The following is a 70,641-nucleotide window of genomic DNA, read 5'->3' as shown; positions in this document are numbered from 1 at the left end:
CCCCGTCCTCCAAAAATCAAACCCAAACCCTTGACTGTACTAAGTGCTGAGATAATCCTACCTTGACATGATAGTTATGGTCTTGTTTTATGTGAAGACCCCTGGTGTGGCCTCAGATTGCAGCGGAGGGAATGTCTTCAGGGAAGCTTTGATTTGAAAAAGTGTCTTGGACCCAGCAACTTTTGTGAATGTTGATATTAAGGCAAACTGCCACACTTAAAGTGCTATACCTTGGGTTTTACCTCCTGTTGCAGAATTTCTGTAATGCAGCATCCTTAAAATTGAATGTGCAGCTTCTTACACTGCCCTGCCCTTCTTTAACATTCATCCTGAAGGATGGTATTTTTACCATAGTTTTTTTTTCTTTTCCCCCAAGCAGGATAAAAATCTGAGCCCTAGATTTTATTTTTTACACTCAGCAACTGATTACAATGTGAAGACTATGCTGTGATTCTTTTAATCTTTATAGGCTTGAGGCTTTTTTGAAGACAGTTCCTTCCCATTGTGTTAATACATTAGGTTCAGCAATCGTTGCCGTGCTGGTATTGTTCTGATACCACATCTTGTGGCATTTATTTTGTAGCTGTGTAAAAAGGTGTCCTGACAGGGCACTTTAAAAATACAATCCATTCACAAAGCAGATAGGTGTATTTGGTGCAGAATGATTGTTTCTGTGGAATTGCTATCCGCTCCCAAGTATATGGTCTATAGATTGGTCAGGCTTAAAATGTTGTGCTCTTTTCATTTGTGTTCCATTTCTGTCAAGGGCCTTCAGTTAAGAAACTGTCCTCAAGGATGGAAACTGTGCTGAAGGATGAAATATTCCATCATGCTACTCCTGTTATGTCTAATTAGACTGCACCCTTCAGCATGGTATCTGTTTGTTTATATACAGTACTTAGGAATACAGAGCTCTTGCTTGTGTAATAAAGCAGCACTCTTGTCAAGGGTTTTGTTACTGCCACAAACCCAGGCTGATGGCATGAGTTGTTGGGGAATCTTTCACCTCTAAGTGCAGAGGGGATGGATGGCTTAGTGATGAAAGTAGTGGGTAGAACTCTAGACATTTTGGGTTTAGTTCATGCTCTGCCACTGACTTCCTATATGTTGCTGGGCAAGTTGCTTAGTCTTGTGCATAGGAGCCTCCTAGGGATAATAAGGCTTCCTGTCTTGATTGTGAAGAGGGGGGCGGAGTGTCTCTAACTAGAGAGCTGCACTGCACTGAGCACACTGGGTTTCTGATCTCTGTTGGGACTTTGAAGTTTTACCATCATAAAACAATAATACTAACATTTAAAACGTGTTTCTCTTTAAAAGAAAAACTACTCCCTAGTCTCCTAGCACATTTGCTGGTATCTAGAGGCTGAGGGTGGGATTATGTAGTGCATTGTGGGAGGTAGTGTGGCTTAGTGGGTAGTTCATTGTACTGGCCCTCAGGAGACATGGGTTCGATTCCTGGCTCTGCCACTGGTTTGCTGGATGACCTCGGGCAAGTCACTTCTTGTCCCTGTGCCTCCATATTCCCTTATGTAAAATGGGGATAATGTTGCTGATCTCCTTTGTAAAGCGCTTTTGAGATTTACTAACAACAAGAGCTATATAAGAGCTAAGAATTGTCATAATCCAATACCACAATATTATATTCTGGCCAGGGAGGCAGAGAGGCAGAGAGAGGATTGGGACCCAGTCCTTCAAGATGCTAAGTACCTTTAACTCTTACTCAAGCCACTGGTGGTTTATTTTTATTTTTTATTTTAACTCAGTCCATTCTCTCTGTGGACAGGGCACTTGGATTTCTTCCCCTCACTCCCCCAGGGATGGAATCCTGCTGTGTCCTGCATTCCCTAGTCACTTGCTGGGTCTGGTTCAACAGTTCACATATCCCTCCAGCTCCGAGGAAAGCAAATGTGCTGCTTCTTGTTGTCATTCTTGTTTGGCTACTGAAGTCAGACCTCAAACTAACTGATCAGAAGTGCAGTGCTGAAAGTTGGTTGGGATGTGCTTCGTACTTGGGCAGCTATTTCAAAGCTGGTATCTCCCTTGCCTTCTTCCATTTTTACATAACTGGCCCTCAGCATCTGTCTTCAGTAATAACTCTTTTTATCTTTAGCCTACAGTAACAACCTTTGTTTTAGAATACATTAACAGATTGGTTGTGGAGATTTCTTTTCCTTCATTCCCCCCCAACCCCACGCACACATTCCCCCAACCAGTTGGTCTGGTTTTGAATAGGCTCTCTTTCTGTTTAAAGAGTTCTAGTAGATTAAAGGGCTGTTTGTGCGGCTATTCCTGTTGACAATTCCTTATCTCACTTAGGAGAACGCATGATAATTAGGGGGCAAAGAGTTACTTGCAGGATCTCTCTTGGGCCTCAAGTCTTTTTATTTTTTTGGAAAAAACTAACTGGTCTGTGTTTTGGTCACTTTACCTTTAATCCCAATATACTGCAATGTAGTTGCTTCCTACTGTGGTAGCACATTTTGGGTGCTAGGAGCTGTACAACCATAAGAGGGAGAGATTCATTCTCTACTGCCCTGCATATTGCCAAATGAATATAAACAGGCTGTAAAGTGTAGTATTTATGTGTGTGTTTTGCTGTGGTGTGAATGACTAAAAAGTGCAGGGGATTGGCGAATAGGGTTGAGAGTCATTGTGTCAAAGGGTTTATAATCCGGCGACCTGGTGCTGAAACCTTTGCTTGATAATTGCAAAGTAATGCACACTGGAAAACATAATCTCAACTGCTTGCCACTCAAGGAAAAGATCTTGGAGTCATTGTGGATAGTTCTCTGACAACATCCGTTCAACGTGCATCAGCAGTCGAAAAGGCTAGCAGAACGTTGGTAACCATTAGGAAAGGGATGGATAATAAAACCGAAAATATCATCATGCCATGGTATGCCCAGACCTTGAATACAGTGTGTGGTTCTGGTCACCCCAACTCAAAAAATACATATTAGAATTGGGGAAAGATATGATACAAGTCTATTCAAATCATGAATAGTGTGGAGAAAGTGAGTAAGGAAGTATTAGTTACCACTTTACATAACTCAAGAACTGGGAGTCACGCAATGAAATTAATAGGCTGCGTAACGAACAAAAGGAAGTACTTCTTCACTCAACGCATGGTCAGCCTGTGGAACTCATTGCCAGGGGATGTTGTGAAGGCCAAAAGTATAACTGGGTTTAAAAAAGCATTAGCTAAATTCGTTGAGGATGGGTCCATCGATGGCTATTAGCCGAGATGGTCAAGGATGCAACCCCATGCTCTGGGTATCCCTGAGTCTCTGATCAGGGACTGGGACCCCAAGGGATGGATCCCTAAGTCTTTATAATTGCTGTGTTCTGTTCATTTCTTCTGAAGCATGTGGCATTGGCCACTGTTGGAAGAGAGGATGCTGGGCTAGATGGACCCAGTATGGCCAGTCTCATATGTTGAGTAGCCCATTGACATCAGTTGGGTGACCCTCAATATGCAAGCAGGCAAACAATGTACAGGTACGACATTTGAGATGCTGTCAAGGTTTGTGTCATGTTACTGGTATAGGTTGAAATTCTCAGAACTGCTTAAGCGACCTGGGCCCCTAACATGTTGTTGAAAGTCAATGGGGCTCTAAGCTCCGAAATCACTTAAGCACTTCTGTAGATAGTACCCATGATCTATCTGTCTTCCTTAGATATTCCTACAGGTTTTATAAAAAGTGCAAAAATCCCCCAAAGGTACAATATGTGATTCTTAAAGTCCTTAGACTACTAACGGGAAGAATTTAATACGGTGTTAGAAAAACAGTTGATCTGGTTTTACTTTCCCCCTTGTTTTTAGTTTGAATAATGATGGTACAGGACAGGTGTTAGCTTCAGTCTCTCATACTCATGAACACGCACACTGGTTTTCAACCTTTTTTTCATTTGTGGACTCTTAAAAAAAATTTCAAATGGAGATGTAATCTGTGGACGACAGCTTGGAAACCACTGCCTTAGCACAAACGCTGCTGCGTTCGTCTTGGGTTGCCGGCTCTTTGGGCGACGTTCTAACTCCAAACAAAAGTACTTGAAATAATCAAAAGTGCATTATGGAAAAGCATTTGGGGGCGGGGCCGGAGGAGGGGATTGAACTACCTGATATAATTTTAAAGATGATTCTAGGTCTGCCTACTTTCCCTCACTCTTTTGCATTTGTTCTCAAACTCAGGGTTTAAGTTTCAGGAAGGCCAAATCCCCAAACGCCAAACTAATGGACATGCACACTAGTATTCTAAAATACCTTGGCACTGTACTGGGAAAAACAGCCAAGTGCAGATTCATTACATGCTCCGAGGAGCAGTTTCTTACTCCAGTATTTATGTCCGCCATTAAATATTTACTGGTGGGTTTGTGTGAATCTGAATAACCTGTTTTCAAAGGCACAATTTGTTTTGAAACTGACAAATGGAAGGTTAATGCGAACAGAAATCTGGGGGGAATTTTGACATGATGCAATTCATGTAACAGTTTGTTTTATTTTACTATTAAGTTAAATATTTATTTCTAAAATTTGGCATCTCACATGTATCTAGGTAGTTGGAATTAGTCTTTCTCAACTGCGCATACCTAGGCAGGAAGTATATGAAGAGAGACTATTTGGAGTATTAACTACTTATGGCTCCAGGCCCTGTTTGAGCAAAGCCCTTAAAGACACTGGATTCCTACCAACTTCAAAGCTTTTGCTGAACAGGGGCCCAAACCAGGTCTGTTCTCATGTATGTGATTATCTTTATACACAAGTCTCTGCAGGATTAGGCTCTAAATCAATAAGGAAAGCATGTTGGGGTTTTAAAAACCCTTGAATTTTCTCTAAAAAAAGAACAGGAGTACTTGTAGCACCTTAGAGACTAACAAATTTATTTCCAATTCAGATATCCGGCATCAGGCAAGTGACCAATCTGTTTCCATATTTTGGGATCAATCTTCACTAGCCAGGTTGAATGAAATGCAGAAAATAAGTAAAAAGAACAAATGGAGACTACTGAATTGGGTTTCTTAAAATCCAGCTAGTATAAGGCAGTGTGGATTGACTTCAAATTGGAAAGTGTTGATTTAACTCAAACTTTTTAGTCAGCTTTTCTGTTTGTACTTCAGTTATTTTCTAAAGAATATTGGTTGATATAACCATTAAAATATGTTGATTTACTACTGAATAGTGTCTTTACACCAGATTTGGTACAACTTTTTGCTATCTAGGAGAATATGCTATAAATAGATACATTTATATAAGCAATAATATAGCTTAATATTTTCAGATTCTTGTACGTGTTAGTGTGTTAGAAAATAGTGAGTGATATTTACTAAATTAACTTTTTCTCGTGATTTGGGTCAAGCTGCACTTAGGATGGTAACTGTAATTTAAAGAGACAAACCAGCATCTTTATCTTTTTTAATTTACATATTTTAAGAGATTATAACAAGTTTTAGGCCTTAATCTATTTTGTATTAAATTCAGATTTCATTTTGAACAGTTTTATTTTTAAAAATAAAAAAACATATAATTTTAAATAACAAAATAAAAAAATCTCCCAACCCACCCTGTCATAGGGTAAATTTTCAAAAGCACCAGAGTCCCAATTTAAAAAGTGACTTAGGATATGTCTATAGTGCAGAAGCAGTGTCACGTAGTTCTGTCGTAAATCCACCCTCTCTCAAAATGGTAGGTAGGTCTTGGGGCTCTGAAGTGTCATTGAAAATCGGTGGGACTTAGGCCTGATCTATGCTTAAAAGTTAGATTGACCTAGTTACGTCACTCAGGGCTGTGAAAAATTTTGTGACCTGAGCACTGTAGTTAGATCAATTTAACTCCTGGTGTAGCTGCGTCAAGGTTAACAGAAGAATTCTCCTACTGACCTAGCTTCCGCCTTTTAGAGAGGAGGATTAACTGCCCTGACAGGAAAAACATCTTCCAGTGGTGTAGGGAGTGTCTGCGTTACCGTGGTATAGCTGCCACTGTAACAGCCATAATGTAGACATACCCTTAGGCTCCTAAATCACCTAGGTCCTTTTGAAAATTTAACCCATAATCTAAAATGGTGGTAGCTTCTTAGCACCTCTTTTTTACAACTGATATGTAATTTATCAGTGTCTTAGTCACTGTGTTCCTTTGTGGGGGAGGGACTTTTCCAATTCCTATTAGGGATTGCTTAATAAATGCTACTGGTATAACTCTTATTCTGGAATAAGAGGGTCTCCTGTCAGTTTATGTTATTTGGGAAGGGATTCGAACCTAAACTGGTGGTGGGAAAGCCACTCTTCTGGAATAAGTGTGTTCACATGGTGGATTCTACTGGTAAAACTTTCCTGTGTAGACGAGCTAAGTGAAACAGCACACGTCCCAGTGACTTCTCAAAGTCACGTCATCCTTTTCAAAAGTCACTCTAAAATACTAGCGTAACTACGGCCCATGCTTCATTGGAAACTTTTTTTTCAGTGTAAAGAGTGTACCTATTATGGCTTCCTTTGGTAGAGGTTTTATGTCCCTGCCCCCTCTCGTAAGGGTTAGCATTTCAATAAGCTTCTTAACCTTTTCTTTTCCCCCCTTTAACATAATAACAGAGGCTTTTTTCCACCTGCTTAATAACTTACGCATAGGCATAAATAAAACATCTTATTAGCTTGGCTTCTGTATAGGAGAGGGAATGCAACTGTAGAAGAATGTTTTCTGGACTGTGAAAATTGTTGTATAACTGCTTCTATATCTGCTCCTGCATTTGCTGGAATGGTAGGAATTGGTCCTGCCTAATATGGCATCAACGATGTTTCTGATTTATTAAGTGACAGTAAAAGTATTAAAATGCATTATGCTGGCTTGTGGGACTGCGCGTAGGGAATATGGAGTGAAACTAGAGGTATGGGGAAACTGTTTTCCATTATCTTGGTGATTGATCATTAACTATGGACTTTTTTTCTTCCGTGTGGGATGAAAGAGCTGCGTTGTTAGATGCGTAGGCACATTTGGAGATTCCTTTTGCATCTAGTCTCACCTGCGGATCTCAAATGCATTGTGCTTATGTTTGCGGTATCCTCTTTCTCAGACTGGGGGTGAGGGTGAACTGAGGGTATGTTTACACTGCAGTGAAACACCTGTGTGTGGGCCCCTATCAGCTGACTCTGGCCTGGGCTGTACGATGGTAGTGTAGACACTTGGGCTTCAGTCCAAGCCCCAAGGTCTACAATTTTATAGGCCTACAGCCTGAGTCCAAGTCAGCTGATATGAGCCAGGTGCAGGTGTTTTATTGCCGAATAACCTACCCTGAGATGCACAGAGGAAGAAACTTAGAGGTTTTTAAGGTCAGATGACAAAGCCCTGGCTGGATGATTTAGTTGGGGGTTGGTCCTGCTTTGAGCAAGGGGTTGGACTAGATGAGCTCCTGAGGTCCCTTCCAACCCTGATATTCTATGACTTGCCCAAGGCCACCCAGCAAATTCTTGGGTTCTAGCGCCATCAATCCTGACTCCTAGGCCTGTGGATGCAATCTGTCTTATAATCTTGTGACAATTAGTGGGTGCAGCAGGAGGAAAGTGCTATGTAGAATTTCTCTAGTCCCCTCTGTGCCCACTGAATGTGAAATACAAGGCACTCTTCTAAAAGAGGCTATAGTTTTTCTTTCTCAACAAAGAGACAAGAGAGTGCCTTTAAAACTCTTCAGAGTGGGGAGGAATAGCTCAGTGGTTTGAGCATTGGCCTGCTAAACCCAGGGTTGTGAGTTCAAACTTTGAGGGGGCCACTTAAGGATCTGGGGCAAAATCAGTACGTGGTCCTGCTAGTGAAGGCAGGGGGCTGGACTCCATGACCTTTTGGGGTCCCTTCCAGTTCTATGAGATAGGTATAGCTCCATACTTTTTTTTATTATAATTCTACATTTAATAAGCATTGGTCAATGAGAAAACATTCTCTATTGCCAAGAAGGAAAACGAACATAGTTGTATTCCAGTGGAATACGTGTCTTGCCTTTTAGTCATTATTTACCTTTCACTGCCAAAAGTTGTGCAATTGGCTGCAAAGTGGGTTGTATACCTGAGATTCCATCCCGTGTGCAGCACCTGCAGGCGAATCCTGTGTGACGGAAATGGAATGCTGCATGATGCGGACTCATTTAGAGTACTTCTTTTTTTTTTAAAACTGTCTCATGGTTCTGACTGCCTGGCCAGCGCAAACGTCAAGGAATGGCCACAAGATCTAGTCACCATGGGTCCTGATTCTACAGTGTGTTCCACCTTGCACATTTTAATGTGGTATGTGATGCAGGTTTTCTTTTTCGTGGGGCCCTAAGATCACTCAGACCTTTGGAATGAAGGGTGGCTACTTTTCTGACACCACACTCAATCTGTGCAGGTAGATACACTGGCAAAAGGCTGTGTGGAATAGGGCCAGGCCTCCCGTGATGCATGTGGATGACAGTATCTAAACATGTGACAGCAAATTTCAAATGGATTGCAATCCTTGTGGGCCCACACTGGAAATGGATTAAAGCTTTGTGGAAGATAACAGGAGGAAATAGTAATTTTTTTTCATTGTGCTAGTTAAAACAGGAGGGCATATCTCAGTGATGTCACTCTGAGTGTGGTCTATCTGGCCAATTCCTTAGACTATTCCAAGACTTGAGACTTGTCTTAAACAACATTTCCCATATGTAGGGCCCTGCCAAATTCATGGTCCATTTTGGTAAATTTCACAGTCATCATTTTAAAAATCTTGAATTTCACAGTGTTTTAACCATGGGGGATCCTGACCCAAAAGAGGGTCACAGGGTGTAGTTGTGTGTGTGGGGGGGTGTTAATGGAAAGCTGCCATTACTGCTGCACTGCATTCAGAACTGGGTAGCCCAAGAGTGGCAACTGCTGGCTAGGAACCCAGCTCTGAAGGCAGTGTCGCTGCCAGCAGCAGCGGAGAAGGGTGACAATATCATACCATGCCATCCTTCCTTCTGTGCTACTGCTGGCAGCGGCACTGCCTCTTGGACTGGGTGCCTGGCTCGCAGCCACCACTCTCCGGCCGCCCAGCTCTGAAGGCAGCGCAGAAGTAAGGGCAGCAATACCATGACCCCTCTATGATAGCCAGCTTTCACGGAGGAGGCCAGATTTCACGGTCCGTGATGCGTTTTTCACAGCTATGAATTTGTTAGGGCCCTACTACAGCTGTTTCTTCAGTAGCCATTAGATCTAAATTATAAACATTGAGCTGTGCATCTAGGTGCATTTTCCCACGTCTTGCAGATGTTCAGACTCTAGATTTCCTTTTTGAATTAAGAGAATTTATACTGCAGCTCTCCACTAGTTTTCCATTCTCTTTCTGCCAGATGCAAAATGCCCTTTTAGGTTAACCTGTTACCAAAGGTTGTGGTATTATTGTGGTACTATTGTGTTGCTAACCCCATGAGCAGAAGTTGGCCTCTTTCTATCAGTAAAACAGTGATTCAACAGCCCCAGAGGGAGGGGTGTGTGTGTGTGTGCGCGCGCGCGCCCATTAGCAGCCTGCAGTTGCCTTTCCTCTGTTGTCCCTACGTCCTTACCTTAACTCTGTGGGCCAAATTAATCCCTGCGATATACCACTGAAATGGCTTGCATGAAATCCGGCACAGGCTTTGGTCGTTCAAGGGCTTGGAGCTGGAGGTATGTCTATACAGCAGCAGACAGGTGTGGTTCCCAGCTCAGGTGGGCTTACACGTGTTAGCTCTTCTCACTAGATATAGCTGTGTGGCCACTGGCTCAGGCTAGCCGCCTGAATACATACCCAGGGAGCTGGGAGGGATAGCACTCTGGCAGCTAGTCTGAGCCACCACCTGGGCAGCTGCCGCCACGCTGCTATTTTCAGTGTGCTAGGTCATGTAGAACGTGAATGTGTATGTCTGCCCGAGCTGGGAATGGCCCCTCCGAGCTGCTGTATGGATGTACCCTGAGAGATTGGAGTCCCGAGTTCTAGCCTCCTTGCAGAATTACTCAATGCTTGTGCTAACCCAGCAAACACTGGAGAGGCTATTGCAGGGCAGAGTTAAGATGAAATTGTGTCATAAAGCTCGAGCTTGGCCATGGCTGGGTGAGCAAAGTGCTCAGTTTCATGTAACTGGGTACAATGCTCTTCCCCTCCCCCCTCTGTTTTGATGCGTACTATTTTGTACGCACTCAAATCCCTCCTTTGGGACAGCGTTCGGGCTGGGTTTCTCTCAGGACTGCTCTTCTCCTTTTTCGTGTGGGAGCTGAGTCCAGATATGCTGTTTCTCAAGCCTCTTTATCAGCTGAGCTGGGCTGTAAGAATTCCTGAAAGATTAAACATTTACCATGACTCACCCACCTCCTCTCACGTCCACCTAGGACATAGTGTGATTCAGATGCAGCATACTCCTATACTAACTCTATTCAGGGAGCACCGAGGTGCCCCAGTCATGGATCAGGACCCCACTGTGCTAGATGCTGTACAAAGAAAGCCCCTGCCCCTAAAAGCTTACAACCTATGTAAGTCTCTAGTCCCTGGCTCTGTCTAAACATGGTTGTGTGCAGCAAACATACGGGAGTTGCAAGGTGCAAGCTAGGGAGTTCTGGGGTTGCGAGCTGGAGGCAGTATTAACATTCTAGCTGTGTGTTTTGCTTGAACAGTTTTTTTGCACACTGTTATAGCGATGTTACCTGTGCTTCCCCCGGCACTACTTCCTGGAATCTGGTATGCTCCAACTTTATTGCCTTTCTGCTTCCTGGGATTTACCGCATGTACTTTTTATAGTGGCTGTTATAGGGTATGTCTTCACTGCTGGCCATATTGGCGGGTAGCAATCGATTTCTCGGGGATCGATATATCGCGTCTCATCTAGACGCGATATATTGATCCCCGAGCGCGCTCCTGTCGACTCCGGAACTCCACCAACGCGAACAGCGGTAGCGGAGTTGACAGGGGGAGCCATGGATGTCGATCCTGCGCCGTGAGGACAGTAGGTAACTCGATCTGAGATACTTCGACTTCAGCTACGTTATTCACGTAGCTGAAGTTGCGTATCTTAGATTGATCCCCTCCCCTAGCGTAGACCAGCCCATAGGTAAGCACAGCTGATGCATCTCAACTTCTCCCTCTCCCGTACCAACTGCTGTTTCCTTCATGCATCGGGACATCATGCATGCTCCATCTGACTGAATCTTGAGGCTAGGCTTGGCACCTACGAGCAAGGCTATCTCTGACCTGACTTCACTGTCTCCATTCCCCCTTGATGTGCTGCAGCATCTGTTCTTTTCCTGTTACAAAATCCACCCACCACTTCTTACTTGCTGTGACCAGCCAGGCTCCTGTTGCTTCTCTCTTATATCAAGTATCAGAGGGGTAGCTGTGTTAGTCTGGATCTGTCTATAGTCTATAAGGTGCCACAGGATTCTTTGCTGCTTCTGATATATCAGTTGCTTTTGCCAGATTTTGTTCCTTCTTCTAGTCACTAGGTGGTTGGAGAGTCTTGAAACAGCTGTTCCGAATCCTTGATGCTGTCTTTCCTCCTGCACCATCCCATCACAGAAGGGTCTCTCACTAGGTGTTTAGTATCCCTCTGGTTTACAGGGTCTTTCCTCCCATGCATTCAGAGAAGATGATCTAGGACCAACTGGTAAGATACTTCTGCATCTTGTTGATGCTCTGCATCGTCTAGCCTGGAAATATGAAAATAATAGGATTGATTAAGCATGTTCGCTGTCTGCTCATGATCTGGGTATATCTACAGATGCTAGGGATAAACTCCCCTGGATAAAATCAATCTCATTATCTCAATGCTCTACAGACTGTGTGGATAACAAGCTCAGGACACAGAGTGTAGAGGGATCCAGTATCTTGACACCCTCTGTACGTTGCAGAGGGCTAGTTGTCTGGTGATGGTCAATGTCTGGTACATGTCATGCTGAAGACCTCGGGTTAGATTCAGTGTGAAACAGGTGTAACTATGGAGTTATCACATTTATGAGAGTATAGACTGGGGATTATTTCCTGTCTCCTCTCTCCCTGCCCCAGGCACATATTTTAACTAGACCATGCTCCCCCGCTCCCTCCCCCACCTCACCCCCGGCACGATATGGACCTATTTAAGGACAAATTAGATATGGACAAATTGGAGGATTTGACTAAAAGAAATCTGATGAGGTTCAACAAGGATAAGTGCAGAGTCCTGCGTTTAGGACGGAAGAATCCCATGCACTGCTACAGGCTGGGGACTGAGTGGCTAGGCAGCAGTTCTGCAGAAAAGGACCTAGGGGTTACAGTGGATGAGAAGCTGGATATGAGTTGACAGTGTGCCCTTGTTGCCAAGACGGCTAATGGCGTTTTGGGCTGTATAAGTAGGGGCATTGCCAGCAGATCAAGGGCCATGATAATTCCCCTCTATTCAACATTGGTGAGGCCTCATCTGGAGTACTATGTCCAGTTTTGGGCCCCACACTAGAAGAAGGATGTGGAAAAATTGGAAAGAGTCCAGCGGATTAGGGGGCTGGAACACATGACTTATGAAGAGAGGCTGAGGGAACTGGGATTGTTTAGTCTGCAGAAGAGAAGAATGAGCGGGGATTTGATAGCTGCTTTCAGATAGCTGAAAGGGGGTTCCAGGGAGGATGGATCTAGGCTGTTCTCAGTGGTAGCAGATGACAGAACAAGGAGTAATGGTCACCAGTGCAGTGGGGGAGGTGTAGGTTGGACATTAGGAAAAACTTTTTCACTAGGAGGGTGGTGAAGCACTGGAATGGGTTCCCTAGGGAGGTGGTGGAATCTCCTTCCTTAGAAGTGTTTAAGGTCAGGCTTGACAAAGCCCTGGCTGGGATAATTTAGGTCCTGCTTTGAGCAGGGGGTTGATTAGATGACTTCCTGACATCCCTGATATTCTATGATTCTAAGGGTAGATTGTAAACCTTAATTCTGAATTTCCCCTGAGAGGATGAACCAAACACTGAGACTTGTACTGTGACTGGCAGAAAGGTTTCCGCAAGTCTTCACCCCCCACCCATACAGTCCTAATGTTAGATAGTGGAGACTATGAATTGGGACTGCTGGGCTCCTGTAGTGTGTATCCTTTTAAAATAGCCATGAGCCTACTACTGGTGCCCATTGTGTTCTGTGTTAGAAGCTGCAGAACACACATGGGTATGACAGGCCCCAAATAACTGTGCTTACTGAATATACACAAATATGCCCGACCTAGCTAGTCGCATGCTCCTGGTCCAACTGGCCTCTGCAGCTTCTGAAGTATAGCACACAGTGAGCACCACTGGAGGGCTGTCAAACTATTTAAAAGGGTACTACCCTCCACTTCCAGTCCAGATCTGGACTGGGAACGATGGTGTCATGGTTAGAGCAGGGACTCCTGGGTTCTGTCCCTAACTTGCTGTGTCACCTTATGTGAAGCAAATTTTATATCTTCGATGTATGTGCACAGCTACAGGTGACTTCACTGGGAACTGCTCACGGCTCAGGGAAGAATCTGGCCCTCTGTGTTGGGTTCTCCACTTAAACAATAAGTGACAAGAGGTACAAGGAATAGTGCCCACCTTCATAAAGCTTCTGGACCAGCACAGTGGGCCATGGTGTGACCTGGATGATACTGAATACAAATGACATGAACAGCACTAGATTAAAAGGGGGAGTGTTCGGCATTTTGCTTTTCTCATAACTTTAATAATCCCCAGCTCTCTTCATCCCTAGCTTTCAAGCGCTTTACAGTGGAGGTCAGTATCTGTACCACCATTTTACAGATGGGGGAAAACTGAGGCACAGAACGGGGCTGTGACTTGCCCAAGGTCACCCAGAAGTTCTGGGGCCAAGCTGGGGTGGGGGAGTGGCATACCCACTCTTGCTCCTGGTCCTAGTCTCATGTCTTTTTCGCTCTCTCAGCTGAGTGACGGCTACGGGGATGTAGCGGAAACCACTGGTCTCCTCTTCCAGAATCTGCTCAAATACTTAATTGCCATGACCTCATTGCACTAAAAATGAGACCTTTTAGAATCTGGCAGAGGTGGATTAATAACACAAGCAGTTGCTCAGGAATAAGGTTTTGCGATTATGTTTTAGGCTTTTACCTTTTGTGCCTATTTGGAGCAGTGATGATCAACAGGCAGGTTAGTATGTAACAGAAATCATCTTGTTCTCTTCCTCCTTCCAATAGGGCTATGCCCAATTTTTCCTCCTTGCTTGTCCTGAAGGCTTCCCCTCAGACTGATGCTGTTGCTTCAGGTCTCCGTGGATACTAGGGTAAAGTCTGTGTCCCTTCTCCCCCCTGCCCCACCCCCCATCATATTTCTGGATGAATATGTGCAGTGCTCTGTATCACCCAAACTTCTGCTCCTGGGATCTGTGTCTGGGGAGAGTCTGCCAGTGCCTCACTAGTAGTCCTCGCTCTGTGGTGGTACTGTGAGCTGCTAGCATGAAGGCTCTGTGTAGGAATCTGTAGTAGGCTCACAACCCTTCCAGGGGCTTGCACTCTTGTAGGGAAAGCTGGATAAGTGACCCCTGGCAGGCTCTGCTAAATCTTTAAATCCTCAGCTGAGAGTAGACAGAATCCTCCACTTACAGTGCAGGGTCTTTCCCCCTTGAGGTAGAGAGTGAGGGGGAAATGATCCCTCTGTGTGTGTTGGTTTTTGTTTGTCTATCTCCCTTCCTCTCTTTCTCCCCCCAACTGATTTTGCACATGGAGAATTCAAAGGTCACCCTGGGCCCGATCGAGCAGAGTGCTGGGCACTTCACAGAATTGAGTCCCTTTTTATCAGCTCTCTGCAGTGGGTGATGGAAATACCAATTCTTAGGCTCCCTTGCAAGCTTGATAAACTTAGAGCAAATGGCTTCTTTGCAGCTTTTAAAATAAATAACTTATCGTGCTCCCCGTGTCTTCGTATGGGTTCTGAAAACTGATTCGTGCCATGAGTGCTGGCTTGGTGCTGGATGGGGATGGTAAAGGGACATATCTGAAAAGGTTTATTATAGCTCTAATTAAATCTCTTCTTCAACAATCCCGCTGTTTCTGAGAGCAGCCACTTAACTGCATGTGCTTCGGGTGCTGAAATAAGACCAAATGCGTCTCTCTACCTGTGTCACTGCACATCTTGCTAGCAGTTTTAAATAAGCGATCTGTTGATTTGCTTTCAATGGCATCTCGCTAGCTGAATCTCTTCCAAAATACTTTTTCTTTAGGCTTAGTGTTGCCCATTGATGCCAGCTGATTAGTCTTGCCACCAAAGCGTCTGGACAATTCCTGGTTGAAAATACCTTTTGGGTTACGAGGCTGCCTACATCACACAAGCACCTAGAAGTCCAGATTGCAATAATCAGGGTCCCATTGTGCCAGGCGCTGCATAGATGGGGTGTGGGAGTCCCTGTCCCGAACAATTCACAGTGCAAACTGGTGAAATGAAGAAAGGTGTAATCCCATTTTACAGATCAAACTGAGGCCCAAGGCAAAATGACTTGCCCAAGACCACAAAGAGTCTGTGGCAGCCAGAATTAGATTGTGAGCTCTTTGGGGCAAGAACCAATTTGTTCAGTTTGCACAGCTCCTACCGCGATGAGGGTCCTGGCTCACTGTGACTGAGGCTCCTAGGGGCTACAATAATAACTCTGCTTCCGCTCTGCCTCTGGTGGGGAGGAGATGCTGTGAAGTCCAAACTCATGCCTCTTCAAAGGCTCTGTAATTCATACGCCAGCGCAGTGGTCCTCAACCTTTTTCATCCGGCAGGTGCCGGATGATGAGCCACTGAGGACCGTGGCTGGCAGACTAGCATCTACCGAAATGCCACCGAGAAGCGGCAACGTCAAGAGGCGTCGCCACTGAAATGCTGCCAAAAATCAGTGGTTTTTCGGCGGTGACGCCTCTTGACGTTGCTGCTTTTTGGTGGGATTTCGGCGGATGCTTGTCCACCTGCCAGTATGTGGGCGCACATGGATGCCCCGGCGGGCACCGCGTTGAGGACCACTGCACCAGCCAGTTTGAAAGGCTCATAAGCAAGCAGAGGGCATGGGACTCCTTTCAAAAAATCAAACAGGAGGATGGAGGCAAGATGATAGCTACCCATGGTCTGGGAGAGAGGTGAGAAAGCTGATTCTCAAAAATAGCTAGGCTGGAAACACAAACCAATTGTGATTTAAAAAGTCTCCTTTCTGGATCTCCATTGTGCACTAAGTAGGGTAACTGAAGGTTGCTACCTAGTTGCGAACAGCCAGTGCCTATCAGCTGATTCTTCTCCTGAGCTGTGGTCTTGAGGCAACTTTTTTACAGAAAAATCTAATGCCCTTGTGGCTGGAGGGTGGCAGGACTTTGCATTAGAGTGGAAATCTTTCCTGACTTCAAAGCGCTAGAAAACCTCCTCCCTTCCCCCAAACAGTCACACTTGCCAGAATAATCAGCAGGCTCATTTCTGTCCAGAGTGTCCCTGCCGCAGATCTGCAGGAAAACCAGGAGAGAGGTCATGTGCTGCTTAAAGAAACGAGCTCAATGCTGCCCTACAGGGAGGCTGCCTGAATGCATTCATTGCAAGTAGGGAGCTGACACTGCTTCCTGGGGGAGACGGGGATTTTTATGTTATACAAACTGTGCTACGTGCCATGGCCTTTGGAAAAATCTCTTTGTCTGTATTAGTCAAAGAAGCTTGTATTTAATCGTTTTGCTAATCCATAGCACTGAGGAAGGATGGCCAGCAGTTAGGGCTCTTCCTTAGCACTTGGGAGAGCTGGGTTCAAGTCCCTGCTCCACCACAGACTGGGTGACCTTGGTCAAGTCACTTAACCTCAATTCCCCATCTGTACACTGGGGATAATAGCACTGCCCTACCTGCCGGGGGGTGGGTAGTGTTGTGGAAAATTGACCACAAGGTTGATTTTAGATCAGACAGCCTGAGGCTCCTTTATTTCATACAAGCATATATGCAAGGAGAGACAGCATGGCCCCACGCAAAAGGCAAGGTGCTCTGCCTTCCATAAATTTCTAGCCAGCTTGTAAAGGTTAAAACCACAGGCAAATTACACATACTTCCGTATTAATTACCTTATTTGGAATACATTGCAAAATTAATATGGAACAAAAGCACTCACTGTCTGTTCTTTTGCGGTCAGTAACCTTTCTAACACAACTATTTTGGCTATATATTTCATAAGCCTGGCCATTGCAACTTATGCTACTTGGGGACTTTCTCACTCTACCCCTTATGCCCTTTATACACACAAAGCCATTGTTCCGTTTTGGAAACTTTCCACTGTGACTCCTTTTACCTTTTGACACACAGAAGCAACTTTCCTTCATTCTTTCGTCACTCTGTCCCCCTCCTCTCTTCCCCTTATACACAGAGACAAGCTGAACCAAAGTTCAATACAGCCTAGAAACAAGCTTATCCAAAGTTTAGGCCTAAAAGTCTGGCCAAAGTTGTAAGCCCACCGTATTTTCCCTCACAATAGTGAGGATAAATACACTACTGACTTTGAGGTGTTCAGATACTATGGTAATGAGGGCCAGATAAGAACTTGCAGGTTGTCTTTAGCCATATTTACCTTGTAGAAATGTAATCTCTGAAGTGCCATAATTATTGTGGTAGCAGCCCCGATCCTGAATCAGAGCCCTCTGGAGTTAAGGACTCAGAAGCACAAGAGAGAGCTTTCAAGTGCTTGGCTCCCAAGGGATCCTAGCAAGCGGTGAAATGCTGTTGCAGTGCCCTGGAAATGAACCGGGACCCCATTGTGCTCGGTGTTGTACAGACTGCTGCAATCTCTCTACCCTTGTATGAAATGTATAAGCGACACTGCTTGTGAAGTGATCCTGTGAAAACCTATATACAGAGGGGTAAGGTGGCTTTAAGGCCTCACTGCCTGAGATCCACTCCCCCCCCCCCCCCCACACACTCCCTATGTTCCGCCACAACAGCTAATACAACCTTCCCTGGTTGCTTTTCCCAATTTGTGTGGGGGGAGAGGGGGCGGGGGAAAGGTGAGGATTCCAACTGGAAACATTTTAAAGGGGCCCAGATTGTTAAAATACACCTGCCCTCTAGGGCGCCTGCCCAAAATCACTGGTCACTGATGACTTAGGGCTCGTTAACACTAGACTTGAAAATTTACATCAACTCAGCTGTGTCACTCGGGTGTGAAAAATCCACACTCCTGAGCATCATAGCTAAGCCAACCTAAGTCCCTGCGTAGATAGCGCTAGGTCAATGGAAGAATTCTTCCCTCGACTTAGCTACTGCTTCTCAAGGACATGGAGAGATTCTCCTATTAGGGTGGTGGCTTCCATATAGGGTCACACTTGGGGTCTCTTCTGCACACCCTGAAGCCTTTTGCTGTAAGCCTCAGGTGTCGATTCAAACGTAAGCAGTAGAGCTTTTGTGAACTGTTCGTAGTCCCCAGTATCAACTCTGTCCATCAGGCTGCATGCCTCTCTGGCTTTGGGACGAGTACCAGGTGAAACAGTGGGGCCGATCTGCAGCATCAGCCAGGTTCAAAGGGCAAGAATGCTCAAAGGCAGTGAAGTACGCATCTATATCTCCCCTCCCTTCTTAAACTGAGGCAACAACTTGGTATCGAGGTACCCTAGAGCAGAATCCTGCATTTCCTCCAGCTGGAAGGGCAGTCTCCAAGCTGCTCTGCAGATCAAGGGTAGAAGGAGCCCTGGGAGCTCAAGCAGGTAACCTGCTTGGCTATCACAGCTGGAGCGGAGGCAAATCAAACATGCCTACAGATGCCCTGACTGCTGGTCAGTTACATGCTGGAAGGCATTCAGGCAGGCTGTCATGCCCTTTATGTGCTGCTGGCCGCCTGCCTGTGCCTAAGGTGAAGCAGTCCGTGTAGCTTATGGTAATGGCTCATCTAACATATTGCAAAGGGAACTGATGCAGTGAGGCTCACTGCATCCAACGGGGAGCAAAAGACTCTCTTCAGGCAGGCTGCCTCTGGGACTGATGAGTGTTACATCACTTTTGTGCTCAATATGTCACTGCTAATATCTGTTCCCACCAAATGGGAGTCTTATGGCTACTGAAGTGCCGGGGACACTAGCCTAGATCGGATGCCGGTGACTGGGTGCTGTGGCATTCTTATTCAGGTTGCTTCTGCTTTCATACCCAACAGAGGTGCTAACCTTCAGTTGCAGTGAGTATGCAGCACTCCACTTGTGTTTCTTAGGCAAGCAAGTCAGAAGAGGTAGGTAATCTGGTCTTCAGAGTTTTCAACACGCACACACGATTTCTCTAAGATTGTATCCTGCTTTTCTCCTCTACTTTCCCGTGTGAGCATGTGCATGTTGTATTTGCTGATGCTACATATTTTTTAATAGGAGCCTAAGACTGTAGGCATTGGAGCTGTGCGGCTGATCAGGATTTTGATGGGAGAAGGAGAATAGGATGGGTTGCATCTGGAATGCTGGTGACTCGAAGGATGGCATGTACTCTGGGTCAGGATAACAGGCTTTCACTGTGTGTGAAACGGCTCTGTCCTAGAAATGCAGCTTGGTTCAGCAGTGCTAGCGTGAGGCTTCTGGTCTGTCATGTGCTTTTTTGGTTTAGTATCTCATAACATTTTAACAATTGCATGTTTGTCTGCTTTTGGGGAGTAGGGGAGGTTTTGAAGGAAAAATGCTGCATATAAACTTCAGAAAGCAGTTAATCTCCAGTATGGCTAATCCTCGCAATGAGATGCATTGCTAGTGTGACAAGTAAAAAGGAATCTTCATTGTTGTCTAAGGTTCTGCAGTAAAATTCATCCCCTCCCTGGAGATATTGGAAAGAAAAACAAAATCTTGCACTTGAGAAGCATATGTTTGTTTGTTTAAGGGGCATCTGTTGGATAGAGAGGGAAAGGGAGTTGAGATTCCTGGGTTCTATTCGTGGCTCTGCTGCTGATTTGCTGAGTGCTTGGAAGTCACTAAGGCCCTGATCCTAGAAGGGTGACAACTTGGGTGAAGCCCAATTTGTGGAGCCCTGCTTCCTTCACGACTTGGCTTAGGCCCTGATCTGGCAATGGATCACTCTCTGCTTTGAGCACCTTGCATTTCTATTTGCTTTTAAAGGGCCCTGCCTGGGGCACCTTCTGCTTGTATGTGTTGTTCAGTAATAAACGGAAACACGTACTAGGCGTGCCAAACTTTAATCTCTTGAACACTGCTCCGTATCTGCAGTGTAAATAAACTCTGTATCGACAAAGCATTCCAGATTTGAATGGGATTGAGAGAGAGCCTGCCTGCTCTGGCGGGTTATGCTCTGCTTTCACAAAGTTAATCACATGCCTTTATAGTGGTTGAGCTCTTTAGCTTAATGAAGAGAACGTTTAGGGGTGACTTGATTAGCCTATGTAATGGGGTTCAGTCATCACAGTGATGCCTCCTGCTGGCTGTCTTGGGAATTGGCAGCAAGACACCACCTGAAGAGGGCGCTGAGCTATCACTCCTGCTCTAGGACCCGGGTCTCTCCAAGGACCTCGGCGTCCTCTTCAGTGATGCAGCCCTCCAGCCATGCCACACACTGTGCTCCCCTCTTCCGGGGGACCTGCAGTCTGCTCTTAAGCCACCTCCCTTAGTGGCACTGGAGCTAATTGTCTGGCCACTTCCTCATGGACCCAGTATCCTCTTTGCCCTTGTCTCAGGGCTTCAGCCTGTGTCATGGTACAATTCCCCACTCTGAACCTTAGCGTCCAAGAGATGGGGTACCAGCATGAATTCCTCTAAGCTTGATTACCAGCTTAGAACCTGTAACGCTGCCACCAACCAGGAATTCCAGTGCCTGGTACACTCTGGTCCCCTCAAAACCTTGCCTGGGGACCCCCAAGACCCAGACCCTCTGGATCTTAACCCAAGGAAAGTAAACCCTTTCCCCACCATTACCTCTCCGAGCGTCCCCTCCCGTGGGTTACCCTCGGAAGATACTGTGATTCAAACTCCTTGAATCTTAGACAGAGAGGAAAATCACACTTCCTCCTCCTCCTCTCTCCCCCTTCCCAGACTCTCCCTGAGAGAGACAGTAATCCTAACACAGAGAGAAATTAGCTTTCTCTCCCACCATTCCCTGTGTGATCCAGACCCGTCCCCTGGGTCTCACATCAGAATAAAAAAACAATCAGGTTCTTAAACAAGAAAAGCTTTTAATTAAAGAGAGAAAAACATAAAAATTATCTTTGTAAATTTAAAATGGATAGGTACAGGGTTTTTTAGTTATAGGCATGGAATACCCTCCCAGCCTAAGTATTCAGTACAAATTAAAATCCTTTCAGCAAAATACAAATTTGAACTCCTTCAGCCAATGCACATTTGCAAATAAAGAAACAAACATAAGCCTAACTCGCCTTATCTACCTACTACTCACTGTCTGAACTTATAAGAGCCTGATATCGGAGAGATTGAAGAGAAACCTGGTTGCACGTCTGGTCACTCTCAGAACCCAGAGAGAACAACCAAAAACTAACAGCACACACAGAAACTTCCCTTCCTCAAGATTTGCAAGTATCCTGTCTCCTGATTGGTCCTCTGGTCAGGTGACAGCCAGGCTACTGAACTTGTTAACCCTTTACAGTCAAAGAGATATAAAGTACTTCTGTGCTATTAACTTTTCTTATCTGTTTATGACAGCCTGCAAACCCCAGCAGCCAGCCAGGACTGTCTCTTGCTCCCCCGGTCCCTGCTAGTGGCACCGCTCTGTCCAGGGTGCTGGCAGTTGTCTCAGCCCTGGGGACACAGGCCTTCCTCCCTGGGCTCCTAGCAGAGAACTCCCCTCCTCTGCCCTGCAGTTCCCTTTTTATATGGGCCTGCTTGACTGCTCCCCTTGGCCCTTCTCTGATTGGCTGCCTCCTACACAGCTTCCCTAGGGCTCTATTAACCCCTTAGAGCCCAGTGTGGGGCAGGCGCCCCATCACAGCCTACAAGTACCTACATGGGGGAAAAAATATTTAATAGTGGGCTCTTCAGTCTAGCAGAGGAAGGTCGAACATGAGCCAATAGCTGGAAGCTGAAGCTAGACAAACAGCTAGGAAATAAGGTGTGTGGGTTTTTAACAGCGAGAGTAACCACTGGAACAATTTATTAAGGGTCATGGTGGATTCACCATTGTGGGCAATTTTTAAATCCAGATTGGATGTTCCTCTAAAAGATTGGGCCTGTGTGATCCAGGAGGGCCAATGGTTCCTTCTTGCTTTGAAATCTATAAGCCCAGTTTCCTCAAGCACAGCCTTGCCAGCAGCTGCTTCTGGCTCCCTACCTAAACCCAGCTGTGCCAGTGGCATGAGAGTGTTTTCCTCTTTCCCCTGCAGGAGCCTGGAGTGCTTTTAACCCTCAGGGATGGAGCGGCACGTGAATGGAGCTATGGCCGAGAAGCCAAACCCCGTGGACTACGGGGTTCAGATCAGATTCATAGATGACCTGAAGGAAATGAAGAAGCCGCAAAAGATCAGGCCCAAGCATTCCAAGCCAGGCTCCTATGGGGTCGCGGTGAGGGTCCAGGGCATCGACGGGCAGCCCTTTGTAGTCCTGAACAGCGGGGCGAAAGGAGAGGACTCCTTCGGGGTGCAGATCAAAAGCGAGAGTAAATACGGGAACCCTGCTCACAGCCAGTGGCCTGAGCAGCTGCCCCCTAACTCCCTCAGGGAAGGCCCGGGCTCCATCAGCTCTGATTCTGACCTGCCGGAAAGCCGGTATATAGCCAGACATTCCCAGTATAACTCCCAGTACAGCACCTCTGATGAGGAGCTGAGCTCCCAGGGCTACCCAAGGGAGACCAGGCCTGTCAGGAATGAGCTGCCTCAGCGCTACCGCAGGGATGGCTCCTCGTCCCCTCAGGGCAGCTCCAGACAGCTGCTACCCCAGAGGCCTTTTGGGGAGGAGCTGAGGAGGACTCAATCTCACAGCTCTCTGTTAAGCCCCAATTCAGAGGAGGCCTATGGCCCAAGCCCTCTCAGCATTCAGACCAGGGGCATGTACCAATCCCAGTCTCCAGCCAGTGCCAAGAGCAGCAGCACGCTGGACATTGCAGGCAGGAAAAGGACTGACCCCCGCCAGGAATCCCATGCAGCTTCTGGACGAAGGTTTGTAGGCAGGCAGCCATCACCAGACCCAGAGTTCTCCAGGCCTTGGCAGCCAGCTGACCAAAGTGACATCGACACAAAGCCCCTGTCCTCGGTGGATTCCCTGATCACAAAGTTCGATGGGAAGGTTCAGCAGAGGGGCCGAGCTGCCAGGAGAAGCCGGATCTCCCTGGAGGAGAGGAAGCGGTCGCAGAGTCTCGATGGGAGGGTTTCCTGCCACGACACGGCCGATTCCAGAGAGCTGAGCGCCGCCCAGCTCCAGGATCGCCTCAGGGAAGGGCCGAAGGGCCTGGCCACCAAACAGCCTGGTACGGCCAATGCGCCTCACACCGGCAGCCTGAACCGAGCGATCCGGGAAGATCTGAAGGAAAACTCAGTCAAGGCCCAGGTGCCACGAGACTGGATCCATAAAAGCTTGGAGGAGCCTGTCGTTGAGCAGCAGCAAAGTCAAGTGCAATCAGAACTGCAGGTAACTCTTGGTTCGGGGCTCAGGCCTGCCTGGGGCTTGGCACGCTGGCCATGCTTTGGCACCTATATCACGCTAAGCATGGGAGTAGCCAGTAGGGGTAGCAATGTGCATGACTTCTTGACAACCCAGCTAACCACGTGCACTGTCGGTGCTCAGGATGGAGCCTTAATTAGCGCTCTGGGCCTTAAGCTCGCTGCTGGGTGACGCCATTGGTCCCTGATCTGCAGTCGGGAAGTGTGATGGCAGTAAGGGTAGCAGTGAACTGCCGCCGCACAGGCTAGCCCCGCCTGGCACCCTGGGGCAGAGTCAAGCCACCCGTTTGTGCTGCTGAGGCTTTGCTGCTGTGGTTGCTGCTAGCTTTGTGCTGCAGTCGCAGCGTAGACTTGCTCTGAGTGGCCACGTGCAATGCCAGACGCTGGTAGTGGCTACAGCAGTGTGGTTATTCAACCTGAAATCAGCATGTGCCATCTTCTGCTTTTTCCTACCTCAGTGAGGAAGTTGCTGCTCCTCCTTAAGGAATGCTGTTCCCAGCTGGCCTATTTCCAAGTGCTTTATGCACGAGAGTTCAGTGCCGAGAGTTCAGTGCCAGGAGCATAGGTCCCGAGGTACATTTGACTCAGAAATTCACTAGGCCCTTAAGGGCTGCAACCTAACTGCCACCTACACCTAGTTACATCAGATCCCAGCCACGTTTGCTTGCAAAACTGCTGCTGTTGTCCTCTCCTAATATAGGGAGCACAGTGACAGCGTCATGGGTGGATGCAGATCTTTCTGCTTCAGGGTATAAGCCAAGCACTCATTGCCTGGGCTTAAGAAACAGCTTACCCTGTGGACAGGGTTATTCCATAAAGAGTGGTGGGGCTGGCTTGTGCCTTGCTCTGAATCAGCTGGTGCTGGCTGCCATCAGACGGGATACCAGGCTAAATGGGCCCATTGGTCTGATCCCATCTGGCAGGTCCTACTGCTATGCAATGAGCATCTGGTGACACTTATCCTGTCTCGTTAGCAGCTTAAGTCCACTCCAGACCTTCTGAAAGACCAGCAGGAAGTCTCTCCTCCTGGGAGCAGCGAGTCCACCAAGGCGTTGATTTACAGTATCCTGAAGGATGGGTGAGTGTTGGGTCGAGCGCTCTTAGATCCAGTGTTAAACAGGGGAGCAGCGTCTGATGTGCAGCTTGCTCTATTGGAGCATGGGGGACTGGAGGCTTTGATGCTTACACAGCAAAGAACCCTGGGGCACCTTATAAACTAACAGACGTTTTGGAGTATTCACCCACAAAAGCTCATTCTCCAAAACGTCTGTTAGTCTATAAGCTGCCACAGGATTCTTTGCTGCTTTTACAGATCCAGACTAACACGGCTACCCCTATGATATTTGATGCTTACAGCTCTCACCAACAGAAGTTGGTCCAATAAAATATATTACCTTGCCCCACCTTGTTTCTCTCATATCCTGGGACCAACATGGCTCCAACAACACTGCATAAACTCACTTTAGTGAAAGAGGTTTCTGAAACAACAGAAAGTGCTGCATCTTCTCAGGGATGGGATCAGGGCAGACCAGAGGCAGAGGGAAAAAGGGGGGACAATTGTACTGGGGCCCTGAGCGCAGGGCGCCCCCCCCCCCAAATATGTAAAATCTGTGTAAATAAAGTGAAATAGGAGGAGGTGGGGCCCCAGCAAACATGATGTATCAGAGACCCACATTTCTCTCAAAGGGACTGTGCTTTTCAAATGAAATCTGCCCCACGGCTCTCGCTAGGGAAATCTGTCCTAAACAGGAGCCTAGCTATGGAGTCTATTACACAGGAGTTCAGACTAGCTGATCACAATGGGCCCTTCTGGCCTTGGAATCTGAGTCTGGAAAGTCTGGGCCCAGATGTGCAGGAAAATTGGTCCTTTAAATAAAACAAAACTCTGTCCCTTTAAATCCAACCCTGGGATAGGAGTCAAGCGCCCTGGGAATCTTGTGGGAGTGTACGCTTCCGAACCCTTGAACTACAGCTTAGCCCAGGAACTAACAACTGTAAGCCTCTTGGCTAAGCGATAGCGACTCTAGAAAGGTGCAAACTGGCAACCTTGGAGCCGACAAAGGGAATTAATTCCAAGCAGAGTAGCCTTCTGTTTTAAATAATCCTGTGGAGGTGGATAGTGTCTGTTCTCTGGGAAGACCCCAGTTGGGTGGGAGTACAGGGCATATGATGCAGCTGATCCACTGAACTTAATCACTAAAAGGGTTCTCTATGGGAAAGCAAGGGTTTAAAGACAATCTCTCTTCTTCTCGCTTCCCCGGCTTGTGGATACTTGACTGAAACATTCACTCTCAGATTTTGACTCCCCTAGCTTCTTGTAAGGAGGGACTTACCCCTTTACCTTCAATTCTTATATTATAGGCCTCAAACTGCGGGGAGCAGTGAACAGGACTTTCCCCTAACTTGCCCCAGAGATGCTCATCTGAAGTGTTACCTGCAACAACATTAAGTAAAAAAAAATCCAGACAAAAGTGTATGTCTCTTAAGAACTTACCTGGTCCCTGTTACCAAAGTACTTGAGCACTTCACAGTCTTTGATGTATTTCATCCTCTTGTTCAGATGGGGAAACTGAGGCATGGAGGGGTTAAGTGACTTGCCCAAGGTCACACTGCTCCTGTGGCAGAGCTGGGATTCAAACCTAAGTCTCCAGAGTCATAGGCGAGTGCCTTAAACACTGCTCTGCTTCTCCCCCCCCGTGGCTATGTCTCTTTTAACCTGAATGATTTTCTTTGTTGGTATTTGCTTGTTTCTTTTTCAGGAGCAAAGAAAGCGAAAGCTCGCTGAAGAGAAAAACCAACCTGATGTTTGAGAAGATCCAAGCGCTCGCTGTAAGTCTCCATACCAGCCTCCCCTTACTTTGCAGAGAGTGACATTCACCCTGGACTGAGTCCAGTGCAAAAGCCCTGTGAGACTTATGTGGCACCTGGCTCTCCGCAGAAGGGTGAATTTTTCACCCCCCGTATTATCAAGCTGGAGTGATACTTATCAGCCAGGATGACTGCTGTCTCTTAGTGTACATCTGCACTGCAGCTGGAAGTGAGGTTCCCTGGTCGGAGAGACGTATACCCACTAGCCCTGATCAAGTTAGTGGATTAAAAATAGAAGTATGCCAGGGTGTTGTGGGCCGCGGGAGAGACTAACCATCCTCCGAGTTAGCTACTGTTTCACAAGGGATTGTTCTCCAGGCAGCTTGCGTTGCTGTGGCAATGCTCCTATTTTTAGTGCACTAACTCAGTCAAAGCTAACCCAGGCATGTTGACCCGAGCTATAAAATCATGACTGGTGTAGAAAAAGTAGATGAGAAAGTGTTGTTTACTACTTCTCATAATATAAGAACTAGGAGCCACCAAATGAAATTAATAGGCAGCAGGTTTAAAACAAATAAAAAGAAGTATTTTCTTCACACAGTGCACAGTCAACCTGTGGAACTCCTCGCCAGAGGATGTTGTGAAGGCCAAGATCATAACAGAGTTCAAAAAAGAACTAGATAAGTTCATGGAGGATAGGTCCATCAATGGCTATTAGCCAGGATGGGCAGGGATGTGGTCCCTAGCCTCTGTTTGCCAGAAGCTGGGAATGAGCGACAGGGGATGGATCACTTGATGTTCTGTTCATTCCCTATGGGGCACCTGGCACTGGCTACTGTAGGAAAACAGGATACTGGGCTACATCGATCTTTGGTCTGACCCAGTAGGGCCATTCTTATGTTCTTACGTTCTTCTTATGAGCTGGAAACTTACAGCTGCAGTGTAGACATTACCTTTTTCTTCTGACCCGCACCAATGGGCTGAGCATCTCCGTTAAGCCTTTTAGTTCATCACAACGATGCAAATCTGTATCAGGAAAGGGCCTTCCCCAGAGTTTAGCTAGTCAACTTTTAGCCCTTCTGAGTTGTTTCAGCTCAATGCATCCTGATGAAAGAATACCCCCCCACCCCACACACCCATTTCTGGGCAGAACTGGTGAAATTGCAGTCTGCTTATAGCTTCATGCAGTGTGTAGCCCACCTGTGGAACGCCCTGTTTCAGGAGGGAGCTGTACTATGTCCAGATTTCTGCAAATCTTCATGCCCATGCATGTGAAGAGAACAAGAAGAGTCCAATCTCATACTTGAGGTTTTAACTTGGCTGCCTGTGGCAGGGGTCAGGAAGGATGCTTCCCCCCCAGCCTCCCAGTACACAGTGTGGTCAGATGCATTGTGGGCTTCTCAGCGATTGGCCCCAGTGGAGGCTGGATTCCAGGCTTGACAAGTTGGTCAATCTGACAAATGCAGTTCAGAAAGGATAAAAATATTGAGCTCTAGAGAGCAAAGCAACTGTAAGCAGTTTAAAACAAGAATGAAAATTTTTGGGCTGGGATTCTGGGTGTGTGTTTTTACACTATCCCATTAGCCGGACGAGATCAGTTTCTCCTGTGGACACTGCTGTGGCCCTGGAATTGGTTTTTTTGTTTTCTTTGTCATCATCTCCAGGGAAGCAGACAGAAATGACTTTCTCTTTAATACCTAGAATTATCTGTGTATGAAAGCAACATGGCTTCCTTTCAGGAATCTGCTCTGACACTGTTGGAGATGTTAACAGGGAGTACATTTCCCGTTTAATATTCTGTATTAAGAGATTTGAATCCATTTTGCCGACTCCACCATTATCGCAGGTCATCTTGTGCTGGCTGCTGCATGCTGTGCTCGGAGCTTGCCTGAAATGACAGTGGTCTTGATTAAAACTGGCATTTCAGAGCTTCCTGCTTGAGGCCCAACGTACCTCTGGCAGGACTCAGAGCCATATCTTTTGATGTTGGCATCAGAGGGCTGCTTGCTAGTGTCAGGTTTTAAAAAAATTGCTGCTGTGAATGAATGAGACTAGCATTTTCCCCCATTAACTTAAGGCAAGTTTATAATTGGTGGCCTGAACTACTTGAGCATTGAGGGAGAAGGACGGAGAACACTGGATTGGCACTCAGGAGATCTTGGTTTCATTCCTGGTGGAGCTGGGACTTGACCCCAGGGCTCCAGAGTCCCATCCCAGTCAGTGTCTTAACCACAAGACCATCCTTCCTCTCCAGTGATTGACTTCAGGCAGCATCTCCAGGGTGCCTGTGTTACACAAAGAGGGGGCTCTGTCTTACAGGTGGTGCCTCCTGAGGACACAAGAGGATCTGTTTCCCAGAACAGTGAGCTGAAAAGGAAGATGGAGGAGCTGCAGCAGAAACTAGATGAAGAGACCAAGGTGATGCCAGTACCTGGTCAGCTAGATGCACTGGACAGTAAACTCCTGCTTTGCTGGGCGGGTAGTGGAAGGCTGCCAGCCCTATGGAGCTGCCACCCTTCCACTGCATTGGGTGGGAGTGGGCTGCAGAGGGGCCTGGGGTCTGTGCTGTCTCCATTCACCCCAGCATGGAGTTAGGGAGGTTTCGGGGGGAGACTCGGCCAGTGACTGTAATTATACTGGTTCAGGGGCTGTAAGTACTGTGTAGAGGTCTCACCCTTTACTCGTGGACTGGAATATCCCCTTTTTTACCCCCTTCCCTCCCACCCCCCGAATTAGGAGTGAGGTGCCTAATTCCCTTAGGACCAGATCCTCAGCTGGCCCAGTTCCAGTGAAGTCAGTGGGCTGACTTACTCCAGCTCAGGATTTGTTCGTGGGATGCCGCGAGAAACATTCTCTGAAGCTAGCTGGTGGCAGCGTCCCTTTAAATCCTAGCCTCTTCCTCTTCCGTGGCCACTAACGCTCTATTCTCCCCTCTCCCAGCTCCGCCAGAAAGCAGAGCAGGCCAGGAGCAGTGCTGCTCGGAGCCTGGAGAGCCGGCTGGAGGAGGCGCAAGACGAGTGCAGGCGCCTCAAAGGGGCCTTGGAGACGACGACCCAGGAGCTGAAAAGTCGCTTGCAAGAGTAGGAGCCGTTTCTTGTGTCTGGGGTGGGCTACGCAGGTCCTGGCAGAGCACTAATGATCCTCACGATGGATACCATGCCTGTCCTCATTAACAAGCCCTTTCCACCCACTGAGTTAGGTTGCAGGCATCCCTGTGTTATAGATGGAGAAACTGAGGCACAGAGGAGGAAGTAACATGCCTTATCTAGCTGCTCCTAACTGCCTCAAAGCCATTAATGGCTTTGTCCTCTTGAGGTACTTTAGCCCGCTTGAGGTATTATTCCCATTGTACAGCTGGAGAACTGAGGCACAGGGTAGATGGGATGACTTGTCCAAGGTCCCACAGGGAGTCTGTGGCCGAGGCCAGGAATTGAACTCAGGTCTCCTGACTCCCAGCCCAGAGCCCTACCCAATAGGTAACCTGGCCCCTGAGGGGGGATCACAGCAAGCCGGTGTCTGGGCCAGAATTGTATCTGGACTCTGGCTATACTGTGCTGAGACCAGGCTCTGCCCTGGCTGGCTCTGAACAGGCTTGCACGGTCTCCTCTAGGCTGAAGGAAGTGAAGGTTGCCAGAGAGCAGGCAGAGGACAAACTGGGAGACGTGGAAGAGCAGCTAATGGGGATGCACGAGGAGCTGGACAGGCTGCGGAAAACCTCGGTGGACTCTGCAAACAGAGACGAGCTCATGAAGGTACGTGACTCTTGCCTCCTGATCGCATGTCTTGGATCCTGACTGCGCTGTGGGCCCGGTTCTCAGCCGGGGTAAATGGATGCAGTCATTAAAGCCGACAGTGCTGCGCTGAATTACAGCACTGGGGGAGCAGGGCCTCTCCCTGAATCAGCGTCTCAACAATAATCCCTAGTGCCCTTCACCCCTCCTCATCGGAGGTCAGTCTCATTATCCCTGCTGAGCAGATGGGGAAACTGAGGCACAGAGGTGCAGTAACTTGCTCAGGGTCACCCAGGTTGCCAAAGTCCCAGTCCAGTGCTCTATCCACCAGCCAAGACAGCCTCTCTACGACCTTTGCTTCCTGACTGTGCAAGCCTGTTCAGAGCCAGCCAGATGTATCGTGTAGCTCCAGGTGGTGAAAGCATCTCTGTTCCTGCCCTCCCCTCAGGAGCTGCTGGAAACCAGAGAGGAGCTGGAGGAGGTCCTCAATGCCAAACAGAAGCAAGAAGAACATCTGCGGCTGCGGGAGCGGGAGCTGACAGCACTGAAAGGAGCCCTGAAGGAGGAGGTGGCGAATCACGACAAGGAGCTGGACCAGGTGACGCAGCAGTACCAGCGCGACATGGACCAGCTGAGGCAAAACATGGAGGACGTGTCTCAGGTAAAGTCGCAGATGTGTGAAATGGAAGCGTAAAGCGAATGTGTTGGGGGTAGGGGGGATGGGTGGCGTTTGCTAGGAGATTAAGGCTTGCTCGTCTTACGGACTGGATTTATAAACCACAGAAAATCATAACAGTGGCCCGCTTCCCTTAAATGTCCTCCCCCCGAGTTATTTTTCGGTTGGCTACGACCTTTGCTTCCTGTCCTAAGGTACCTAGGGAGCGGTGTGGCCATGGGCGCTGCACGTCCCTGCTCAGTGATAGTGACGCTCTGGGCTATACCAGAAAGTTGCACCAGTTTTAACTTAGGGTGTGATCTGTCTTAAACTGCTTTCTAGCTGGTTCAGAAAGCTCCGTGGATGCTCATTTTGGTCAGAACCTGATCTATTTCTGCTCCGCACAGCTGACCAAAATCAGCGTCCGTGCAGCCTTCAGTGATTTAATGAACGCTGGTTTAAAAGAGGTCACAGCTTCGCTTAAACTGGTACAGCGTCTCAGATGATGCCTTGGTCGGTGAAAAGGGGCACGGTACTTAGCACTCCTCCTCCCCCAGCACTGAACTTCTGACTCCGCTGACCAAGTGCTACATGTGGGTGCTCAAATCACTTGCTTAAGTGATGGCCCAGATATGTTTCTCTGTGGTGCTGCATTCTGCTGTGTTACGCTAGTATCCAGTTGGAGGAGCTCCCTAGATTTTAGCGAAGCCACTGCAGATGACTCTGGTGTAACAAAGAACAGGATCTAGGCTGGGTGTGCATTGGAACCATAGGCGCTGACTTCCCCTCTTTCCTGTGAGTGCTCGACCTCCCCTGTGCTCCCGGCCCAGCCCCCACTCCACCCCTTCCATGAGGCCCCTCCTCTTCCCACTCCTTCCCTGCCCCCATTCCAACCCCTTCCCCAAAGTCTCTGCCACAACTCCACCCCCTTCCTGCCAATATTCCAACTCCTTCCCCAAATCCCAGCCCCGCCTCCTCCCCGAGCACATCACATTCCCATTCCCACCCGCCTCCTGAAGTGTGCTAATGCTGCCAAACAGCTGTTTGGTGGCAGCCAGGTAGGAAGTACTGGGAGGCAGGCAGCGCAGCAGGGACACGGCGCGCTCAGGGGAGGAGGTGGAGCAAGGGGTGAAGGGAGCTTGGCTGCTGGTGGGTGCAGAGCACCCACTAATTTTTCCCCATGGGTGCTCTAGCCCCGGAGCACCCACGGAGTTGGTGCCTATGATTAGCAGCATCCACCGAGTACATGCAAAGTTGTAAGGAACCCCATGTAAATTTTGCAGAGGTTTCTACCAAGTCATAACCTTCCCCAGCCTCCTTGCAGTAAATGCACCCAATCCAACAGCAAATGCTTGACAGCTTCATTCCTGTCCCTAGAACCAAGCCAGTTTAGAGATCGAGAGGCAGAAAATCAACTCGATAGTGAGGAACCTCCAGAAGGAGCTGGAGGAGAGCAACGAGGAGACCAGCCACTGGAGGGAGATGTTCCAGAAGAACAAGGAGGAGCTGCGCAGCAACAAGCAGGAGTGAGCTCTCACGGATGCGCCGTGTCCATCTCAGGATTGCAGATGTGACTGGGCGTGGTTAGCTAGTGCCGATCTGCCCAGGGGCTAGAGTGGCTCTAAAGGGTTCGGCTGCTCCATTTTATCCCGTGAAACGCCTTTCCTGTAAATCCAGGAAAGGTGACTGGGGGATGTCTCCAGAGTTGTCTCTAGGGTGTCATTCCATGGAGAATCAAGGCAGGATTCTTGGCTTGGGCTCACTGGCAGAAGCCATGATGCGGCCGGTGGACAGGCTTACAGGTGACTGGCATTGCTGATGCAGAGCCCAGCAAGGAGGTGCATGGTGCCTCTCTCTGATCATATCACAGCATTACCCAGGGAGGATGGGGGGGTCATGTAGCTCAGGCTTGGCTGGCATGCATAGGACATGCTGCCACCATTTGAGTCTCTGCACCCCTCCTGGTGACCTTCATAGGCTTTCGTCCCACTCAGCCCAGCTTCCCCCAGGGTCAGACTCCCCATGGTTCTTCCATGGGGCAATGGGGAGCCCACCTGGCACTACTTCTCTTCCCACATGCAGGCTCATGCAGGTGAAACAAGAGCGGGAGGAGTATGAGGAGGAGCTGCGGGAGCTGCGAGAGCGGTTCTCGGCCATGCGAGTGGAAGTGGACCAGGTCAGGAACAGCACCGTGGATGCTGGCCAAGCAGAAGCCCTGAAGAAGGTATGATGAACAGGGCGTGGTCAGAAGGAAGGTGGCTCTTGACTCATAGAGCAGCTGTGTGAACTGCCTGATGGGATGGTTGGGGTCTGGTTCTCACGGGTACCAACACCTCTTCAGGCCACACTGGTAGCAGAAAAGTGCCTTAAAATGAGCTCCCTGAGATCCCTGGGGCACATGGGGCTACTGTACCACTGGCATAACTGCTGGCATAGAGGGCAGGATAAGGGAGTGGTCAGAGCTTGCTGCACTGTTCTTTGCTTCCCAGGGGTTATGGCTAGAGCAGGTCGGGAGTCTTTTGCTGAAAGAGTTCGTTCTCTCTTCCCCACAAAAGGGGACATGAAAAAACACTTCCTGTCCAGGCCTAGCTACCACAACGCAGTGGTCTTAATGCAGATGACCGCTATACTGAGGGTAGCAGAATCTCTGGGAGCGCAGTTCCCTCTCTGTTAGGCCGCTGGCTACCTTGTGAGCGCTGCCAGGACTCCCAGAGCTTGGTGCGTGTATTCGACGCTCTTTAAAGCCTGTCATCAACTCTCCTCCTCCTTCCGCAGGAGCTGCGTCAAGCCCAAGAGGAGCTGAGGGAGCTGGCTTCAGAGAAGCAGGCCCAGGATGAGCTGGTCCACCAGAGGGAGCGGGAGCTGGCCGCCCTGAAAGGGGCGCTCCAGGAGGAGGTGGCCAGCCGTGACACGGAGGTAGAACAGCTGAAGCAGCAGTTCCAGAAGAACTTGCAGCAGCTCAGGAAGGACTATGACGAAGCTGCCAAGGCAAGAGCCCAGGGCCTCCCAGCTCGGACCCCTATAGCAGAGGACGCCTGGGAATGCCTATCCCGGCCTGACCTCCAGGCAGGGATGCTGAAGGCTGCATGCCTGGGTAACTGGCACCGGTGGGCAGTGACTAGAGCAGCTCAAGGGGAGTGGGCACAGGACTGTACCCAGGCCACAGATCTAGCACGCCTTCTGCATAGCTTGTATTGCTGCACCTTCCCCCTGAGACCTTTATCGCTGAGACGGCAGCAAATCACTGAGCCCTTCGGCATGTCTGGCTGTGTGCTGCCTCTGTCTCCTTGGAGTTCCGTCATATGCTCCATTTCCCACCCCGCAGCCACCTCCTGTTGACCCAGCAAGCAAGAGGTGCTGCCTCTTGCAGAGGTGCCTGCTCACTGTGCGTGGGGCCATAGCGGAACGGGCACCCTCTGTCCAAAGATCGTCACCTGTGAGCCCGTTTGCCCTCTGCTGGGCAGAAGCCTTTGGAGACATGCTCCTGTGAGTGCCGGCTTCCCATGTGCCAGTGGTCTGGCCCTGGACTCACCTGTATATGTTTTCTTGCCTGGCGTGCAGGTGAAGGTGGCCGTGGAGAGCGAGAAGGAGGCCACGGAGCAGATGAGGAAGGCAGTGGAGTCCGCTCTGCGGGAGACGCAGGAGGAGAATGATGACTTGAGGAGGAAGATCCTGGGCTTGGAGATGCAGGTCAAGGAGTACAGGCACTTCTCTGAGAACTGGGAGGGCTCGGAGGCCAGACTCAGGGAGAAGATCGCCAAGCTGGAGGTACACGAGGGCCGCAGGACTGCCCTGCATACAGACCCACCTCCTTCCCCAGCTTCCTCCCTAGAGGGGCCTCTTGAAGGCCCCATGCTGCTGGGTGCTACACAGACCTAAAGAAAGTCAGTGCCTCAGAGCATGTCTAGGCTATAAAGTTAAGCTGACCTATAGAGTTACAGCCACTGTACTAATCCCTGCCCCGTGATTCGTGTCCACACTGCCCTTTTTCCGACAGTGGTGCACACGTCCTCGCCAGCAGCGCTTCCACCAACTTTAGAGGGGTAGTGTAGGGGGGCTCAGAGTCCCGCCAGTTGCTGTGCTCCTGGCAGGGAGCCGAGAGCCCAGGGGGATCCACGCCCCATCTCTGGTCAGCTGTCCCATTCCTAGTGGGGAGCTGAGAAGCCCAAGGGGCAGCCTGAGCCGGGAGCAGAGACCGCCACGGCTCCAGCAGAGCTGTGAAGTAGACAGGCATGAGAGCCAATAGATGTAAGTCACAGTGTCTACAGAACACTGCATTGGCCTAACTACACCGACATAAGCCCTGTGCTTCTTGTGGAGATGGATTTATGTCGGTGTAGCAGGGCGCTTGCATCGGTGGGAGCAAGGCTGTAGTGTGTACTCTGACATAATTAGATTGATATAAGCTGCCTTACTTCAACCTCCTGCTGTTGTGTAGCCCACACACATTGGGGAAGGGACTTGCCCAGGGTCACCCACAGGTCACACCTCTCCTGAGCTCTATCCATTGGACCATGCTGCCCCATCCAGATGGAAATATTCAGCTAGCCCAGCCCCTGAAGTCCCTGGGAGCTTTGTGTTTCTCTGAGAGCTCCTCCCCTTCCAGGCTGATCGCAGACAGATGGAGCAATCCTTGGAGGAGGCTGTGGAGCAGGAGCAGGAGCTGCTGATGGCCAAGAAGTCTCTGGAGAGCCGCCTGGAAGAAGCCCAGAGGAGTCTCAGCCGGCTGTCTCAGGAGCACCAGGTGCTGAACACCTCGCACCAGGAGGAGATGAAGCAGAAGGAGCAGCTGAGGAGAACCAAGAATGAGCTGGAGGAGCAGAAGAGGCTGCTGGATAAAACCACAGAGAAGCTGAGCAGAGAGGTTTGTGAGACGCCTCAGCTGATGTCACCACCTTAAAGCCTGGGGGAGGGGCCAGGTGTTGCCTATATTGTCCCTGGCTGCTTGGATTGAGTTATTGCACTGCATGCTGGGACATGTCGTCTCTTTGGGGTGTGGCCATCTTAGTCCTGGGAAGCTTGCACAAGGGCCCTGAAATTAAACCTCACCCCACCCCCACCAGTCTTACACTGGTGGCATTTGCTACCAACAAGGGGGGAGGCCTCTGTTTGGAAAGGACTGGGATTCTGGTCTGCCCAGCAACCAGGGTGACCAGATAGAAAATCAGGATAGGGGCTGAGGGGGAAAGGTAATAAGTGCCTATATAAGACACAGTCCTGAATAAGGGGACTGAGCCTATAAAATCAGGACATCCGGTCAACCTACCAGCAACCTGCTTGAAAACAGGACTTGGCTGGGTTGAAACAGTAACGCCAAGATGCATCAGTGCCTGACACAAGATCATTACGCAGTGTCTCATGGCTGCCAACTCCATTTGTCACCAGGGCTTACAGAGTTGATGCTTGGTGTTTGGCTGGGATTCTGCAGAGCCGACTAGTGACAGGCGCGGGAGGCTGGCCCGCTAGCTGGAGCGCATGTGGCTTGGCTCTCCAAGGGGTGGCACTGGGAGCTTGCCCAGTAGAGTAACTGGAGCTGCCTTGCAAAACCAGCTGAAATATGGAGCCATCTGGAAGTTGCTGACCCCCTCAGCTGGGGAGGATATTAACATAGATGAGCTCTTCTTGCCTGCTAGTCTCCATAAAACCCGTAGCATCTTCCCGGCTCACTAGAGACCCCAGGAATGCAGCATCCTGGCATCTCCTGGGTGCTAGAAGATTTGGGAATTGTACGGTGAACTCTGGTATCCATTCTGCAGCCCTCTCGCCCCACCGGGCTTGCTAATGACATTCACTGGAGGATGAGCTCTGGTGCTCGGATTACCCCAGCGATAGGTGCTGTATAAATCTAAGCTGTGCTGCTGGGTGACCTGCAAGGACTTTGTAATGCTGGCCCCAGCCGGGTTAGCCAGCTGCGTTTAATAGGCATTTCTGTGCTAAATCTCTGCTTTGAGTTCAGCTTTGCACGTCTCCTTCGGACGTTCAGCTCTGTCGTTCAAACCAAATGTCTTGGAGGGGAAAGGGGAAAGTCCAGCCCACTAACCAGTATTGTAGGGACACCTTCGTATTTCCTTCCCTTCCTCTTCATGGTGGGGCTAAATACTAGAGCCCCCTTCCCTCCACTCCTATTGAAGTTAACTGCGATCCCCCGTGTGACTCCAATGGCATCGTTTATCCCCATGTGGCCTGGGGGAGGTGGTTGGTCGTGGGCACTAATTGTGGGTTCCTGAGTACTCCTTCCCCTGTGCTCTAGCTGGACCAGATGGCCCAGGAGTCCCACAGCTCACTGGCCATGCTGCAGTCGCAGCTGGAGGAGTACAAGGAGAAGTCACGGAAGGAGATTGCAGATTCCCAGAAGCAGGCCAAGGACCGCAGTGCAGAGGTGGAGAAGATGCAGTTCACCATGGGTCGGCTGCAGGACGAGGTAGGCCGTCGGCTCTTGGGTGGTTCATCTTGCTCACAACCTGCCAGGGGCTGTCTTGGGAGAGGGTGTCTACGATACGTTTGCCAGGAATCACTAGCGCTGGGAAGATGTGAACGTTCCTCGTCCACTTTCAAATTACCCAGTGGAACCAAGTCATGCATTTTCCCTGCCTCAGGCAAACTGCCTGCTCAGCTCAGGCCTTGATCTGAAGACAAGCATAGCCCTGTTAGAACAAGGGAGAATGCAGAAACGGCAGCCGATGTAACTCTAGACAGTACAAGAGCTCCCTTGCCCCCAGTTCCAGTGGAAGAGGCTGCGCTACCTGAGACTGGCCGCTTTGTATCCTTGAAGTCAGCTGTGCTCAAGGGCATCGTGGGGGCTGTATCGCCAGCAATCGCAGATCAGATCTGCTCAATAGACAAGTAAAGGGATGAGCGTCTGTAACAGAAAGTGTCAGGCAGGGACCAGTGTCGGGCTGGGCTCCGTCTGACTCCCGCATGGGCAGCAATAAAGATCCTGCAGTCAGAACTTGGTGATACTGTTTGCGAGCCATGAAAGAGTCTGCCTCCCTCTTGCATCGCTGGGGGGACTTGGGACAGACTCTGGTTCCCTCCCCTGGAGCTGGGCTGGCCCTCCCTGGCTAAGAGGAGTGACAGATAGTGGAATCTCCCTTTAGTTCAGTCAGCTGCTCTGCTCTGACTGGGAGTGCAGACTGGACAGATCGAAGCTGGAGTAATTCCCACCGTCCGAGTGAAAGTGCAGCGTCTCAGCCTGCCTGAGGCCAGAAACCTCTAAGGTGCTTCCTGTGAAACCCACGAGCCCAGTGCTGGGCCCCAGAATGTGCGGTTGGGGTGGGGTTGTGTGCTCTCAGGGCAGGAGAGCTCTGCCCGGCTATTCCAAATCTAGCTGCTGTTCAGAGGGCCCCTTGCTACCAGAAGTATGTAGCTTGGTGGTGTCTGGCCCCTCCTAAACCTGTTACTCACCCTGATGACAGAACTGGGTATTCTCCGGTATGCAGAGAGCAGATCACTGGTACTATGCGTGGGTGCCCAGATGTGTCCTTAGACCAGAGCCTGCTGAGTGTGAAGGAAGAGTCTCCTCTTGCCGCACAGTGCGGGAACGGGAGCTGTTGCTCTTTTCTCTTCCTTTCCTCCAGCCGAAGCAGGTTGGCCATAGCTTTCTGCAGGGCTTGCTAGCGCTGCAAGCATCAACCACATGGTATCACTAGATGCCCCTAAGTGGGTTGTTCCAGGATTGGCACCACACTGGTCCTATCTGGCCCAGCCTTTGTTTCTCCCCCAACCATGATCCTCTGCTTTGTCCAGCTGCTACACCTGTGAGGCAGCCTGTGTGGTAACTAGGGGAGATCTTTAGATGCCTGGCGCATGCAGCTTTCTGCAGGCTCTGGGGGAATGCTGGGGTAGCGCAGTAGCTCTCTGACGCCATCTCTTCCCTCAGATCACACGGCTGAAGCAAGCACTGCAGGACAGCCAGGCCGAGCGGGAAAGCGCCGTGCTGGATAAGGAGGTGCTGGCCCAGCGCCTGCAGAGCCTGGAGCAGGAGGTGGAGTCCAAGAAACGCTCCCAGGACGATCGCTCTCGGCAGGTCAAAGTGCTGGAGGTTTGTTTGCTCTCCCTGACCCTAGTGCCGCTTTGAACTGCTCTGGCATGGGGAGCTCACTGGAATGTAGGCGTTCTTATTCAAGTGCTGGCGGGGTGAGGGTCCCCCCGGGAAGGCTGTAGCAGTCAGCGGTCGTGAGGGAGCTGATTCTCAGGGAAGAGTCTTTATGACCAAGTCCCCATCTCCACTGGCCTCCTTGCTGTGATCCTATCTGTGCCATCTTCCTCCAGAACATCTCACCGGCACTAAATCCCCACGCACAGAACATAGCGTCGTTCTGTTCCCCCGCAGAACGGGCGGGACAGTGAAACTGCAACAGAACAGTGCGAAGCACCCCAGCCCCGGCAACACCCTGGTACCAGTGCTGCCTCTCATGCTTGCAGCCCCAGTAATGGCGTAGCTGGAGGACACAGGCCCATAGTCTCATCCATGAGCATACGGTGGGTGGGGGCCGTATCTCTGGGTCTCACTGGAGTCCAAGCCTCTGGATTGGCCTGTTTTAGTGCTACAGCTATGCAGGTGCTGGTCAAATACTACTTCTCCCCAAGAACACCTGTGAGCACGCGGTCTGCTCTCTCCTCCAGCACATGCAAGCAGCAGGTCAGTTAATGCTGATTGCTGAGGTTCTGGGCCAGCAGGACAGAAAGAGCCTGATTGCCACAGCCTTTTCTTAGGCCAAATTCCCACTGACTGCATGTTGGGGGGCCTTTTGTGACATAACCCTGCCCCCCTTCCCCATAGCGGTCATGAAACCGTCAGAGTTAGAGCCCAAATGTTCACCTATTTTTAAGAAGGACTCTTTCAGCTCCACATCCTAGGCTGTGAGGCTCTGAATAGATACTCAAGAACAATAATCAAACTTTCTTGCAACAGCCATAAAATCACTTTTTACTTGTTAGTTGAAAAAAAACAGCCACGAGCTTCATGCTATTAAAGGCGATTGTTAACGCGCCACTATATCTGCTGTAACTGGGATTTTTAAAACCAAATGCTTGTAGATGTTAGACTAAAAGGAGCCAAGTAAGTTTAAGAGTAGCCAGCTGGAGCATCTGTGTAACGATGAGACAAAATCAACAGGGGGTGAGACTCTGGGAGCTGCCTGGCCAGAAATGACAAGGACTCTGTTTTGAGAGAGAGCTGAGAGTTTACCCCAATGTTTTGCCCACGGCTAAGAGCAAGCAAGAAAGCATGCACTCAATCCAGGAGAGCATCTGCTGCTATCTGTGGCACAAAACCTGTTAGCTCCAAAGCCTGCCTTTAACAGCAGAGGGCAGAGTTGTCTTCAGAGTCTTGGAAACAGGACCTTTCGTTTAACACTTTCTTTAATTGCCAAGTAACTGATTTAGTTTCAGCTCTTTCAAGCCTTGCAGCATAATTGTTCATGGCAGAGACTTGTTCTGTTTCCGGGTTTCTTTGTTTATGGATTTATAAAGCCGCTATTTTGATCTGAATGCCAACAGCAGGCTTGAGATTCTTTTGTGCAGGTCTGTCGTGATCTGCAACCAACCTTATGGTAAAACTTAAATCCCTTTGGATCAAATCCGAGTCCTTGTTCACCAGTACGTTTAGGTGGAGCTCCCAGGCAGATCCAACCCAAACCAATCCCTTAGAAAAATCAAATGGCTTTTGTGGTATGGAACAGAGCAGAGACAGCAGAACCCAAGCAGCCAGTGGGACAGTGTCTGGAGCCACGTTTGAGTTCTGGAAAGTCTTCAGATGCGCTTGAACCTTCTGCATTGTCTATGCAAACGATATGGTTTGAAGCCAGCTGAGCAGCAGTGAAACTTAACTAGGGATTTCCAAGCATGGTTCAAATCCTGCGGCAGACTGGTCTTAAGGCTGCTTAACTGGCTCTCTGCTGCGGTGTGCATTGAAATCCCCAGTGCTCTGCAGTGCAGCGAGCCTGTTAAAGCACTGGAGAAGGGATTTCACCAGAGTTCTCTCTTTCCTTCCCACCCTCCCCCCCCGCCCCACACTCCCAGGTTGGCTGACAGATTTCCTCCCTTCAGAGTGTAAATTGCAAGTGCGGGGGGCCAAGGTATCTCCTGTCTGGCCTCAGAGAACAAACAGATTTCCAAATCTGAAGCCCTTCCAGGGCCAGCTCCAGGTTTTTTGCCACCCTAAGCAATGTATGTGTTTTAAAAAAATAAATAAATAAAGCCGCAATCAGCTCTGCTGCTGCTGCTTCAGTCTTCGACGGCAATTCGGTGGCTGGTCCTTCACTCCGAGAGGGACCTGCCGCCGAAGACCCGGACATGCCGCCCCTTCCGTTGGCCGCCCCAAGAACCTGCTTGGTGGGCTGGTGCCTGGAGCTGGCCCTGAGCCCTTCTGCCCCCTCATCACCCGACCTGGCCCGTAGGAGTCCTTAGGAAGTTGTGGCTCTGTGAGGAAGGAATTAATGGGTTGGGGTCAGTGCCTTATCAAAATCAAAATGACCACTGATCTTTGGTTGCCTGGCTTGAGGCATCCTTGCTCAGCACCTCTGAAAAAAGTGAGGGGCACCTGCCGCTGACTGCAGTTCTGGGCGCTCAGCATTCTGGAAATTCAGCCAGCGGTGTCTCCTGTTGGGCACCTGAAGTCAGCGGGCCTTCCTGGAAAGGATGCTTGGCATCTCCTTCCTGCAGACTGTTCAGTAGGGGCAGCTCCTGGGGCTCTCGGAGCCCCGCAATAGGCAGTGAGGCTCTGCACAGGCCCAGGGACCAACTTGTGTGGCTCACATTTCAGGAGTAGGGTGTTGGGGGTCCTACCAGGCTCTCCCGCTGAGTCCCCATTACGCTCATGTCCTTACTCCAGCACTCTCAGGGTTAACTACCTAGCGTCACCACTTCTGAGCACACTGATGTCTTAGTGAGCCCATAACTCCTGGGAGTGCCACAACGCTCTGTGAACGGTCCTCTGTCTGATCTAAGGCTGGGGTAGGGGGCGTTAGTGTCCCATAAAACACCCCCCGCCCCCCACTCCTCTGCTAGAAGCTAGAATAACCCAGGTTCTGCTCACAGGAGAAATCCAAGCGCCTCGAGGTGGAACTGGACGAGGAGAGGAACACGGTGGAACTGTTGACTGACCGGATTAACCGCAGCAGAGACCAGGTAGGGGAGTGTGTGGCAAAGGGAAGGATTTGAAAACCTCACCATAGCCCAGTGTCATCCAATGGGTTAATGGAGACCTGGTGTAGAGAGGAGGCGGGGGCAGGCAAAGAGTCCCTGCAATGGGGGAGAGACTGAGGGACCCTGGTACGGGGGCAGGAGGGGGCCAAAAATGGAGTTTAGGGGGAATGGAGGGATTCAGGGTGCCCCTGGGATATACAGTAAGCTTGGCTGACAGAAGCTATGAAGCGTGGGCCCCGTTAGTCTAAGCGCCCTGCGTTGTAAGCTCTCTGAAGCAGGGACCCATCTCTTCGTTCTGTATCCAGACAGCTCCTAGCACAGTGGGGTCCTGAGCCATGCCTGGGGCTCCTCGCTGCTGCTGCGATATGAACAATGACCAAATAACCCCTCCCTTTGCAGATGTGCCTCAGTTTCCCCAGAGGTGGGAACTTACCCAGACTCCCTGGTGCTCCAGTAACTAGACAGTGCCCTATGACTCTGCTCCTCATTTATAACCTTTCCAAGCTAGCGTCTGACACCGCACAGAGCCTGCCGGGTGCAGAATGCAGCCCATACCCTTGCTGATGCTAATGTAACTGCTTCCTGGAAGCTCTCTGCTGTTGACAGACTTGCCAGTGGAGCAGGGGCTTAGCTATCTGGCTCTTGGTTCTTTCCCCCCATCTATTTCCCTGCATCGTGTCAGAGTGTGGCTGAGGTTGATGCTCTGTAGCTTCAGTTGCCTCAGCAAAGGACAGTAAAGCAGAACTTCCCTCACTACAACGGACACGTACAAGTGCGCTCTCCATGCCCTATAGGTGCCATTATTTTAGCAGTGCAGTCCCGTTCAGACCCCCTCATCTAGTGGCTAGGACACCCATGCATCAGGAGTCCTGGATCCTTTTTCCTAGCTCGGTGGCTGAATCCACTGTGCAATCTTGAATGAATCCCTTCCCCTGCCCTTTTTCCTCGGCTTCTCCATCTGCAGAACTGGTGGGGGGTAGAGGGAGAATCTGTATATATTCATGTCTAAGCTAAGTTTCATCCTCTCAAGCAACCTCTGACTAGGAGCTACTGCCTCTTGGTTGTTCCTAGAAATATTTGCTCGGCGCCAGCTTTTTCTTCTTTTCTTTTTTCTGCTTTCCCTGCCCCCTCCCCTCCTTGCCAAATGCAGCAGCAACAACTTAGGGCAAATATTCCCCATTCTTGTGGTGCTTCCCTGCTTCACAGACGTGCTACTAGAACTGACTGTTGGATGTTGGCAGAGCTCCTACAGACCAGGTCTCTATTGCTTTCCATCTGGCAATCTTAGCATCTCTTAACAGTGCTCTGGAAACCTGTTCATAGCTTGAATCCCTGTAGTAACAAAATCCTCTAATGTGTGCGTAAAACATAAGAAACGGCGGAGCCTCTTGAAAATAAAGAGCTCATTAGAAGCTCTAGCTGCCATCCGATGCTGCTCTTCTGCATTTTGCAAACTGCTCTGCCGCTGGCTTAAGTCCCCTTACCATTATCCTGCTTGACTTGTGGGTTCCTGCTGTACCTCGTTTCTCTGGTGGCCTTCTGATCACTCCCATCTCTACCTATGTTTCTGTTTTTCTGGATCCAAATGGCAGACCTCTATTGACGCTGCAAGTGCGTTTTGAATTGCATGGTGATTATTTTAATAGGCAGAGGAAGAACAGGTTGCATACAGGTGGAATGGTTTTCTTGGCGCTTAAATTCTCCTAACAGAATTGTCTATGGCTTATTAACTCTTATTAGAGCCAGACCTGTAAGTGCTGTGAAGGGTACATATTTTTGAATTGGAGTCTATATTTTGTCTGCTCCCAAGTTGCTGACGCATGCGATCTGAAAGCCAGCTGTCAGCCCCAAGTCATTTATTCTGTCATGCTAAGCCAGCAGTGGTCTATGGAGAAGTTGCAAAAAGTTTTGGGGACTGCTTGCTGTAGAGAGAGGCTCAGTGCTTCTTACAGCCCTGGTGTACTTTCCAAGTAGCCACAGTTATTCAGACTCTACATAGCTGTTACTGAATGGTCTCAATTCTCTATCATGTGCAGTTTAAGTCAAGACTGGACGTCCCTTTCTCAACGATCTGCTCTAGCTTGGTGCAGAAATGATTGGGTGAAGTTCTCTGGCTGGCGTTCATGTACGACATCAGACTAGATCCTAATGGTCTCTACTGGCCTTCCCATTTACTAATCTGGGTGCTTACTGCCTTCAAAGTCCGAGCTCTGCATTTTCAGACTGGGAAAGGGAGGCACAGAAATGAGTGGCGATACCGGATTGTAAGATTTTGGGGGCAGGGACTCTTTTTTCTTTCTTTGTACAGTGCCTAGTGCCACAGGGGGCATGGCTACATCCATCAGTAGGTGCAGGGGTGATGATGTATAAGCCCAAGGTGCCAGAAATGCCCTGCTAATGCCCTGCAGATCGTTGGTGTCTTAAGAAAATTTATACGTGCGCAACAGCAGTAAGAGTCTAACTTCTCCTGCCAGGTCTTTTGGGTGTGTCTACATTAGCGTTGCCAATCGTCCAGGATTGGCCGGGAGTCTCCTGGAATAGGCTCCAATCTCCCGGTGACTATTAAAGGCGAGCTGGGAGATTTTGATAGGCTGAAGTCCAGTCAACAGCGCAGCAGGGCTAAGGCAGGATCCCTACCTGCCCTGGCACCGTGCAGTTCCCAGAAATGACCAGCACATCCCTTTGGCTTCTAGGCTCAGGGGCGGCTAGGGGGACTCTGTGTGCTGCCCCCGCCCTGAGTGCCGACTCCACAGCTCCCATTGGCGCTGCAGAGCCGTGCCTGCAGGCAGGGGCAATGTGCAGAGCTGCCTGGCCATCCCCCAGCCTAGAAGCCAAATATACCAATTGCTTCCAAGAGCTATCCGAGGTAAATGCTGCCCAGCTGAAGCCTGCACCCTGAACCCTCTCCTGCACCCCAACCCCCTGCCCGAACCTTGAGCTGCGCCCAAACTCTCTCCCAAAGCCTGTACCCCCTTCTGCACCCCAACCCCCTGCCCCAGGCTCAGTCCAGAGCCCTTCCCACACTCCGAACCTCTTGGCCCCAGCCCAGTGAAAGTGAGTGAGGGAAATGGGATGCAAGGGCAGGGCAAAGGTGTTTGGGTTTGTGCAATTAGATAGTTGGCAACCTTAGTCTACACTGCAGCTGGGACAGACTCATGCTACCGGGGCACGGCCACTGCACTCAAAACAGCAGTGCGGCATTGGCAGAGGGAGTCAGAACCTCCCCGGTGCAGTGTAGAACATCCCCACCATGGGCTCTGCTCATGGCAGCTAAAACGCCCGTCGGTTCTGCACCCAACCCTGCCTGGCAAAAGGAAGGGTGTGGTTGGCAGGGGGCTGGCAGCATGTCTAGCACCTAACCTTGGCAAACGTTAAGAAAATAAAGATCTATCTGGCTGCTGAGTAAACAATGATCTAATCTCGCTGGGGATGAAACGAGCTGCTGCCTCTTCAATGTCTCATAGGCAATTAACCAGCATCAGGGACTCTGCCAAGCCATGATCTCAAACTGGGCTGCACCCTGCTGTACATGCATCCCTTCCAGGTCCCCGAGTATTCATGGTGTCTCTAACTTGCTGAACCCAGCTGCAGCAGCGGAGGAGCATCATGCACTGCCGTGTGCTCGCACCAGCCGCGGGCAACGGACGGCAGCTGAGAACGGCTTCCCCTTTTAGTGCTGCTTTGTTCCGTGCCGGTCGCCAGTGCGGGCCTGCAGCCCACCAAAGATTTATCCCCCTGTTGACGGCCCTGGAGTGCTCAGTGTCGCAACAGGCAGCAGTATGAGCTGGATTTGCCGTACGTTGCCTCTGAGTTCTCAGCATGTTTCAGTTGAGGACCTAGCACATAGCAGTGGCTTAAGCAGGGTGGGGTTTGTGGATGGGGGATTGGTGGCTTCCATGTTGCGGCTAGTGGCTGATTTAGAGCCACCGGGAGAAGTAAGATAGCCAAGCCTTCTAGTATCGGTTTGTAAAATAGGGATTCTCCTGTCCTGCCTACTCAGACTGAACTCTGCGGGGGGGACTTCGTGCAGCACCTAGCACAGAGGGGCCCTGATCCTGCCAGAGGCCCCCTGGAATCTCTTAGGACAATGGCTTTCAGCTCCCACTGAACCCACATTAATGTAATGGAACCACAGTGCCCGTTGCTTGTCACGTTTTTATGGGCCAGCCGCTTCAGACTGCCACTGGTGCGACTCCACTGATTGTGAGGGACTTGGGCTGAACTGAGGATTAGGCCCTGGCAACTTTGATTTCCCCCAAAATGCTAATTGTGCCTAGCTTCTGTTCTCTTGAAATGCAGTGCTGCCTCTAATCCTTATAGACCCCCGCAGGAAAGGCAGGCGACAGATGGGGAAACTGAGACACACCATGGGGAAGGGACTCGGGACGTGTGTAATAGCCAAGATTAGAACTTGAGAATTCCTGACCCGCCACAGTCCTCTGACTGGCCGTATCCATGAATGGCCTCAGGAATCTTAGCCATCTGCCAGAGAGGGAACTGCCACTGGCTGCGAGAAGACACACTGGTCTGACCAGAAATAACCCCTAACCAAAACCAACCTTCCTTCCTCCAGATTGACCAGCTGCGTGCGGAGCTGCTGCAGGAGCGCTCCAGCCGGCAGGACCTGGAGTGTGACAAGATCTCCCTGGAGAGGCAGGTAAGGCTGTGACCGGATGTGGGATTTGGACACCTCTTTCAATGCTGGCAGCTGGTGCTGCTTGGGGTATGCTGCTGCACGGCTCTGCCTCTCCTGGAGCTAACCCTGCTGGCTGCTTGGGTAGGTGATGGCTGCTCTTGTGGCTTCTTGCGAATGCAGAGATGTCAAGGGGTTGCAAGTCTGCCCCCTCCCCCACGTGACAATGCTAGAAAATGCATTTAAGCCAGCGTGATCTTGTGACTCGGTTGATCATCTTGCTCTGATCCTGCTTGTTTGTATTTATCAACAAATATCCCCTCACCCCTTCTGTGCTATTGCGAAGTCTCCCATGCCACCCCATCACAATTCTTAAAGCTGTCATCTCTCATTAGCACCCTCAAAACCTGCCTCTGCAGTAACCCCTCCCAACGGGCTCCTGTCTGGGGCTGGCTAGACTGGCCAGGACTCCTGCTCGTTCTGTTGTTTCATCCATGTTGCGTCCGTTTCATCCACCTGGGAAGCAGCGACTCTGAAAAAGATTTGGAAGTCATGGTGGATAAGCAGCTGAATGTGAGCTCTCGGTGTGATGCTGTCACCAAAGTGTTAATGTGATCCTGGGATGCATAAACAGGGGAATATCAGGTAGGGAGGTTATTTTACCTCTGTAATGGGCACTAGTGCAACTCCTGCTGGAATCCCGTGTCCAGTTCTGACACCCGCAGTTCCAGGAGGATGCTGATAAATTGGAGAGGGGTCAGAGAAGAGCCACACGCACACTTAAAGGATTAGAAAACCTGCCCGAGAGTGATAGACTCAAAGAGCACAAACTAGGTAACTTAACGAAGAGGTTAAGAGGTGGCTAGATTAGTCTAAAACCCCACATGGGGAACAAATATTTAATAACTGGCTCTTCAGTCTAGCAGAGAAAGGTCGAACACCCTCTAATGGCTAGAAGTAGAAGCTAGACCATTTCAGTCTGGAAATAAGGTGTAAATATTTTTAACAGGTGGGTAATTAACCATTGGAACAATTTACCAAGGCTCATGGTGGATTCTCCATCGCTGACTTTTTAAATCAAGACTGGATGTTTTTGTAAAAGCTCTGCTCTGGGGATTATCTCTGGCCTGTGTCATACAGGAGGTCAGACTAAGTAATTGCATTTGGTCCCTTCTGCCCTTGCAACCTATGACCTGTTGTGTCCTGCTCGATATCTCTGTCTCAAGCTCTCTGGGGAAAGGAAGGTCTGTCTGTCTGTCTCCCTCGTCTGCCCAATGTCTAACACGAAGGGGAACAGGATCAGGGGCCATTACCATAATAGAAACAATAAATATATGCTGTGTTCCCAGCCCACCTATGCAAAGAAGAGAGTATCCCTGTCATCCCTTCCCCTTCCCTCATCTGCATCCCAAAATATGACTCTATGCTCTCTGTGACAGATGCGACACAGCTCCTGCTCCAGTGGGCCCTGTTTGGTGTTTCTGGGGGCTGCTGGAATATGAACAGCAAAATGCTGCGAATGGCTGAAGTGTTTAACCTCCTCTCCAAGCAGGGACAGAGTCAGAGATCCTCGGGACTTCTTCTGGCAGCATCATTGTGCTTCCTGCCAGCGGCTCTGCGATCCCTCCAGCGGCATTCCAAAGGCGGCTAGGATAATAAGGGGTGTCTCTTCTTCTAATCCTCACTCTTAATTTTCAGTTTATTGCACACACCCAGCTTGGGCGGGGGGGGGGCCCAGGCGTGTTGCACCTTTTGTAGGGAGCTCTCAATGGACACGATTTTCTAATCCCCGGGAACTCCCATAAACCTCTCCCTGCCTGCAGGGGAGTGAGGCTAGCAGCGTGCCCTGGGAGACTGAGAACCTGGGGCTCGGCCTGATTCTTAAAGTAGAAGAGGAATTTATAGGCGAAATGCAGGGGCTGTCAGCGAAAGGAGAGTGTGGAGTCCTAGATAGCAAGCCAAGGGACAGATCTCTGAGACAGCCAAAGAACTAAACTATCTGCCTGCCCAGCCTAGGAGACTCACTCCCAGCTGCAGCGTAACGCAGTGCCCCAAACGGCCTTCAGTGAAAGCAAACTCTATAGCAATCCATGGAGGTATTGTACCAGCAAGCGCCACGTGGGACTGCTGGAGAGCAGCTGTGACACTCTCTGTCCTGCCCTTACCTCTGAAAATACCCCTCCGCTGTGCTCTGTCCAGCGCTGTGACCCTCCCAAGGCCCCTGCCTGCCCCTTGGCTGTGAGCCAGGGCATCTCACTAGTGCGGCCTGTACCCAGAGCACCCTGCAACAGGGCTCAAGTGTTAAGCAGTCGGGGTTTGTTCTTTACCTGGTTGCAAGGGTGCAGTGAGTTCATGTTGCAGGTTATTGTGCAGTCAACACTCCCAGGTCTCCTGGCTCCTTTGTAGATATGGAGATGGGGCCTTTATGGGCAGGCTGATGCCCTTTGCCTCCCCAGGAGAAGGGGGACCCAGAGCTATTGGGGTCCAAGAGGCAGCTCTCTCCTGCCATCTCAGAATGCTGACCTAACTGCCAAGAGCCGTTCCTGAAGGCAGGGAGAGGGAGGGCCTGGAGGAGGGAGGCTTTGTCACCTGCTGTCCACAAGAAACTCTTAGGGTTTGAGTTCAGAGACTGAGACCCGGCTCAGCACAGCCCTGGAGTGGAGGCTCAGGTGCCGGTGGCTTTGTGTCTCTTGGGGTATGGCTACATTAGAAATTTCAAAGCGCTGCCCCGGCAGCACTGCGGGAGCGCTGCCGCGGCAGCGCTTTGAAGTGTGAGTGTAGTCAGAGCCGCAGCGCTGGGAGAGAGCTCTCCCAGCGCTGCTTGTAAACCACATCCCTTATGGGTGTAGCGTGCAGCCCCGCTCCCAGCGCTGCCGCCCTGATTACACTGACACTTTACAGTGCTGCATCTTGCAGCGCTCAGGGGGGTGTTTTTTCACACCCCTGAGCGCGAAAGTTGCAGCGCTGTAAAGTGCCAGTGAAGCCAAGCCCTTGGATACTGGGGCTACCGGAGCTAAAGCTGAACCCAGACAGCTCTAATCTGCACCTTGGCTGCAAGGGGGCCCCAAGTAGCAACATGGACTAGCTGGAGGGCAGAGTTCTCTGCCCTCGCCCCTTCCTTCCTTAGACACGCTCCTGGGCGAGGGGGGAAGTGGCACAGAGCATCTCCACCAGTCTTCTGCCAGGGCAATCGGCAGAAACACAGCCCTGAGGCCTGTCATCAGCTGTCACCCATGTGGTGCTCTGCTCTGTCTAGTGTTGAGAACAGTTGGCTGCATGTGTGTGTTCCATCTGTGTGCTGCTCCGGCTCTGCACAGCTCGCTGGCACAGCAGACCCCGAGAGAATCCCCCAGTGACCACAGACGAAAGCACCCGGCCAGGTTTATTGTCAAACGAAGCACAATAATAGTTTCTCACGGGCTCTGCGGGACATGCTACGAATATGTGCCCTCTGACAATGGACCAGCTCACTCCGTGGTGGGACTCTCAACTGCCCCCCTACGCTGGACAGAGACACCACCCCAGGGATGCATTCTTATAACCGGTACAAACAAGTTACACGTCACTCCCGACGTATTGAGGTGCAACCCCTCTACATAGCAAGGTGCCGCCTATTACCTTGTATATGTTGATTCAAGCAAAACAACTCTATCCATCATATTATGCTTTTGCCCCTGTCTTTAGGATGAGTCAGCCTGTTCCTTGTTATCAGTGTGGAATGTGCATGTATCAGAGTGTTCTGGTACCATCTCAGCATATGTTTATATCTCTAGTGTCCAGTACCTTTTAGGTATGTCTCTTTTTGCAGCATCAGCCGTTTCCTTGCCAGCTTCTGTGAGCAGGGCCTGCCTTTGGCTCACAGCTTAACTTTGCTTTATGTCAGCAAAGTCTTGACCATTACTTTAGTTCTGGCCTTAGGCCTCAAACTGGGCCTCTAATATAAGGGTTTATGTTTCAGGGCTTCATCTTACTACAAGGCCCACATCTTCAGGCTCTATCTGCAGATCTGAACTGACTCATTATTCAAATCCATTCGGAGCCAGCACTCATTGACCCACACAGAAGACAAACTGGCCGTTTTAAAACCAGTCTGTAATGACTTGAAATTGCTCCTGATGCCTCCTAGACAGCTTTCCCTGGCATGGTTCTGTGGTGCTCCTTAATTTGGAGATGGACTCTTAATTCCCAAGTTTAAAAAAAATGTGGTGTTTAAATTACAGCCCAGGCTGCTGTGAACGTGCAGCAGCTGCTTGCCCGGACTTGTTACCGAATACTCTGTTACGCAAGTGTGTGCTGGCGTAAAAAAGCAAATCCTTCAAGCTGTTCTTGTTCTCTGCATGTAATTAACAAGAACAAAACAACACGTGGCTTGAGCTGCTGACTTAAGGTGGTGCAAAAAGTCATGAAGTTCCCTGCAGTGCACCAATCTCATTCTTCAAAAGCTTCCAGCCTTTTTTCTCCCTTCTGGACGTTGCCAGTTACCAAGGCGTGTTTAATACTGACATCCTCTCTGTCTCTGCTGTCACTTCCTGTGGAACAGGGTAGAGGATCTGTGATGGCTCTTAGGGAAGGAGGTGAAGCTGGCAAATTTAGCTCTTCGGGCTGAGGAAGCTATTAAATACACTGGTCATTAATATCTGAGTTGTGCATTGGATTGTGTCCCCGCCAGGAGATCCTTGGCTAAACCTGTATCCGTACAGGACTATGGGCCTGTAAACTCCATTCTGTGGGGGACGTGTGCGGGTTTTTCCTGCTGATCGTGGTGGAGCATTGGGAGGCATGGCCTAAATGGAGATGTCAGCTATTCCCTGGCCCGTGACCCCAGCCAGCATGTTCTGACAGCATTGGGTTCGCAGAGCGGGAGAACTGTCTTCACCTGCTTTTTAGTGCTTGGATTCCACACAGTTTTAAACTACGTTCTGTTGGCAACATTTTTAATGCAGGAAAAATAATGTGCCATTATATAACCCAACTAATGAATATTCCTATTTGTGAAAAGTTTCAGAGGGGTAGCAGTGTTAGTCTGGATCTGTAAAAGCAGCAAAGAGTCTTATTTGTGAAAGGGATTTCACTTGACTCCCTGCCAGGGTTTACATAACACTCTGTTCCTCCTCTGTTTGTTTATAAGGCCAACTTTCTCACTCAGGTGCTGGCTATTGGTTTCTTGGGTGACTAATCAGGTGCAATTTCTCCCACCAGAACAAAGACTTGAAAAGCCGACTGGCTAGCTCGGAAGGCTTGCAAAAACCAAGCGCCAGTTTGACTCAGCTGGAGTCAAGGATCCAGGAACTGCAAGATAAGCTGCAGGCAGAAGAGAGGTAAAAGATATAGACTTGGCCTCGTTCTGGCAGAAGATCACAAAGCACGCAATGCTAAGCCCTTGTCTAAACACAGGTTGTACCACTCTAACAGTATAGAGAGCTACACCCCTTCCCTTCCCTTCCCACCCCCTAGAGTGGATGCAGTTCTACCAGTATAGTTATTTCTCTGTGGAAAGGAGACTAAGCTATACTGGTATAACTGTGTCCACACTAGGGATTGCACCAGTGTAACCATATCAGTAGAAATTCACACCTGAACTGACAACCAACCCTGGTTTACACTAGAAAGTTTTACCACTATAAGTGCACAGAGATGGAGGGAATCACCACCCCCAGTTTATAGATCAGGAAACTGAGGCACACAGCAGGCATGTGACTCCTCCCATGTCCGTGTCAGAGCTGATAATGGAGTGTAGAAATGGTTACCCCAACCCCATGCGCTAACCAGAAAGCTCAAGGGTCTTGGCACAGGACTGCGGTTTCAGGGAGTGCATGGGTTCTAGCTCCATCTGTGCCTTCATCTTGCTTTGCAGCCTCAGGAAGGGGTTTAGTTCAGTAGTACTGGTGCTTGTCCATGGACCTTCACATCTAGAATCCTCTCCATCCTACATCCCATTTCTCCCCCCCACACCCCTTTTCAAAACGGGCCTCGGCCTGATCTGCCTCCCAGGCACGTTCCGAGGCTTAATTTCATGATAACAGCTTTCAGGAGAGGTCAGATGTTGTGTAAGTGTCAACAACATTCTCACGCGAAGTGGCATGAGAAGGTGCGCTTAACCCTTTAACTGGCACATGCGAGTTCAGTAGTTGTCTGGAACTGACTCCCAATCGGTGGGGGTGTGGAGGAAGGTGTCTGCCATATGGAATCAGAAGCCTTTCTCCCAGCTGGCAGGAGAGGGCCAGTACCTCACTTCTCTGTGCTTCTGGCTGGGTTTGAACTACCCTGGTGGCATGAGGCACAATGAACAGCTATGCGGATAGCCCCTGCTACTGGGGTTTCAGCAGCAAGGGCAGCCATGAAAAGAAAACCATCTATGCGATGGGTTGCACTCCGTTAACACCAATTTTTAAACTGATTTTTAGCTAAACCACTTCAAACCCCCATGTGGATGCCTTGGTTTCAGTTTAAGAGTGTTTCCCAATGTTTGTTTTATTTAAAATGTAAATACATTGAAATCTGAGTGTCCTTTTGGTACCGATTGAACAGAATTTGGTTTAAAATAACCCCCGAAATGCACCTTTCGCATGTAGACCAGTCGCTAAAGACTGCCTCTAGGGGGGTCCCCATCTCAGACTAGAGTTTTAAAAACAGACGTTCCTAACTGGTGTAACTCACATGGCTGAATTGGCTCCTTGTTCACTGTCTAGTTTTATGGGGGTGGAAAAATGCATCATCTGGAGATTGTGGCACTGATTGTTGCTGTATAAAAGGGGGCTGAGAGACTCCTCCAGCTCAGGCTGGCATTGTCAGAGCCGCCACCCTCGGACGATGACCCGGGTGCACAATAGGCTTGACGGTAGCCCAGTTGCAAGTGCTCAGCCTTGCATAATAACCTTGTTGGCAGCGTCTGGGGGAAGCGTGCCCAGTGCTCTCTGCCTTGGGGTTGTCCCTGTGTTGTCAATAAATGGGGTGTCTGTTTCCAGGCCTGTCAACCTGGCATCTTGCCCCAGAACTAAATGTTTGTGCACCATTGTTTTTCTTGAGCCGAATCTAATTGCAGGTAGCTTGTCCCAGGCCTGTATGAGCACCAGATATGCTACCCTCAAAGGGCAGAGGGAAGCAGTGTCCTAGTGGTTAGGGTGCTGCACTGGGACTTGGGGGTTCTAGGTTCAAATTCCAGCTCTGTCTCTGACTGCTTGTGTGAGCTGGGGCTAGGTGCTTCATCTCTCTGGGTCTCAGTTTCTCTATTCAGACTATGAGCTCTCTAGGGCATGGGCTGTCTGTGCAACGCCCAGTGCCACAGGGGACCCTAGTCACAATAAGGGCATCTGGGAGCCACCATAAGGTAAACAGTCAGAGATCCCATGTGTGTCTGGACAGAGTTCAGCAGCTGCTCTGCTCAATGTGATTTCAGAGAGAAGAACATCCTGGTGTCCTCAAACCGCAAACTGGAAAGGAAAGTGAAGGAGCTGACGATCCAGATCGATGATGAAAGACAGCATGTGAATGACCAGAAGGACCAGGTGTGTAGATGACATTCTGCTGTCTCTCCCCACACACACACACCCGACCCCACCAGACAACCCACACACTCTTGGAGCTACCCTGGGGCATCGCTCTCATCCTTCCATTTTTTTTTTCCAATTTTTGTCATCCAATTTTTATTCGTTTAAATGGCTTCCACAGCCTCTGGCACCTGCTCGGCAGACAAATGGGGAAACTTCAGCCAAGTTGTCTCTGTGCAGCTGGAGGGCTCAGCGTGTGCGTATATATGCATGTTTGCACGTGCACTTTCTGACAGTGATTTGGCTCCAGTTCGGGGCTGACCTCTCCTACTAGCCAATTCAATCTGGGTGCCAATGGAAATCATGGGCCAGACCCATGGATCTGTTCTCGGCTCATCTCCCGTACGTCTCCTCTCTGCTCCTTCATGCAGCACATTTCTCCTTTTGATGCAAGAGCAATTCCCATTCCAGCTGCAGCCACCCCATTCTCTCTGCCTTATCGACCTCCCCACCCCACATCCTGATTACAGCCAAATATTTCTGTGTCTCTGCCTCTTGTGTCCTTTTAGGGTGTGGTGAGGGCAGGGTTTGTGGGGGGAAGACCCCATGCAGAATAGCCTTGTAGAAGCATTTTGAGAATCCACCAACCCCATCTCACAGGCCACCACTCACCTTCAGCTTCCTGGTCTCTGTTGCTGCTCCATCTTGCCTAATTACGGCTGCTCTGCCATCATACCTCCCAAGCCTGCCCTTCATTTTCGGTTTTCTGCTCCCATTTTCCTACTTGAGCTGCCCTCTCGGTGTTGGGGGCAGATCCTTTGGGCTCTACTGACCATGCATGAGGGAACAAGAACAGCCCTCTCGCTGCCTGACTAAACTGAGCCACTAGCCAAGATCTGCCTGCTGACAGCATGTCCCAGAGCCAGAGGCCTCCACACATAATACACTGTCAGGACAGTAGTGTGCATCTTCTCTGCCAGACTCCTGATGGAGAAAGTCCTAATCGCGCCTGGCTTCCTAAAGCTGTGGCTGACAGATGTGGCACGATGGAGTGTGGATGGATCTGTCCATAGTGCGGAGGGAGCCTGCCTATGTACAACAGCTTAGAAGTCTGCACAAATTCTGATCGGTATCTGAGCATCTTTATTTCCCCCCTTCCCCTCCCCCACCTTACTCCTGTCCATGGACCTGACCCCATGCTCTAACAAAAACCCTTCCCTCCTGTCCTGGTTGCTTCTTAACCCTCTAGGAGTCTCTCTTCCCTGCAGAGCTTGCCTGGGCACTTAGCCAGGTGTTGCCCCTCGTCCCCCTCCCACCCTTGGGTCCCCCTCCCACAAAACCCTCTCACCCAAGTTTGGTGCTTTAGAATCACAGAAGATCAGGGTTGGAAAAGACCTCAGGAGGTATCTAGTCCAACTCCCTGCTCAAAGCAGGACCAACCCCCAACTAAATCATCCCAGCCAGGGCTTTGTCAAGCCTGACCTTAAAAACCTCTGAGGATGGAGATTCCACCATCTCCCTAGGTAACCCCTTCCAGTGCTTCACAACCCTCCTAGGGAAATAGTGTTTCCTAATATCCAACCTAGACCTCCCCCGCTGCAACTTGAGACCATTGCTCCTTGTCCTGTCATCTGCTACCACTGAGAACAGCCAAGCTCCATCCTCTTTGGAACCCCCCTTCAGGTAGTTGAAGGCTGCTTTCAAATCCCCCCTCATTCTTCTCTTCTGCAGACTAAATAACCCCAGTTCCCTCAGCGTCTCCTCGTAAGTCATGTGCCCCAACCTCCTGATCATTTTTGTTGCCCTCCACTGGACTCTCCAATTTGTCCACATCCTTTCTATAGTGGGGGGGCCCAAAGCTGAGTGCAGTACTCCAGATGTGGCCTTTCCAGTGCTGAATAGAGGGGGAATAATCACTTCCCTCAATCTGCTGACAGTGTTACTAATGTAGCCCAATATGCCGTTAGCCTTCTTCGCAACAAGGGCACATTGTTGATTCATATCCATCTTCTCATCCACTGTAATCCCCAGGTCCTTTTCTGTAGCAGTGCCTGGGATTCTTCCTTCCTAAGTACAGGACTCTGCACTTGTCCTTGTTGAACCTCATCAGATTTCCTTTAGCCCAATCCTCCAATTTGTCTAGTTCCCTCTGGACCCTGTCCCTACCCTCCAGCATATCTATCTCTCCTCTCAGTTTAGTGTCATCTGCGAACCTGCTGAGGGTGCAATTAATCCCATCATCCAGATCATTAATAAAGATGTTGAACGAAACCGGTCCCAAGACCAACCCCTGGGGCACTCCGTTTGAAACTTGCTGCCAACTAGACATCAAGCTGTTGATCACTACCCGCTGAGCCTGATGATCTAGCCAGCTTTCTATCCACCTTATAGTTCATTCAGCCAATCCATACTTGCTGACAAGAATACTATGGGAGACCGTATCAAAAGCTTTGCTAAAGTCAAAATATATCCTGTCCTCCCCTTTCTCCATACCCACAGAGCCAGTTATCTCATCATAGAAGGCAATCAGGTTGGTTAGGCATGACTTGCTCTTGATGAATCAGTGTTGACTGTTCCTGATCACCTTTCTCGCCTCTGAGTGCTTCAAAATGGATTCCTTGAGGACCTGCTCCATGATTTTTCAAGGGACTAAGGTGATGCTGACTCATCTATAGTTCCCTGGATCCTCTTCCTTCCCTTTTTTTTTTAAAGATGGGCACTATATCTGCCTTTTTCCAATCGTCTGGGACCTCCCCTGATCTCCACACGTTTTCAGAGATAATGGCCAATGGCTCTGCAATCACATCAGCAAACTCCCCTCTGCATCATTGCATCCAGCCCCATGGACTTGTGCTCATCCAGCTTTTCTAAATAGTCCTTAACCTGTTCTTTCACCACTGAGGGCTGCTCACCTCCTCCTCATACCGTTGCCCAGTGCAGCAGTCTGGGAGCTGATCTTGTCTGTGAAGACCGAGGCAAAAAAAGCATTGAAAACTTCAGCCTTTTCCACATCATCTGTCACTAGGTTGCCTCCCCCATTCAGTAAGGGGCCCACACTTTCCCTGAACCCTTCTTGTTGTTAACATACCTGTAGAAACCCTTCTTGTTACCCTTCACATCCCTTGCTAGCTGCAACTCTAATTGTGGTTTGGCCTTCCTGATTACACCCCTGCTTGCTCGAGCAATGTTTTATACTCCTGCCTAGTCATCTGTCCAAGTTTCCACTTATTGTAAGCCTCCTTTTTGTGTTTAAACTCACTGAAGATTTCTCTGTTAAGCCAAGCTGGTTGCCTGCCATATTTGCTTTTCTTTCTGCACATCGAGATGGTTTGTTCCTGCGCCCTCAATAAGGCTTCTCTAAAATATAGCCAGCTCTCCTGGACTCCTTTCCCCCTCAGATTAGTCTTCCAGGGGATCCTGCCCATCAGTTCCCTGAGGGAGTCAAAGTCTGCTTTTCTGAAGTCCAGGGTCTGTATTCTGCTGCTCTCCTTTCTTCCTTTTGTCAGGATCCTGAACTCGACCATCTTATGGGCACTGCTGCCCAGATTGCCACCCACTCCTACTTCCCCTACCAATTCTTCCCTGTTTGTGAGCAGCAGGTAAAGATGAGCACGGCCCCTAGTTGGTTCCTTCAGCATCTGCACCACGAAGTTGTCCCCATCACGCTCTAAAAGCTTCCTGGATTGTCTGTGCACTGCTCTATTGCTGTCCCAGCAGATGTCAGGGTGATCATGCTTGCCTGGGTGAGGGTTTGGGTTCCACTTCGAAATGAGGATGCAGGCTGTACGCCTGATAGTGTTGACAGTCCTCCAGTGCCTTCCCACAATTCCCACCCTCTCAGGATGCCCAGAAGGCCAGACAAGTTCTCCCATAATTCACTGAGAAAGGATCCTAGAGCGGCTCCGCTCACTGCAGCGCTAAGAACCGTGGGACAAGCCCCCGCGAAGCCTAGTGTCTTTATCCCACTCCCAGCCTCCAGAGAGCACTGAGCATGGCTGGTTCCCATCTCACCCCAGCCTCCTTCAGCATCAGGACACTGCTGTGACTGTGAATGGCCCTTGCTGTGAGCAGAGGACCCGAGTGTCCCTGGGGAGGAGGAGAGGGGTAGAGGTGGGGGTGAGGTCCCTCCACCACCACCTGGATGTCCGGGTTTCAGTTGCATCCTCCCAGCACCACAAGCCAACGTGCCCCTCCCCTTACGCCCCCGTTGCTCTGCCCCACGCAGCTGAGCCTACGCGTCAAGGCGCTTAAGCGCCAGATGGACGAGGCCGAGGAGGAGATCGAGCGCCTGGAAAGCGCCAGGAAGAAAGCGCAGCGGGAGCTGGAGGAGCAGCACGAACTCAACGAGCAGCTGCAGAATCGCGTTAAGGCCCTGGAGAAGGAGGCCTGGTAGGCAGTGGGCGGGGTGGGTGGTGCAAAATCCCCTCCTGCGTCCTAGAGGTCCCCCAGAGCCAGAGGTAAAGGGCTCCTGGAGCAATACACGTCCCGCTTTAGCCCTGTTCCATACCAGTCTCCTTGTGCAGCAGGCTGAAGCCCGAGCTCCTCTCCCAGCAGAAATATGATAGTAGCAAACTCCCCCCTTGAGGATTAGTTGCAGGCTGCCTGTCCCCTGCCCCCCTCCAGCCCTGTAGCTGAGCCTAGTTCTGCGCTGGGCGCGCCGAGGAGAGCAGAAATCTGGTCTAAGCGACCTTCCCGAAGCAGAGCAGCAGTGTGCCCATAATCTAAGCCATGCTCCAGTGCCCTAGCTAGGGTCATTCACGTTGAGCCTGCAGCCAAGGGAAGTCCTTAGCGCACTGGGCGGGGATAATGAAGCGATCCTGCCCCAGGGCCTCTGAGTCCAGTGAAAGCTGGGCGCTGACCTGCCCCAAGCTCCTTGGAAGTCTCAGCCCAGCAGGCTTGTAACGGTTCCTGTCCGGAGTTTCATTGATCTTTTCTTCTCATTGCTGCCCTCTCACGCAGTGTGTGGGATGCAGGGTGTCTGATCAGGGCTGTGGGCAGATGGGAGCCCCTGGTTTAGAGCAAGGATCTCCCCGCTGCCCTGGGCCCTGGTGGGAATCAGTCAGCAGGGGCCAGAGTGCAGGGCCGGGTAAGCGTAGCTGCTCTGCTGTGCGGGTATGAACTGGCTCATCCTCTCCCCGACCCAGGCGCAAGGCCACCCGCTTGGCCGCAGAGGCCTCCTTGGAAGATGACCGCTTGAGCTCGGATGAGGAGTTTGACAGCGCTTATGGCCCGTCCTCCATCGCCTCACTGCTGACGGAGGGGAACCTGCAGACCAGCTCGTGCTAGCAGCTGCCTGCACGGGTCATTAACTGGCTCCTGGAGTGCACCCTCTTTCCCGTGGTCAGAACTGCTTTGGTTTCTTTGAGAGGCCGGCACAGGGCATCATTCCACGGGGGAGCATCCCTGATCTACTGATGTTCCAGTCCCTTTAGGAGGAAAAACAACATCCTAGAGGCCAGCAATCCTTGGATTGGCGTCGGCTGACACATGCGTCCGTTCTAAAAAGCAGCTAACTGGAGAGGAGCCGGCAGCAGAAGAACTGAGAACAATGTTTAAGCAGGAAGGTTTTCTGCTTAAATTGGGAGGGAGGATAGGGGAGGAATTGGGTGTTAAGCTCCCCAGAAAATTCTATTTAATCTGTTTTTCTCTGTGATTCTCAGGGCATTTCTTAAATTCCAGATGTTTCATATCTTAACCAAATGTTTGTGTGTATATGGGCGGGTGGAAACAGATGTGCAATAAGGCAGGATGATGGTCTGTGGTTCATAAACAAGAGGTGAACCTGTCTGTTTGTCCACAGCGGGAGTTGGCTTTTCTCCGCCAGAAGGGGAAGCATCGTAGGTTAGTCACCAACCAGAATCTAGGAGACGGCCTGGCTGTGTGTCTGCTCTGAGAGACTTTTTACTGTCTATAGACGCCCACGTGGAGTCCTGGGTCTAAAATCCAGCGGCTGCTTTTTCCAGGACGTTTGCAGCTGTTTCTTCATGCCGCGTTAAAGAGAAATTCCTGGCCAGCCCATCAATCTGTGTGGCCTACGTGCTGCTCTGCCCTTCTCTCTGTTCTTTGTGAGCATGTTGCTGCGCTGAAAGACGGTTCTACCTTTGTAACGGCAGAGGATGGAGAGCGGGAGCATCAGCCTAGCGAAACTCTACAGGGCTAGTGCGCTTGGGCAAGGGACTCTGCTGCCACTTTTTTGGTCCTTTCCGTTGACCCTGCTCTGGAGGAGGCCAAGGATTGGGGTGTAGGACAGGAAAAGTTTGAGACTGACCAGGATCCCAGGGGTTCATGGCCAGTGTGAGAGGAACTGGGGGGTCTCGGTCCAGTCCCCAGGAGCCAGTGACATTACACTAATCCCCTGTGCAGCTGGCCCATGGAGGAAGAAGTAACACCGGTTTTGGAATAGCAGAGACTTTTATCTGACACGATATCACTTTGTTGTTGAGACAGATGAGCATGAGAGCTTGCCCCCACCTCTGTCTGATCCGAGCGATCAATCGTGAAATGAGGCATGAGCCCGGGGGTCCATCCAGGGCCGGGTTGCCTGGCCGTCCTGCTGTCCACACTGTGCTGTCCTGCTGTCCTGCATAGAGGGACATCCAGCCTCCAGGGCTGTCTCCACTACAGAGTTAACAGGAAACACCTGGGATCTGCCTGCTGGGGGCCCCTCCTATCTTGCACCTCTCCAGCAATTTCTCGCTTCTGTTTTTTTGGCAATAGATCAGCCAGGGAAATGCAAACCCCTGCGTTTGGAAGCACATGTGCTGTGGATGTTGATGGAAAAGCAAGGGCTGTACTGGCCTTGATGGGACGAGCAGCCACATTCTCTCACCTGAGCTCCGTGTCCCCAAACGCTGCTCCCACTTCACTCACCGAGTTGCAGTCATGGTCAGTGGAGTGTGACCTGGGCTGTAATGCATCAGAGCTGTTCAGAGGGGAAAGAACAATACTGAGCTAGTCCTGCTTGAGACCTGCATATCCTTGAAACGGGAACCTGCCTGTCAGTTCCCACTGAGCCTCATTTTGTAGCTGAATTTGCACCTGTTTATAAAGTGCTGCTTTATAGATTGGGAATATATGGGGCAGGGAGGGATCCACTCAGTGTGTGACCTCCCCGCCTGCATCTGTTGTGGGTTAAGCTGCTAACACCTCAGTCTCCCTCTGTTACTTTTTTAAACTTCACCAGCTCAGAGGTTTCAGAGCAACCTGCAGGTCAGGCCTTGACCGTCGTGCCTTAATGGGGAATGTCCAGTGCAGGAAACTTAGTCCAGTCAATTTCTGCTCGGAAGGGAACTGGGGGTAGAACCTTTTAAACATGTCTCCGTTTTAAAGTAACATACCTGGTTTAACACGCACCTGCCCCCCTCCCAAGGTGGCGAGACACAGAAGCAGGGGTGGGGAGGCGACAAACACAACCTGGTGCTCGGTCAGAGCTCAAGAGCTAACAAAAATCCCCAATGCCCAAATGTAGCCATTGCCTTGTCTGGCATGATTTCAGCTTCCACTAGTGTTCACACCCTTCTGCTTCCAACAGGGGCCCTATCTCTGGACCCTGCTTTGCTTGGCGTGCTGCCCTAGAGCAGTTCTCCATAGCCACGCAGAGGAGGTGACGCTTTGGATGTTTGTTTTTTATTCTTACGCTCAGTTCGAATGTCTGCAGCTGCGGGCCAGGCAGTTAGCAAAACGCCATGGGAACAGCAAGTCCTCTGAGTTCTCATCTGCTCCATGGCAGCGTGCTGGTCACACAGCACAGAGAGCAACTCCCAGACTCTTGCTGGGACCATTTAGGTAGCAGCCCCCAATTGGGAACTCCCCAAGCGGCTGCTCTAGTTATAAAAGGTCTTTGGCTCTAGCGTTTCCAGGCCAAGCCCCCAAAATAACGTAGATAAATTCTGCAGGATGCATCTTGGGTCATCGACAAGCCAGCGCTGTCATCTTCTCCTGGGACACTGGTTCAGGGACACCTTGACAATCTCTTGACATACCTCAACCAGCTCCAGCTCTGCACCATAAGGCTTTCGGGAGGAATTTGCTCAGGGAGCCAAGGTGTTTTTTTGTTTGTTTTTTCTTGTTTCAAGGCTGCTGCCACTGAGGAAGAGTGGGCGGCGACTTAAGAATCAGGGCTACATCGTCAGCTGGTGTGAAGGAGAGTAACTACATTGCCGTGGATGGAAGACTGCGAATCTGCCCCAGCTTTCAAACAGCTGATCTTGGTGGGGTGTGTGTATGTGTGTGTCTCTCTGTGGGTTTTAATTGGGACTTTTCACACTAGGCACTTAATTATTGAAACAAAGATGCCTTGTTAAAACACCCACAGATGGGGGGGGAGGAATCTCCCCCCCCACCCCCACCCCAAACACACACCCAAAAAAGCCCTGGATGGGTGTGGGTGTGACTGTAGCTGAATGACAGCCTGAACCTGTAGTGCTCTGTGACTGTAGGAATGTGCCCACTGCAAAGGCTTTGCTGGAGCGACGGTTTCACTAACCGGGTTGCAGTCTGCCTCTTTTGAGGGCTGTCTTGTTTCACTCTCAGTCTGAAGGGCCCGTGTGAGTTTCGTTGCAGGCAGCCTCTGCCTTCTGCGCCTGGCTTTGCTTCTCCTCCAAACCCGCCTGATCTGGAGGAGCTGCAGGGAGGGAACTAGCCAAGAGCATTTCTCGAGAGCTGGCCAGCCTCCGGATCCCAGGGAGGTCTCCCGACATGGCAGACGCCTCATCGGGGCTCTGTTGATGGGTGCAGAGACCCACCCCCTGCATTGTTACAGGCAAGCTGCTCTATGAAGCAGCAGCTTCAAAAGGGAGGCTGTAGGGGTGGAATGAGGAGATGGAATTTAAGGTTCCCTTCCCTTACCAGCCGTCAAAGTAACAGGACATGGGACTCCCCAGAAACAGCCACTGATGAGCTGTGTGGCTCATGGAGCAAGAAGAAGGTCCTCCCAGCAGAGATGTGAGGTGGTTTGTTTTTTTAAGATCTAATGTGCCTCCTTCAGGAGCCTGATGGGAGCCAGCCCTGCTTCAGAGCCGCTAAGGGACTCACGGACGTTCATTACAGACCTAGCGGTGGGAGTGGGCATGGCTGGTTGGAGTGATGCTGGGCTGGGACCAGCTCAGGGCTGGAATTTCCCCTCTCTCTCTGCTGTAAATGGAGAACAACCGCCCTGAAGTCAGTGACGCTTCTCCCAGGGCTGCACTAGGGTAACGGGGCCCACTGATGTTCTGCAGCAGCGAGAGCAAAGGAGCTGCAGAATTGTATGGTCCAATTGTCACCCCGCAACATACGTGGGGATCCTGCAGCAGCTGGGGCACCATCTCTTCTAGCTGGGCCTTACCTTCCCGCTGGCTCTGTGGCTCTATACACCAAGAGGATATTACGCTGCCAGGCTGTACAATGGAGACGTAGGCTACCTGCACGTCCCCCAAGAAACACGCAGGGATCAGCCTGGCTTATGGTGGTCTCCACAGGCCGTTCTGCAGGGGCTGGGCCAGAGAGAGTGAGAGGGAAGGGGAATCCTTGCTGAGATCTCCTACGGGGATAACTTGCTTTTTTATTTTTTTTAAAATAAAACCCAAAGTAATAGGAATTTGAGACCATGGAGGGGAGGATTGATTCAAGTCTAATGCTAATCGCGTTCACTGCAGAGTGGCTTTCATGTCCCTATGGGGTCTGATGGCTTGTATGGCAGTATACGAGAGAGATGATCTGATTTATTCTGTAACTTTGTTTTTCTCTTACATATGCCCTTCAACTTGTATTTTAAAATTAAAAGTTTATACGCGCTGAAGCTAATCTCATTGCAGTTTTTCCCTGTGGCGCATATTTATTTTTGTTTGTGTTTGTACTAACCGCCCCTGTCATGGACTCAGGGCGCTACACGTGGTACAAACACGGAACAAAAAGTACAATCCCTTCCCCAAAGAGCTGACAGTCTTAAGTATCAAATGAGACAACAGGTGGAGATGGACAAATGAGGGTGCACAAGGACAGAAATACCTTGCAGCGTCAACATTAAAACAATTATAACATCCTAACAGAAGACATTTTCAAAAGTTCTCTCCTGTAAAACTGACAATCTCAAACCACTGCTGGCAAAAACCGGGATTCTGCAAACAGGTGTGTTGCAGATATGTTGCCAGGACCGGGGCCTCTGGGGCATGCCTAGATGGAACAGATGCTTTGAGGCGGCCTCTGTGTGTTCTTTCACTGTTGGGGACGTGCTTCCAGAACGGCAGAGCTCTGGGCCCATCTAAAAGATGTCCACTGGGTGCTGTAGGAGTGCACCCTTATGGCACGCACTGCCTGGTCCATGTGGCTCGGCTTCTGCCACTGATCCTCAGAGCGAAAGGTGGCAGTAGCATACGGTTCACCCTGCGTATCTGGATCTCAGATTGAGAAATGGCAGTGCGCTTCCAACCGGAGAGAGGTGAAATTTGTTATTTGCCCAGTGCTATTTGTCCAGCACCAGTTGGGAGGCTGTCTGCTTGTGTACCACTGAGCTCTCCTGTGCCAGGACGAGGTATTTATTAGCACACATTATCATTGAGGGTTGCTAAGTGCTAATTAACTGAGCTGATCTGAATGGCAGGTGTTCACCGTGATGTAGTGGTGAGCTCAAGTCCAACTTGTACAGGCCAGTTTATCTCTGGTATAACTGTGCTCGCTTTAAGGGACTTACAGCAGGGATGTGTCACTTACAGAGCTGAACTGGGCTCATAAGTGGGGACACAAACATATCTGAACTGTGAAGAGGTAATGAACAAATTCCCTGCAGTTACATTCCATCAGTAACAAAACATCCACCCTGAAAATAACAGTTCTCTGCCCCTCTCCTTTCACTGGAGAAGGGTCTGTTTGCACTGGGATAGCACCTAGGAGCCCTGGCACGGACCAGCACCCAGTTGCGCTGGGTACTGTACTACTGCAGGAAAAGACCCTCCCAGTCCCAGGAGCTTCCACTCTCACTGTGTTCTGCACAATCTAACGATTCGCATTTCACAGCCGGGGATGCTGATGCAAGGCTGGTCTGCAGTGCAATGGTTCGTTCCGTCTCCTCCACTCCAGAGAGAGCAACCATCTTGCAAAACAGCTCTGGAGACAGGCGGAGTGACCGGCTTAGCAGCTGCTGAGGCAGTGGGATCTGGTTGCAGCGGGAATTATCACTGCATTACTAGTTTGAGCACCTGCAGCACCGGAGCTTCAACCTCCTACCCCTCACGAGCCAGCTAGCCAGAGGATTCAGGGGGCCCGAGGTCTTTGGTGGCAGGTCCTGGGGCGGAAGGACTTCCCACCATGGGTCTTCAGGGCACTTCGGTGGTGGGTCCCAGAGTGGAAGGACTCCCCCACTGCTGAATTGCCACCGAAGACCTGGAGCAGAAGAAGCTCCAGGGCCCCCAGAGCAAGTGAAGGACCCCGCTCCAGGGGCCCCGAAAAACTCATGGGGGCCCCTGTGGGACCTGGGGTAAATTGCCCCACTTTTCCCCCCCTCTGGGGAGCCCTGCCAGCTAGCTTAAGTTTAAAGTACCGCTTGAGATTTTTGTGGGGAGCTCAGAGTTGGACTAGGGGCACTATTCAAGCTGTATCTTGAGCAAATGCAGAAGGAGAAGCAAAGCATTTCTCTTCAGTTTATTACAGTAGCATGTAGGAACCCCAGTCAGGGCCCTGTGACAATGCACCGACAAAGACTTTCAATAAGCTAAACGTGGGGTTAGTGCTGCCAAATTCAGGAACATCCTTCCTGGATTATGCAAATCTTGAACTCTTGTGTTTTAAAGAACTTCAGTTTTACCAAATCACGCAGATCTTGGACATATTAAAACTTAAATCAAATTCTTTGGGGGAGAGTCTGAGATCAAGCAACACATTACAGCTGTGAGGGACCCAACTACAGCGATGAGGGTCTGATAAGAACTCCCATAGGAGAATCTCTAACTCTCAGTCTTGTGCTTTCACCCTATGCCTGTCCATCCTCTGGCTAGCAAAGGAAGCTGCCTGCAACTAGAAAATGGACTTCGCATGAAGACTAGTGGATCGGGGAAGAAAATGCCAAGTGTTTAATTCTTATACCCTACCTCCATTAAGGAGCGAGTTAACCCTCCAGCCACAATGAAAAAGATGTGGAAAATGGGTAAGGAAGGTTGTGTTTGATCAACGAGCATTATTCCGAAGGGTGATGTGCGTTACCTGAGATAATTGCCCATGTTTCTTGGGAGCAAATACTCCCGTCCGTTTCACTGTGCAGAAATGTCCATCTCCTCCCCACCCTGCCCCTGCTTTTTGAAAAAATCACCTGCTCATAGAATATCAGAGTTGGAAGGGAACTCAGGAGATCATCTAGTCCAACCCCCTGCTCAAACAGGACCAATCCCCAGGCAGATTTTTCCCCCAGTTCCCTAAATGGCCCCTCAGGGATTGAACTCACAACCCTTGGTTCAGCAGGTGTGGTAGACCTGGGCCACTGGCTGAACAGTTTTCTGTTCCCTGAGTGACCAGAGCAGGGGCTGCATCAGGCTAATGAGAAAACCTGACTCCAATTAACCTGCTAAGAGTCAGGTGAGGCCATTAAGTTAATGTGACCACCTGACTCTAAGGCCCCTCTGATACTATAAAAGGGCTCACTCCAATCAGGCAGAGGAGAACCGGGGAGCCAGAGCAGCAGAAGTGTGGCTGAAGGGCTGGTTAATGAAGACACCCTCAAGTCCTTGGTAAGGGTGAAGAAGGGAGACACAGGAGAGCTGTGGGGAAGTGGCCCAGGGAAATGTAGCAACTCTGGCAGTGAAAGGTCGGCTGCCAACAGCTGCTACCATTAGGCTCCCTGGGCCGGAACCCAGAGTAGAGGACGGGCCCAGGTTCCCCTCAACCCACCACTACAGGAACATCTCCTGGGAGGGGAAGTCAGGCCCCTGTCAGGACAGGAGGCTATGAGGCCGTAAGAGCAAACGAGACAGTGGGAGTTCTCTCACCAACCTCCTTGCTGGCGTACGATGAAAAGGGCTCAGTAGACGGTATCCCTGGCCCTAGAGAGAGAAGGGCTATGTGGCGGGGGTCGCAATGAGCCACTGAGGCTAGCACGAAGCGCCCGGAAGCGCAGGACCCCCAGGGGCAAAGTCAGCGCTCTGCCACACAGGCCAATGCTCAAACCACTGAGCTATCCTTCCCCCCAAATTCATGAGAAAAGAATTGTTGAATCCTATAGGCAGTGGGACAGCAATGGGGGGCAAGGCAAAGGTCGATGTTCTGAGGGAAATTGCAGCTGTTTCTTCATTACCTCATTGCTGCTACTGACGTTTTCATTAATTGCAGAACAAACCCCATTTACTTGTTCGCAGGCGCGAGTGCTTTGTTTTCTTTTTTCCATTGCCAGTGGTCTGTTCTTGCAGCCAGCAGTTAAGGTATAGCACAGCCTATCTCTGAATGTTTGAACTCTGTGCTGGGTGGAGATGATGCAGAAAATAAAGTGAATGGTCAATTTGTAAGCGCCCTGGTGTGATAATTGGACTTATGAATTTACCTTAATTGTAAGATCAATTGGGAAAAGTATATGAAAGTTTATAAGATGTTATAATAACCTCTAACAACAGAGGTCGATGGAAAAGAGGTCAAGGTGTTTTGTACCTGTTTATAAAACTTACTATGAAAGCGAATTAGTGCAGGTGAAAAAACCAACCACGCTGTTGTAATTCAAGAAGTAGGTTGAAATCATGCTTGGTAAAAACAGAAGACTGGGACTGGAAACAAATGGACCAAAATTGTGCATTGGATATTAGGCCTAACGGATGGACAAAATCATGAGAGGATGGGCTGTTCCACACACTGGGTGCTTAAAGAGAAGACAGACGAAAGAACAGACGGAGGCTACTGCAGCGAGCTTTGCCATCAGGGCTGCCCTCGCCCCGGCCCACGGGCTTTCAGCTGATCGGGAGGGGTGAAGGGAAATGTTGTTAAAATGGAACCTTCCTTTGTTCCAAATGTGTGTTTAACTTGTTTCTTTTTCTGTAGCTTTTAATCACATTTTAAAATAACTTGAATAGTGCATTCACTGTGGGACAAAGCAGCCCGAGGTCTCTGTTAACCAAGGTGGGGGAGTTGGTAAACACAGGTCCATGTTGGACAGTGTTATGTCAATGTCTTGGGGCCCGTATGGTCTGTCCAAATGACTACAGCAAATGTTAACTGGCTAAACTCTTAAAATTGTATTGTTTAACCAGTTAACCAAGGTTGGGACACTGCGGCTTTGCCAGGGCTGGGGTCCCGCTGCTAGGGTTAAGGTCTAGTTAACAGTAAGCCTAATGTTTACCAGTTAACCGCTTAAACTTTTACATCCCTCGTGTGGAACACAGGATCAGGGTGGTCAGCAAACTTTGCAATGTTGGATCGGTGGACGGGGATGGCTGAAAATGAGCAAATCGCCAGTGCTCTGGGTTCAGTGGGAAACCCTTTATTCATGTGGATGCGCATTTCCTCGAGGGGGGACTTCTGAAAGCTACCACCCATCCTGGCTCTTCTGGTTAGTTTAATGGAGCTTTGTGACAACTAATGGGGGCAGGGGAGGGGGGCTCAGGAACTCTGGATTCTACGTTCCGAGCTCTGCCACTGATTTGCCTCATGACCCTGGGCACATCACTTCTCCTCCCACCTTGTGTCTGGCTTGTCTATTTAGAGTGTAAGCTCTGCAGGGCCTGTCGCTCACTAGGTATATATGCAGCACCTACCACAGTGGGGGGCTTCCAGCTGCTATGGTTATTCACACAATATGTGTCAGGTCCATCTGAGCTGCGCCCCCTCTCTCCTTCCCTTCATCTGATCCCTGCTCACAGCATCACTGGGTACAGGAGCAGCAGAATGGGGTTAGCCGGGAGTTTACACATCGATTCCCAGCAAAGGGTCAGCATTGACTGGAACTAGGACAGAGGTAGAGGACTGTGCAACTGCTGATAGCAGCAGCCCTACGTGGGGTGTTTTGGAAAGGTTCCCGCCTCACAGCAGATTTGCATAAGGCAGGTGGTTCCACCTCCCTATGCTGTTCTCAGGTGTTTATCTCTTGTCATGGGCTTTAATCAAACACACTCCACCTACAGCAGATCAGGCCCTGGCTCTCCTGGCTGATAGCCATTCACCCCCTCACCTGCTCTGCATTCCCAGCCCAGGGATGGGGGGTGGATGAATCAGCTTCACAGGACACTGGCTGCTGTGCATGAACAAGAGCGGGGTGGGAGGGACCTTGGGTTTAAAGTGCTGACTTACAACGCCAGCCACCAGGGCTTACTGTCTGTGTCTGCCACAAGCTTCCCGTGTGTCCCTGACCAAATCACTTAAATCTCTCCAGGCTGCTGCTCCCCAACTAGAAAATGAGGGTGCAGATCTTTCTTGTCTAATTGGATTGCAAGCCCTTCAGGGTAGGGAGCAGCTCTCACTCTGTGCGTGTGCTGCACCCACTATGAATGAGCCTTAAGGTGCTACTGTACTGCACTAATGGAGTAGGGTAGAGGAAAGAAAACTAATGTGAGAAGAGTAAAACTCAATGGGGGACTTCAACTATCCCCATATTGACTGGGTACATGTCACCTCAGGGCAGGATGCAGAGATAACGTTTCTTGACACCTTTAATGACTGCTTCTTGGAACCTCCAAGGGGAGAGGCAATTCTTGATTTAGTCCTAAATGGAGCACAGGATCTGGTCCAAGAGGTGAATATAGCTGGAGAGCTTGGTAATAATGACTATAGTATAATTTAATTTAACATCCCTGTGATAGATCTCTGAAACCAGCCACTCAATGTGCAGCGGCAGTCAAAAAAGCCAACAGAATGTTGCGCATCATTAAGAAAGGGATAAATAAGACAGAAAATATCATATTGCCTCTCTATAAATCCATGGTTGCCCCATCTCAAAAAAGATATATTGGAATTGAAAAGGGCAACAAAAATGATTAGGGGTATGAAACGGCTTCTGTATTAGGAGCGATTAATAAGACTGGGACTTTTCAGCTGGTAAAAGTGACAACTGAGGGAGGATATGCTAGAGGGCTATAAAATCATGACTGATGTGGAGAAAGTAAATAAGGAAGTGTTTACTCTTCAGAACACAAGAACTAGGGGTCACCAAATGAAATTAATAGGCAGCAGGTTTAAAACAAAAAGATGTATTTTTTCACACAGTGCACAGTCAATCTGTGGAACTCCTTGCCAGAGGATATTGTGAAGCCCAGGTTATAACAGGGTTCAAAAAAAAAACTAGATAAATTCCTGGAGGATAGGTCCATGAATGGCTATTAGCTAGGATGGGCAGGGATGGTGTCCCTAGCCTCTGTTTGCCAGAAGCTGGGAATGAGTGACAGGGGATGGATCACTTGATGATCACCTGTTCTGTTCATTCCCTCTGGGGCACCTGGCACTGGCTGCTGTTGGAAGACAGGACACTGGGCTAAACGAACCTTTGGTCTGACCTAGTAGGGCCAGTCTTCTGTTCTTATGTGTTAATAATTGGAACAACTTAATGGGATGAGAGGGGTAGTGGATTCTCCATCACTTCAAATCTTTAAATCAAGAATGACTCAACCCAGAGGTTGCTGGGTGGCCTGAGTTATAAAGGAGTTTAGACCAGCTGGTCATCATGGTCCCCCTTCAGCCTTCAAATCCATGAAATTTCAGGCACTCGAGTTTGGAAATGTTGT

General features: G+C 49.9%; 1 protein-coding gene across 1 annotated transcript; it reads left to right on the top strand.

Moving 5' to 3' along the window:
- The first annotated feature begins 17,949 nt into the window (after window positions 1-17,949).
- CGN (cingulin) lies at window positions 17,950-63,748 on the top strand. Its single transcript, XM_032767973.2, has 21 exons — window positions 17,950-19,403; window positions 22,247-23,486; window positions 24,493-24,596; window positions 26,278-26,347; window positions 28,646-28,744; window positions 29,267-29,406; window positions 29,937-30,078; window positions 30,506-30,718; window positions 32,090-32,238; window positions 32,795-32,936; window positions 33,488-33,700; window positions 34,274-34,480; window positions 35,319-35,576; window positions 36,963-37,133; window positions 38,592-38,753; window positions 41,753-41,842; window positions 46,434-46,517; window positions 51,693-51,811; window positions 53,890-53,998; window positions 58,206-58,369; window positions 59,125-63,748. Exons 2-21 carry the CDS (start codon window positions 22,275-22,277, stop codon window positions 59,264-59,266), a joined length of 3,990 nt encoding a protein of 1,329 aa, XP_032623864.1. The 5' UTR covers window positions 17,950-19,403; window positions 22,247-22,274; the 3' UTR covers window positions 59,267-63,748.
- The last annotated feature ends 6,893 nt before the right edge of the window (window positions 63,749-70,641 follow it).

This window comes from Chelonoidis abingdonii, chromosome 11 (assembly GCF_003597395.2).
Source record: "Chelonoidis abingdonii isolate Lonesome George chromosome 11, CheloAbing_2.0, whole genome shotgun sequence".
NCBI lineage: Eukaryota > Metazoa > Chordata > Testudines > Testudinidae > Chelonoidis > Chelonoidis abingdonii.
This window is presented reverse-complemented; position numbering and strand designations above follow the sequence as displayed.

Coding starts and splice junctions, on each gene's coding strand:
- CGN (XM_032767973.2), top strand. CDS start 22,275: ATGGAGCGGCACGTGAATGGAGCTATGGCCGAGAAGCCAAACCCCGTG. Junction 38,754..41,752: donor GGCAGGTCAAAGTGCTGGAG/GTTTGTTTGCTC, acceptor TTCTGCTCACAG/GAGAAATCCAAGCGCCTCGA. Junction 41,843..46,433: donor TTAACCGCAGCAGAGACCAG/GTAGGGGAGTGT, acceptor TCCTTCCTCCAG/ATTGACCAGCTGCGTGCGGA.